Below are 72089 nucleotides of genomic sequence, written 5' to 3'. Positions count from 1 at the left end.
AATTCGGAGGAGGACTCACTATCACTTCAAGTTGATCTAGATAGGGTTTTGAAATGGTCAAAGGATTGGCAGATGCAGTTTAATGCTGATAAATGTAAAGTTCTGAGGTTAGGTAATGATGATAGAGTTACAAGATACGAGCTAGATGGTGTTGTGATTGCGAAGTCGGATTGCGAAAGGGATCTGGGAGTTATGATTAGTAAGAATTTAAAACAAAAGGATCAATGCATAAATGTTCGTAATAAGGCAAATCGGACACTTGGATTTATTAATCGCAGCGTTAGTAACAAGACACCTGGTGTGGTTCTCAAGCTATATCTTGCTCTAGTTAGGCCCCATTTAGATTATGCAGTTCAGTTTTGGTCGCCATATTATAGAATGGATATAAATTCACTTGAACGTGTCCAGCGTAGGATGACTAAGTTAATTCCCCAAATTAGAAATCTTTCATATGAAGAAAGATTAACAAAGCTTAAGTTGCATTCACTGGAAAGGCGAAGAGTTAGGGGTGACATGATAGAGGTTTACAAGTGGATGAATGGACATAACCGGGGGGATATTAATAGGGTATTAAAAGTATCAACACAGGACAGAACACGAAACAATGGGTATAAATTGGATAAGTTTAGATTTAGGAAAGACTTGGGTAAATACTGGTTCAGTAACAGGGTTGTTGATTTGTGGAACCAATTGCCGCGTAACATTGTGGAGGTGGGGTCCCTCGATTGTTTCAAGCACGGGTTGGACAAGTATATGAGTGGGATTGGGTGGTTATAGAATAGGAGCTGCCTCGTATGGGCCAATAGGCCTTCTGCAGTTACCTTGGTTCTTATGTTCTTATGTTCTTATGTTGTCGCAATAATTAAAGGCATTCCCAGATCTTTCCAAGGGTCTAATTTGTTTACAGCATTCCTTATCGTGATTACGGGCTACTCATGCCCGTACCACCTCTTGGGTGTCTTCATCAATTAATCAATTCCTATCGTGACATCACAGACACATCACCACCTCACTGATTCACTTATATATACCCTCGAGTGTTCAAGAAGATTTTTTTTTTTTTGTTTTTTTTCCACCATCTGGTCACCATTTGGTCCGGGAGACATCTCCCGTCACGCTGGGTGCAGTCGCACCTCCACAGATCTCCAGTATCATCTATTGATACTGGTGATGGCTCAAAAGGGCCACCACTTACGAGCTATTCATGCCCGTGCCACCTTTTGGGTGGCTTCATCTTCATCTTAACACATTCACAAGGGAGACATCTCCCGTCATGCAGGGTGCATTCGCACCTCCACAGATCTCCAGTATCAGCTCTTGATACTGGTAATGGCTTAAAATGGCCACCACTTACGGGCTATTTATGCCCGTGCCACCTTTTGGGTTGCTTCATCTTCATCTTAACACATTCATAAGGGAGACATCTCCCGTCATGCAGGGTGCATTCGCACCTCCACAGATCTCCAGTATCAGCTCTTGATACTGGTAATGGCTTAAAAGGGCCACCACTTACGGGCTATTCATGCCCGTGCCACCTTTTGGGTGGCTTAATCTTCATCATCATCATAAGAAGATTTTGCTATTCATGCCCGTGCCACCTCTTGGGTGGCTTAATCTTTATCAATCAATCAAGAAGATACACCATTTGGTCACCACTTGGTCCGGGAGACATCTACCGTCACGCAGGGTGCAGTTGCGCCTCCACAGATCTCCAGTATCATCTTTTGATACTGGTAATGGCTCGAAATGGCCACCACTTACGGGCTATTCATGCCCGTGCCACCTCTTGGGTGGCTTAATCTTCATGAATCAATCAATCGTGTTTGACCACCATTTGGTCCGGGAAACATCTCCAATCACGCAGGGTGCAGTCGCACCTCCACAGATCTCCAGTATCATCTATTGATACTGGTGATGGCTCAAAAGGGCCACCACTTACGAGCTATTCATGCCCGTGCCACCTTTTGGGTGGCTTCATCTTCATCTTAACACATTCACAAGGGAGACATCTCCCGTCATGCAGGGTGCATTCGCACCTCCACAGATCTCCAGTATCAGCTCTTGATACTGGTAATGGCTTAAATGGCCACCACTTACGGGCTATTTATGCCCGTGCCACCTTTTGGGTGGCTTCATCTTCATCTTAACACATTCACAAGGGAGACATCTCCCGTCATGCAGGGTGCATTCGCACCTCCACAGATCTCCAGTATCAGCTCTTGATACTGGTAATGGCTTAAAAAGGGCCACCACTTACGGGCTATTCATGCCCGTGCCACCTTTTGGGTGGCTTAATCTTCATCAATCAATCAAGAAGATATGCAGTGTATAGGTATAGGTATATAGATAGGTATAGGCTTCATGTGGGGCTGCACATCATTTCTGCTGGAACATACGACGCGTTAATTTAGTTTAAAAGTTTATTTTATTAATAATTTGTAAGCTACAATTTGAGAGATCTGGAAGTCTCGTTGCCAGCAACCAATATGGATGCCGGACACAATATTAGTTTACTAATGTCTGGCGAGGACCCCGCGCCAATGTCCCGAGAACTGTCCATCCTGCAGAAGGACCTGGACACCCTCTTCCTCATTGTGTTCGGCATCCTCATATTCAGTAAGTGCCAGAATCTGTGTTTTCTCTCGTTTTCAAGTATTTAAACTTAAATGGGTATAGAATCCATTTCACATTTTGTATGTTGATCAAATATTTATATAATAGTACAATAATCTCTGGATTTTGTTTTATTATACTTAAAATTATGTATTTGTACTTTTGACATTGCTTTATATTTCAGTCTTGCAGACCGGGTTCGCATTCCTTGAGGCAGGCTCCGTAAGGTCCAAGAACACCACCAACATCCTTCTCAAGAACATGCTCGATGTCTGTAAGTTATCAAACACCTTCGTTATTTGTTATCGTATCAGGTTTATGTCCTGTGAACCAGTACATGATTTTTTTATTCCTATCTCATAGCTAAAGTACGCTCTTAATGTATATAACTTTGCCGACTCTTGTATTCCTGTAATTTTCTGGTTTTATTTTTCCATCTGCTGGTGTTATATACTAAATTGTTCTCTGTATTTAACCGACTTCCTCCCACCAAGCCTCACGTAGTAATAATGATATGAATTCCACAATCGTCCCCACCCTGTACTAACTATCTGCCCTGTTACTCTCCCCAGTCATTGGTGGCATAGCGTACTGGCTGGTGGGGTTCCCGCTGGCGTTTGGAGGCGGGAGCAGCTTCTCTGGTACAGAATACTGGGCGTCGTATGGGCTGTCGGACGAGCACCTGGCCTTCTGGTTCTTCCAGTTCGTCATCGCCACCACAGCCTCCACCATCATCTCGGGGTCGATGGCTGAGCGGTGTGCCTTCAATGCTTATCTCATCTACACGACCGTGCTGTCAGGTGGGTGTGAAGCCTCTTTCTTTCTGTAAAGTATGTTTCAAATTTAGCGGGGTACTTTACACTATTCGGTGGTCAATAAATCAATAACTTTACTCACTGGTGTCATTTATAAAATTTTAATTATACAATAATAGCCTAACACTGAGCATTATAATTATGATTTACAACATTATGATTTACTTCTCAATTAAAAGGGCAATTCAATCAATATTAAATACATTTCCCGCGGAATTAATAGATACATTATTAAATGCAGCTGTGGTGTACCGGATTATAATGTTTGTGTTGCAACAGCTGTGATGTACCGGTTTATGATAATGTTTGTGTTTGTTCAGCTGTGGTGTACCCTGTGGTGTCACACTGGACCTGGTCAGACGTTGGCTGGCTCAAGACTCAACACTATCAGGACTTCGGTGGCTCCGGCGTCGTCCACCTCACAGGGGGCGTGGCAGCTCTTTTTTTTTTTTTTTGGAGATATATACAAGAGTTGTTACATTCTTGTACAGCCACTAGTACGCGTAGCGTTTCGGGCAAGTCCCTGGAATACGATCCCCTGCCGCGAAGAATCGTTTTCTCATCCAGGTACACATTTTACTGTTGCGTTAAACAGAGGCTACAGTTAAGGAATTGCGCCCAGTAAATCCTCCCCGGCCAGGATACGAACCCATGACATAGCGCTCGCGGAACGCCAGGCGAGTGTCTTACCACTACACCACGGAGACTGTTTAAAGAGACTGCAAGAGACTGCAGCCTCTTGTTGGGGCTGTAATTCTTGGGCCCAGAATTGGTCGCTTCGGACCCAAGGGCAAGGAGATACGTGGACACTCTGTGCCGGTATGTTCATAGAGCATTAGTAATGTGTTATTATATGAAGTCATGAAGCAATATATAATTTTTAGGGGAATTTCATGTTTAATAGAAATATTACACGTCAAGGTGGAGGTGTAAAGTTGTGTTTGAACTTCCAGCTGGCAGCTCTGGGAGGCTTCATCCTGCTCTTCGGGTTCCTGGCCTTCAACGGAGGGTCCCAAGCGTCCATCAGCCACGAGGGTGATGCTGTAGCCATTGCCAAGGCTGTCTTTAACACTGTGATCTCGGCGTCTTCAGGAGGCATCGCTGTGCTCTTGGTGTACCGTTCTGTGCTGTGTGGGAGGGAGTCCTCCTGGTCCTTCCTAATGGCTCTTAATGGTTCTCTGGCTGGCATGGTAAGTACCGCTCAGCACTGTGTGGCCGGGAGTCCATTAGTGCTAGTATGATGGACTCTGCTCGCTGTAAATTTTCATTGATAGACGTTTGATTTAAACTTAACTTAGTATTATGATAATATAACTAATTTCTTATCAATATGTCTGTGAGTTTGTTTATCCAATGCTTAAGGACATATTTCCATGACAGGTGTCAATCAGTGCCGGGTGCAACGTTGTGCGGCCTTGGAGTGTCTGTGTCATTGGCACAGTGGGTGGATCAGTGTTCCTCGCCATCCACACCCTTCTGCCCAAGTTGAAGGGTACGTCACTGCTTCTCTCACCGCTCAGTTTTCTTAACTTTGTTTCAAGAAGGCAACAAGTAGCCAGCTTTATCTAACTTGAGTTTGAAATATTTTAACTTTAACGTTATGTTCTGTAGATGGCATATACTTAAATAATAATATTTATAAAATTGTATATTATTGGGAGGTGTACGTGCATATTGGGACTGTTGAGGTTGTGAGTATAAAGTTAATTAATATTTTTTCCACAGTTGACGACCCACTTGATGCTGTGGCTGTACACATGGGAGGTGGGTTGTGGGGGCTGGTTGCTGTGGCCCTCTTCCAGGATGGTGGCATTGTGTACGGGGGCAGCGCGGAGGTCCTCGCCTGGAACATAGTGGGGGCGCTGGCCATAGTGGCCTGGTCTGGTGGTCTTTGTTTGCTTATGTTTGGTTCCCTCAGGCTGCTCGGCCTCTTGAGGGTGCCTCCAGAAATGGAAATTGCAGGCAAGTGAAGATAATACATAAAGTTTTCACTTTTGTATTGTATAATTGTTATATGTTCAGTGTTATGAACGCATTCATTATACATTGTATATGTTCTATATCTCTAACAATATCTGTACGCAAGAAATGGACATCTTGAAGCACGGGGAACCAGCCTACCCAGCTGACGCTTGGCTGGAGAGCCAGTACGATGGATCCGTAAACACTCATAACACAAAGAATTCTAGTAAGTTGTCAACTAAGTTGCTTTTAAAGTTTTGTGTGTGATGTTTATTTATTTGATATTAATGAAATGCATCATAGAAATTCATATAGTTTTGTTATCAACATTTTCCACTGTTCATCTAATCCGTTATTTTCCAGATCTTCCACCCAACATGTCTGCCCCGGAAGAATTTGGCTTGACTAATTCCCAGGACCCAGCTCCAGTCCCTGGACATCTTGTATACTGGAGTCGTGCAGGACCAGTCCCATCCCACCTCTCACCCATCGTGTCCCTCAACAACCCCGAAGCTAACCACTTGAACTCCAACAATAGTGTCTCTGAAGCTGGCTTCACAGTCCGACTGGGAGACCATGATCTGCGAGTCCTCGTTGAACCCAGAGATCAACGTGGTCAAGATCCTCAGTGTTACACCAATGAGGCTTTTGACGAAACTACAAAGCTTTAAGATTCTCTTTTATTTGTCATTACTTATGAAAGTATGTGTATGTTGTCATTACTTGTGAAAGTATGTCTGTGTTTGTCATTACTTATTGTTATGGGTAAGGTTCATGTGTCTTGCAATCGCAATAATTAATTAATAAATGTGGCCTTGCCACATTTATTATTTGATTAAAGAAACGACTGCTTTACAAACACATCAATATACTTCATGAAGGGATAACAAAGAAACAGACATCAAATAAATACACACAGGTAGCCAAGAATCACCAGATATATTCTCATTTAAATATATTTAATAATAAGTTTAGATAATATCTATAGGCACTGATCACTAACTTACCCGATATAAGAATATATGGGTAAGCAAATAATGGTCTAACCAGGCAAGTAACTATGTTAACTGAACTAAACAGGCACCTTTTGACTTATCTTATGATCCAGGTCTCCCTCGGATAACTCCACCCATGCTACTGGCTGCCAAGTGTCCAGTAGCATGGGCGTGGCGTCAACATATTACCAATTAAGGCCCAAATGAATATTTTTAGATACGCTGCTTTCTGCAGCGAGTAATACTTATGAACATATTTATAAATACCGTAATATACATTAAACATAACTAAGGTGTAATTAAAATACATGTACACACAAGAACACTGAATAATTACTGGGGTGAATCAGTGACGCTATGTTGGATACAATGCGTGAATCAATGACTACTCCGTATATGTACAGAGTAGATTTCCCTGTACATTCCCCTCCCACGAGACGCCACTGTCTCTCCCCACATGAATAAACATGCAATAGCGTCAAAAAATACAACATACAGGCACGCTACAGTTAACGCAAACAATACTCAACGAAAACAAAAAGGACGTAATGTTAATCTCACAATAACTGAGGAAGGAATTTAGGAACATTAATGCTTTATCATGAAAAATGTCAGAATCAAGTATTATTGATACATAACACTTATGAAAGTACTGTATGTGTGTTTTCATTACTTATGAAAGTGTGTGTGTGTAGTTGTCATTACTTATGATATTACGTGTGTTTGTCATTAGTTGTGGAAGTATGTGCGTGTATGCAATTAATTAATCTATTTTTGCAATGCTGTTAGTTTAAATTGTAAACAATAGTAAATATATTTGTATCAATAATCCATATTGTTTATTATTTCCTGGTGTTATTACCCAAACTAATTCGGAAGATTTGTATCTTATAAAATAACTTAAGATATTCAGAATAAAAACAAATGTAGATTGGGAAATTTATTGTATCTTTTATACTTATTAATATAAATAATAATTAAATGTTTATTCAGGTAACATACATACAAGATGAGTTGCAAACAGAATGTTGGATTTCTAGATAGTTTCCATAACTATTTATTCAGTTTATACTATGCCTAAAGCCACTAATACGCAGAGCGTGGCTTGTCACTTTGGTCGCCAGGGGGTGTGGGTGTTCCTGTCCTCCCTGCATTTGTCGTCAAGTGGTGCCTGGGTGTTCGTCGGTGACGCTCCTAATGGGGGGATCTCTTCCCCCTGTTTTGCGTGTGCACTCTGTAAGCCTGGAATTTTCTGGCCATGCCGGGTACCCGGAGGTTGAACTTGTAATGTCTGACATGCTCCGTGTGCCCGTGGATGTGATTTATGGTGTTGAACTCATCGCATGATTGTCAAATTTGTGGGGGACGCAGAGTATCGTGCGTTTCTCCAGCGCTTCGAGGGGTGATCCTTGCCCCTGCCGGGTGGTGCCGGCACTGTGGAGATTTCCGATCGAAGTGGTGCATTGACGTACGTCAGTGTTCATGGGGCGCCCTTGGAGTTTCCCGAGGACCTCCTGTGGCGTTACTTCGGGAGGTTTGGAGCTGTCGTCAGTGTGAGGCTGCACAAGCTTTCCTTGGAAAAGAGTAGAATAGGAGATGCCACATAGAGCCATCTATGTAAGGAGATCAGATAAGAAATCAGAAGCGGGGAGCCACATAGTGCCACTCCATATTAGGTCACCCAAGGTGTGAGTGGTAGCAGTCGAAAAAACAGTGAAGATAGGTATCTATTATGCGCCACTATGATCATGATCATTTACAGTAAAGTAGCTGCCTATGAAGGGCAATCAGATAAGAAAATCAGAGGCGGAGTGCCACTTAGAGCCACCCCATATTAGGTCGTCCAAGGTGTGGGGCAGCAACAATCGTAAAAATAGTGAAGATAGGTATCTATTATGTGTCGCTATGTTCATGTTCATGTTCATTTATACAGAAAAGTATGACAGTATATTTAAGTAAAAAATGAATTTATTTGTATAATAAACACTCAGGTGAGCGGCAGTTACCCCCCACCTCCCTCTATGGGACAGGTGTAAAAACAGGATCCTCGCAGTAGGGGTGGTCCCCCCCTCACCACCCCTCCTCATACTTGATGACCTTGAGTGTACCGTAAGAGGGACCCGCCTCCCTTAGTTGTTTTTAAGTTGGATATATTTTAAGCCTCTATACTTAAAGAAGGAGAAAAAGAAATAATCCTGATGATTTATAGATTATATTATCAAAGTACATAGGGTTAAACATAGTCGTATTGTAGGTCATCTCCCCCCACATAATATTTATTAACAAGACCTCTCCTTCTCGCCCACAAGTCCGTTGAGGGGTCTTCCTCCCCCTCCTCCTCCTCCTGGGACGAAGATGATGACTCATCATCTCCCAGAGAGTGAATGGGATGTAGTGCGCCTCCCTCAGGTGACTGACTGCTGACGTCATAGGGTTCACTCTCGCTGGTTGGGCGTTGTCCTTCCTCTCCTTGTGGTTCAATGACGTCACCACCTTCACTCTCGGTGGACATTCCTTGGGCTGAGGTGTTGGGGTGGGGGTCGGATGGTATGTCTGGGTGACCATACGCTAGGCTAGTGTATTTATTTAGGTAAAAGCGCTTATCATCAAATGCACTTAAACCCCTCTTAGTATTGAATGTGGTTGCCATCTGCCCCCCTACATTTCTTATTTGGGTGAAGTTAAAAGTATTCACTACACCATTGCTGTGTAGGGTCTCTTTAAAGTGGTTATGTGTTAAAGATCTTTGCACAGCTCGGGGAATACCCTTAGCGGTGATGGAATTTTTATTGTCAAGCAAAAGCACACTATACATTTTGGGCTTGAGTGCCACAACTTCAAGGATGTGTTTATCTGACACCTCTGACTTTAACATCCCTAAAACACCCTTTTTAGAAGGATCATACAAGGGGTGAGTTTCAGGAAAATTACTCGTATCCATCCACAAACTAAGGGTTCTTTCCCCATCTCATTAAAGACATCTTCAGCTAGTAAGGTGAAAATGAAACTGTCTGTATCACTATACACCAGTTGTACCCTATCTGAATAGTGGTTCTTAAGTACCCTGTACCAAAAATGGTACAAGCTGTATTTTGCTAGCTCAAGAATCTGGAACCCAATGTAATTAGGATGAGTAATTTTAATGAATGGTCTGGAACTGACAGAATAATTTATTGTCGCCTAAATGCACCATTCGTTTAAAGCGGGGATTCTTCACCTCTCGTAAAAAGACCCTAGCTGAAGTCACTAGTTTGGTGTCAATGGCATAACGAGCTGGATTCAGTAGCGTTTTACCAAAAACACTGTTCGTCAGTAATTTGAAGAGTGTTTTCCTATCATTACTGCTGGAGGCATTTCTATTGTTAACGTTGGTGTTAACAAATTCTGCCATAAAATCTGACTGGCGGAACTCGTAAATTGCATGTATTGTTTCCACTTCAAGTCCTATCTCAATAAATAGTTGTAAAAGGTGAAGAGATATGAAATAATGTTTCTTGGGGAGATGCTCTCCAACCAGTTTTATGTTTTTTTGGGGGTTGGTGTGTAATGTTATTTGTTTCCAGAAGTCCCCTACTAAATGGTGAGATATCCTCCATACTTATTCCCCTATGGTGTAAACAAAGGGGCAGATCGTCTGTTAGTCTAGCTATTTCAGGTCTTAAAAGTTTGGTGTCAATTATGAGCCAGTACCCTTTGTTAGAAGAGAAAGGCTGTTCTGTCATTATCTTCCCCCCGCTAATGAAGGAGTTCATCTCATCAGATGATAGTCTCCTTAGTCCCCCATAGGGCAATTTCCTAGTCATACAACTCCCATAGAGGGAGTTGAAGTCGAGATAAAGTAAGAATGAAGACCTATCCTCCTGGGGGTTAAAAGATGGGTTGACATAGCGGTTGTTAGCTCTGACATAACTCCTAACTGCAGTTGTAAAACCCCCTCGTATGTTTTGTGATAAGAGATTGTGCAACGTCACATCTGCACTTAACTCCAGCGATATTCTACTACTTTTCAGGAAGCAGTCGTAGGAGTACCCTGGGAGGCTGCAATAGTGTGTCAATTCTAAAGAATATATATCATTTAGAATTGCCCTGTGGTGTGTAAAAATGTCAGCCAGTAATCCTACATCACACCTCAAATAAATGAGGAGGTAGTCTTTAAATGTCCTACACCCTGTAGCCTCCCATACTAATTTAGAATGTCTATATTCGTCCAAAGTTATACCTGATTTGTTTAGGGAGCTGTAGAACATTTCAATAGGAGGGAGTGTTGTGTCATTAAAGCAGCTGATTTTTGTGGTATATTCATAAGGGAAAAACTGCTTACCCTTTAAGAGTAGGTGGTGACTCTTTTTGGGCAAACCCTCTATCATTGAGTGAGTGAATGTTAAGGGGCTGGCTGAATCAATGTGGGTCTTTGCTAGGGATGAAAGACTACCTGTAATAAAAGCCAGTGAATCAAGAAATTTAAGCTTCCCTATTTCTACCTTAAGATATTTCGTCCCCTGTCTCATGAGGATATTGCTCTTAATATTTGAATCCATGGTAAACTCCCTCAAAATTAAGCCCATGTCATAAGACATATTATGAGCAATTAGAACTAAACTCTCCAGAGCATTCTTGTGGCGGAGGTTGCAGTAATTACATAGAGCTCCAATGTAATTGAGCTTTTCCCTAAGGTGATCATGATGTTGAACCTTGAAATTGGAGGGGGTAAATACCCGCTCACAAAACTGGCAGTGAGTCTGTCTCCTAAAATGGATCATATCCTCAAGAGACATGTCTATTTCATAATGGTGGAGGGTGGATCTGATAATTTCCCATTTGGTAGCAACTCGCTGCATGAAATGAGTAACACTGTCCCCCCCAAAATAAGTAAATTTATCAATGACAGTGTGGTTCCTATCAACAATTATATAGCTGTATGCTATAGGTCTATGTATGGCTGTAACAGAACCTAGACAATCCTCAGTGCTTAGGACACACTCAAAATCAAAATAGCCCACATGGGAAGGGGCGTAACCTTTCCCAGTATTTTTAAAATGGAGTGTGTCCCCAGGCTGAGGGTAAATAATTTTCTGAGTGATGTCGCAGGAAGATGAGTGATTTGTTAGCTCAGACGAATTTTGATATTCTGAGAGACAGTTTCTACAGAAGACTGTCTTTCATTTGTGGCTGCGAGTAAAGTTCCGTAGGAACTTATCGAACTCTTTAATCAAGGCCACATGAGATTCCCCCAATAACAATAAAGGAACTATGACCGAGTACTGTCTGCTACCACGACGACAAAGAGAGACGTGATAGACGCCATCTGTATGTTTGTGTATTGAATACAAAAAAATGGATAGTTTATTTCTATTCTCCAATTTAGAGATATCCTCCCAAGACAGAGGGAAGGATAAATTGTCGTATTTGACCATTTTCCTAATCCTAGAGTGAGACTCTACAAGTCTCCCTATACGTCTCCACTTCCACCCTTGTTGTGACGCCAGAAAAGCAGCAATGCACTGAATAATGCATGTTTTATTGTTACCAGCTGGGTTTGGGTTGAAGACCTCATGCCGTCCCCTTAGAAATGGGGATAAGGGACATAATCCCCCAAAACTGACCTTACACTTGCATTACAGATGACGATTTTGAGGAAATCGACATTATATAATATAAAACCACTCCCCTCTGTTTCTGAAAAGAGATCTTCCAGTCGTGTAATCATATAAGCCACCCAGCTATCAATAAGATTACCCACATCCTCAAGAGTTACCAGTCTAGCGGGTGTTGTTATGAAGTGTTCTCTAAAGTCATCATCTTCCGTGAGTCGTTGTTTCAAAAGTGTTACCTTTACTTCGAGGAGGATTTTTAATGATGAAGTAAAATTGCCATGTCCCCCAAGAGAATTCATGTAATTCTCTATTTCAGATATGTAATAGTCCCTAAAGTTGCTTAGGAGTCCTATAGGGTCTGTGGCGAAGGCTGAGGGGATGGAATATTCCAGCCTAGTAAAGAGATCTCCCAGGGCCCCCACCCTATTAATTAAGTGGGGAGTGTCTATAGCATCCTCCTCATCTGGGGAATTTTCATCACTATTTAGGGCATTAAGTCTATTGTTGACAGGAGGTCTAAGACCACTAGGGCCCGGCTGAGAGATGTCACCCCTATCACCACCACCATCGACAACATCACCATCATCATCATCACTCATCGCTTCCTCTCCCCCCTCCCCTCCACCTAAGGGGTTATTGTCACGCAGTGCTTTGTCATGTTCCTCCCCTACCTGCCTCTGAATCGCTCCTGGAATAGAATAATAATAATAAATAATAATAATAATAATAATAATAATAATAATAATAATAATAATAATAATAATAATAATAATAATAATAATAATAATAATAATAATAATAAAAAGGCAACACCCACTCACTAAACCCCATGACATAAGTTCTCAAAAAAAGATTCTTAAGAGAAATAAAGGTGGAGGGTTTATTCACTCACCACGGGGGCATGTTTGTAGATGTTCAGAGGTCAAGTCCTCACACACAGAGGTCCCACAATTATCACAAGGGAAAGTGTGGTGAGGTCTCAAGGTTGTATTTCCACACAAAAAGCACAAGAAGCCATCCTCTCTGGAAGGGAGGGTGGGCTGGCGACGTTTACCTAATGAAGGAAATAGTGTATAATTTATATACACTCTCTCTCCCACACTCGCGGAGAAGGGGAAAACCCATCTTAATATTTCTCATTTGAATTAAATAAATAAATAAATATATAAAATACGGTCATACCTCCAGCACAGGTTCTCCTGTGTTCACCACTAGACTGTACACATACAGTTTCTCCGCAGAAGAAACATGTGTAACACCTATGAACGAAGAGATGTGATGAGCCCCATCCACAAATTCTACAAATATCACCAACTCGAGACATAACGATCACGCTTACCTAGAATAAATAAATTAATATATATATATATATATATATATATATATATATATATATATATATATATATATATATATATATATATATATATATATATGCGAACAAGCCTGAATGGTCCCCAGGACTATATGCGACTGAAAACTCACACCCCAGAAGTGACTCGAACCCATACTCCCAGAAGCAACGCAACTGGTAACTACAGGGCGCCTTAATCCGCTTGACCATCACGGCCGGACAAAATGAAGTGGTAGCCGAAGCTATTTGAAACTCACACCCCAGAAGTGACTCGAACCCATACTCCCAGAAGCAACGCAACTGGTAACTACAGGGCGCCTTAATCCGCTTGACCATCACGGCCGGACAAAATGAAGTGGTAGCCGAAGCTATTTGAACCACTTCCCCGCCGGCAACTCGGATGGTAATCTTGGGCATAGCATTTCACCAAATCACCTCATTCTTTGGGGCACACGTGAGGAACACAAATGTGAACAAGCCTGAATGGTCCCCAGGACTATATGCGACTGAAAACTCACACCCCAGAAGTGACTCGAACCCATACTCCCAGGAGCAACGCAACTGGTAACTACAGGGCGCCTTAATCCGCTTGACCATCATGGCTGGACAAAAGGAAGTGGTAGCCGAAGCTATTTGAACCACTTCCCCACCGGCAACTCGGATGGTAATCTTGGGCATAGCATTTCACCAAATCACCTCATTCTTTGGGGCACACGTGAGGAACACAAATGCGAACAAGCCTGAATGGTCCCCAGGACTATATGCGACTGAAAACTCACACCCCGGAAGTGGTTCAAATAGCTTCGTCTACCACTTCCTTTTGTCCGGCTGTGATGGTCAAGCGGATTAAGGCGCCCTGTAGTTACGTAGTTACCAGTTGCGTTGCTTCTGGGAGTATGGGTTCGAGTCACTTCTGGGGTGTGAGTTTTCAGTCGCATATAGTCCTGGGGACCATTCAAGCTTGTTCGCATTTGTGTTCCTCACGTGTGCCCCAAAGAATGAGGTGATTTGGTGAAATGCTATGCCCAAGATTACCATCCGAGTTGCCGGCGGGGAAGTGGTTCAAATAGCTTCGGCTACCACTTCCTTTTGTCCGGCCGTGATGGTCAAGCAGATTAAGGCGCCCTGTAGTTACCAGTTGCGTTGCTTCTGGGAGTATGGGTTCGAGTCACTTCTGGGGTGTAAGTTTTCAGTCATATATATATATATATATATATATATATATATATATATATATATATATATATATATATATATATATATCCCCCAGCACTCAAATCAGTCCACTTCTCATTCCTGCTCCTACTTATCTATATAAATATATATATATATATATATATATAATATATTTATATTTATATATATATATATATATATATATATATATATATATATATATATATATATATATATATATATATATATATATATATATATATATATATATATATATATATATATATAACCCTTATATGAAATAGATACTAATTTACTTACATCTCGGTCTAGACGGGGAGGAGAGTGGACGGTTTGGTCACAATTCAATAATACATGATGTGGGGGAGGTGTAGCGTCCTTTTATTGACTCGGAAACGTGGGGGGCAACGTTGCCACATACAACACCTCTCAGTCCTTCTTGTAAGAGAAGGGTTAGGCCTGCTGTAGAAAACTTTTTTTTTTTTTCTCTCGTCTGGAGGTCTTCACTAGGGGACTTCTACTTCAAAAAAAACATCAGGAGGACTGGCTATGTCCTGAGGGAGACACATTCCTTGCTGGGTGAATACACACACACACACACACACACACACACACACACACACACACACACACACACACACACACACACACACACACACACACACACACACACACACACACACACACACACACACACACACACACACACACTCACTCACACACACACACACACACACTCGCTATCACACTCTCTTTCTCACTCCCATATATATATATATATATATATATATATATATATATATATATATATATATATATATATATATATATATATATATATATATATATATATATAATATGAATATATAAGCGACCGCCACATAGGTAATTGAACCATTTATGGGGAAAATATGGAGGAGTGTGTGTCTGTCACAGACGAGCAACTTAATATTTTCCACCACCTAGCAAGAATATTTGTAGCTGGATTCAGCAATTCTGGGAAAACGACCCTAGTGGGGAATTTATGTGTTAAATACCACGGAAAATTCTCAAAAATTTTAGTGTCATCTGCAAATAATACAGAACAGCCTCTTTCAAACATTCCCTCTCTGCGAAACAAGGTTACTGTCTCCCAGGACCTGATTAACCCACTAGAGTATAAAGATCCTTTTTCAAATGAGTCAGTTTTGTATATAATTGATGACTTATACCTGGAAGCCATACAGAGTCCAATTATAGCCAATATCTTCACAAGAGGGAGACACGGTAATATTTCCGTAATTCTAATTAGTCAAAATTTGTTTCCCCAGGGGAAATATGCCAGGACAATAACTCTGAATTGTAGTCATTATATATTAATGAAGCAGAGAGACATAAGCCAACTTGAAATTTTAAGTGGACAGTTATATGGGCGAAAAACTACTAGTAGTTTCGTTGAAATATACCGTCGGGCAATATCCCAGAACAAGTATGGTTACTTATTGGTCGATCTGACGGTTCCTGAGGCATTACAACTACGAACGAGCATCACCAACGAAGGCCACTGTGAAATTGTGTATCAAATGTAATCAACAACGACAACAAAAAAATGTCTCTAACGACACAGAAACGAACAATTCTCACCAGCATCTATAATGACATTTCTAGCCCAGGTGGTTTCACAGGGTCAATTCAAAAATTGTATAAGGCTGCCAGACTTAAAGACCCCAACATTAGTGTTGCAGATGTGAAGGAATTTCTCCATGGGGAGCGATCTTACACGTTACAGAGGAAATTTAGTTAGGTTCCCCCGACGGAAAATATTAGCCCCTAAACCTCGTACCAAAATTGCCTGTGACCTAGGGGACTTTTGTAGTTTACAAAAATACAATAATGGTGTTAAATATATTTTAATTTGTGTCGATGTTTATTCCCGCCTAATGCAGACTCAAACTTTAAAAACAAAAAATTTGAGTGAAGTGTTAGCCGCTCTGAAGAAGATATTAGAGGAAATGCCTCAGTTTCTCGGTGTAAGGCGGATATTCACTGACCGAGGTAGAGAATTTTACAACAAGTCAGTTCAAAATTATTTTAATAAGAAAAATATTAAATTATATAGTGTATTTTCGGAAATGAAATCTAGCATAGTGGAGCGAGCCATCAGAACTTTAAAACATAAACTGTATCATTATATGACTCAAGCTAATTCATTAAAATACATCCACATCCTCCCTAAAGTTGTGGACGTGTACAACCACACTTTCCACAGGATGCTAAAAAATACTCCTCATGCCATTCATAAGTTGCAAAATATTGAAGATATACGAAGACAGTTTAAGGTTATGTATTTAAACAATGACTCCTCCATAACTGCCATCAGTCCACGGTTGCACCTTGGACAGCGTGTGCGATTGGCAAAGCGCAGTAATATATTTCACAAAGGCTTTTGGCACCAATATACAGAAGAAATATTTGTAGTGTCACATATTGACAGAACACATCCAATCCCGACATATAAAATCAAAGATTTAAACAACGAGCCGATCAGTGGCATGTTTTATGAGCAGGAATTGATTCCAACATCCCTTCCAGACTATTTTCCTGTAACGGTATTACAGTCTAGGAAAACATCGAAAGGACACAGAGAATATTTCGTCAAGTGGAGAGGGCACCCAGATTCTGCCAATAGCTGGATTAAAGCTCAAGACATCGTCAAATTTAACAAAAAATGACAGTTCAAGAGGACTCTCTCGTAGAGAAACATCATCAGTTGTTATTTTTATTAAACAATTTATCACCCAAGAAGCGGAATAAACTAATCAAGGCTTTAAAACGGCAGGAAATTGAATCAATTTGTGAAATTTTTGCCAATTTTCTGAAACGAAACATCCCAGTTCAACCTCAGATAATTAATGGCTTACAGAGATATCAGAATGACATACGTTCTGTAGCGCGTAAGAAAACTCCTTTATACAAAAAGAAGCTCATACTGACCTCCAGACGTGGTGGGGCGATATTAGCAGCTCTGCTACCTTCGGCTGTATCGTTAATTTCCTCCCTAATAAGGTAATTGCGTAAATAAGTAACGAGAGAAAAAAATGGTTAAAGAATATTGCCTGGTACCACGATTCATAGCTGAAAAATATTTATTTAATAAAAACAAGAACTCACCATCACCTCCTAATGCGGTGGGTCTGCCCTCCCCCGGTGGTGATGGTAGTGAAAGTATGTCCTTCTCTTTAAAAAACGAATCCAACTCAAGTAATAATATTGGGGGAGCCCGTAACCTACCCACCTGCGACTCTGGTAGGGGTGATGGGGGGGTGGGGGAAGAGGACACTCCTTCCTCCCACCTGACAACAACGGGCTGTGGGCGGTGTTGCCGTAGTAGCCCCTCCAGACGGGCGGGGCTGGTTACACGCCCTTTAAATGACATTGGGGCCCCCGGCGACCGCCGCCCGCCGCCGCCCTTTAAAAAAAAAACAACGCGGGCCGCCCGGCGCGACCATCGCCTTTTAAAAAAAAAAATAAATAAAAAAAGGGGACATTCCATCCTTCCGCCCGAAGTGCAAGTAATTGTTGCTGGCCACACTCCTCATAAAGCCACCATCACACCCCAAAATCCAAGTCTGGACAACTTAATAAATGTGAATTTTAAAATTGAGGAAATTCCTCATGTCAAAGCATTATTGAACATGTTTGGACAAAACAGCCAACAGGTGATGTGGAATAGTCGCGGAAATTTATTAAAGCCTGTACAAAATTTAAATATTTTAGATATAATTAAAACTCTAGCCTTCACAAAGGGACAATTTAGGGCAAGTGACAAGGAAGATGTAAGGGTTTTACTGAGGGTGGCTGGCATAGACCCAACCCTCATACGTAATTATCGCGCCAGATCACAGTTAAAAGGGGGGAGGGGTATCTATAGGAGACCCCATTGGGAGCCGTATTGAAGACCTATATGAAGGTATCCACCATGGAGCAAGCTTCTAGACCCACTCCTCCCCCAGCTACACCTCCAAAAGACAAATCTCCCTTATTAAAGAAGTTGGTTGCTACTCAGCGGTACTACAAGTATGTCGAACACAAATGTAGATTGATATATGCATTGTGGGATTGTTATGACCGTCTTGTGTTGAGTGCCCCTCCAGAACGTTTTTTTAAGTCATTTGGAGAGACGGCGAAACGTTATGAAGAATATTCATCCCAGGAAATCCAGACGGAGATATGGCAAATGGAAAAATTAACCTTCCAACATCGAGACCAGATTACAGCCTTCGAGACTGGACGGAGTGTGTATGGACTTTTAAGGTGAGGAAGGCGCCCTCTACCCCACACCCCTACATTCCTCCCCCTCCAGGTGGGGGACACAGGTGTATTTAAAGGCCTCCACCGTCACCCTCGGTCACCATAGTTGACGACGACTCTCTCGTTCCTCTCAACCGCCCCTCCGCCATGGCTTTATCGTCCATTAAGTCAATAGACAGCGACATCACCGACACCCACGCCTTTGGGGTCGGTGATGTCATAGTGTATGAGCTCCCGGCTGCTGTTGTGCGTCCCTATGGACTGGCAAGTGTAATATGGAAATGTTACAACTATGCCCGTGTGGAACTTGAAGGACTGACTCGTGTCAACAGGGCCACAATACGTTACCGGTCTACCCCAGGGGACATTGAAGTGAAGATAGCTCCCCTACCCTCCGGCGGTCAAGACATTGTCGAAGAGCCAGTCTTGTTCTTCCGCCCCACCATCGTGGCGCTAATTTCTGCTTTCGGTGCAGGAGCACCCTTCGAGTCCAACCCTATAGCTCAGGAGCAAGTGCAGTCTTCCGCCGACATCCACTACATCACCAATGTCACCCTGGATACTGCCAAAAATCGTTTGTATTGGCTGAAAACAGCCCTAACAAAGGTTGGCAATCTTATGGTAAGAACTCCAACCATGTTTCGGTTGGTGGTACCCCATGGGCTGGGGGCCTCCCGTGATGGCATGGACAACTGGCACAAGGACGTCGGGCTCATGCTCATTTCCCTCAACGCTGAGCTGGCCAAGCATAACAAGGAGCTGGTAATCCTCAAACGTCCCTCTACCGTCACCCCATCGATGGTACCCCTCCCGAATGATGATCCCAGGGGAGAGGGTGATAGTAAAACTATCACCCTAGATGCAGTGGTGGGGGAGGGTGCCACCACCCCAGGAAGCTCTTCTCGTTCTACACCACCAGCACCACCAGCTACCCCCAGGAAGAAGAGACACCTACAAGAGTACTCATCCACCTCCAGCGCTGCTCCACCCCCACCCACAACATCTGGTACAGCCAAACGACGGATCGAAACCACTATTTACTTCGACCCCCTCTCAAATCATCGTATTGACACCATCCTCGATGGAGAGTCACAGGAAATATTCCTGTTATCCTCATCACCGAAAAAACAACGAAAGCTGTAACCAACAACACTCAAAGAAGAGGTGGCAGCACCGCCGCAGTCAGTAACAGCAGCGGCAGCAGCAGCAGCAGCAGTACCTCCATCTACAACAGCTTCGGTGGTGGTAGCAGCAGCAGGTCCACCGACGACGGTGTCAGTGTTGTCAGCGGTACCTACAGTAGCGGTAATGGTAGCGGCAGCAGTACCACCAACTACAGCAGTTCCAGCGGTGACAGCGGCAGCAACAGTACCATCATCGCTGGCAGCGGTAACGGTAGCGGCAGCAGTACCACCAACTACAACGGCTCCAGCGGTGGCAGCAGCAGCAGCAGCAGCAGTACCGTCAGCGGTGGCAGCGGTGTCAGTGGTACCAACAGCCCCCCAGCAGCAGCGGCAGCGGCAGCAGCGGACGACAGCAGTACCAACAGCTGCTGCTCTTTATATGTAATTTGTTATGGGGAAACAAAATGTAGATGTAGTTCCCCCTGTTGTAGTTCTTTTAAAAGTAATATTTCCTTAGTAGATTAATAAAATAAAATATAAGTAATGATGTTTTATTCCCACCCCAGTCAGTACATAAGATAACAATGGACGAGGAACACTACATATACCTCACTAGCCTCGACCAAGAAGATATATACAACAACACAAGTTCAGCATTTACAAACACCATCCCCACTCTACATTTAAACCCTTCCATTAAACATGAAGTGGCCTTAGTCAACATACTCCTACCCAGACGAATTAGCGCTATCATCAAGGATGAGGGGGAGTCTGGCATAGACGTCTATGCTACTTTTAAGCGAGGAACTCTTTCTAAAAGCCCAGAACATCTCATTTACACCTTCCTCCCCAAAACCAACATATTATCCAGAAACATCACATTCATCACGAGTGAGCTTAGCCGACAAATAATCACCGACATGAAGCTTAGCTTCCGAGGTGATTTCAAAATATACTTCTCAGAAAGAGAACCAATCCTCACCTATGATCAATCCTTAGAGCGAGTATTACTAGCCTCCACTCTTAACAATGAAGGTACTGGTTCCTTATATTCTCTTAGCCTTCAATTTAAACACAGAATAGCTAATGTACTTGGTTTTGACAGCCGTCGCAAATACACCATTTATCAGGCAAAATCAGATGACATTACAGCAGCCTCCAAGGTCGTGGCCTCATTCCCCCCAGACAGTGACGGAGGTTGTGACTATTTACTCATTTATAGTGACGTCATCGAGCCGGATCGTTACGGGGGACAAATTGTAAATATCTTAGATGCAATCAATTATCATGACTCTTATTCTAGAGGGGCTCATCCCCTAGTGTACAAGACATTAAATACTAACACGTTGGAGAAAGTGAGTATTAAGATAACAGATAAGTTTGGACGAAAGGTTAGTTTTGAAGATGGGAGGTCGGTTACGGCAGTCTTACACCTCCGCCCTAAGGTATAACAATATAATCTATATAAATATAAATATATATATATAGAAGTGTTTACCCACATCATCGGTTATTATAAGAAGAGGAGTCGGGATGCGAGTACCTTTCCACACACCCTCCCAGAAGGAGTACGGGGAGATCTTCTCCCCCCTCTCTGGGAGATACGGGGTTATCTTGAGGTTATCTTGAGATGATTTCGGGGCTTTATAGTGTCCCCGCGGCCCGGTCCTCGACCAGGCCTCCACCCCCCAGGAAGCAGCCCGTGACAGCTGACTAACACCCAGGTACCTATTTTTACTGCTAGGTAACAGGGGCATAGGGTGAAAGAAACTCTGCCCATTGTTTCTCGCCGGCGCCTGGGATCGAACCCAGGACCACAGGATCACAAGTCCAGCGTGCTGTCCGCTCGGCCGACCGGGTGAGGGGGGGGAGCGATGAATGACATACGCACATTCCAAGCGCCATATCTCAGATCTGGTGGTGGTTTTTTTGGGACCTTAGCCGGCTTGGCTCGACGAGCCATACCATTTTTCATGAAAACTGTAACGCCGACTGCTATCGATTTTGGGAAAAATGTTCTTGGTGATTTAACCAGTGGTAGACGGGATGTAAAGAGCGCTCTGAGAACTCACGGTATTGATGCTCTTAAGACTGTGGGGAAGAAATTGGTAGCAGGCGGGAAAATTAAAAGACTCTCTAGGAGAAGAAAAAATAAAAATAATAAATGTAAACGAGGCCTTGGGTATAAAAATGATGTATTTTCACTACAGTAAGCAGTCATACTTCACCTTTCGGAGGAGATCATGGCGGAGGCTAGTGGAGCTGGGTTGAAAATCCCTGTAGAATATTATAGTTCCAGTATTATTGACCAATTTCCTAGAAGTAACAGAATACGTAATGTGGAGAGTTCAATTGCCTCCACACAGCAAATAGACATTCTACCTGTTAACCTCCCTATTAATCAACGTTTGCGGGATAATTACTTAGAATTCCGCATCCCTGGAACCCAGGGCGCCTTCTTAGATTTAGCTAATATTGTTATAGATTTTAAGGTATCTTTAACGAAAGATGACGATACCACAAAATTGGAAGAGGATGACCATGTGGAATTTGTTAATGGGTTGTCAAATACCATGTTTAAAGGTGTTCAGGTGTTTTTAGGAGAGCAGGTAGTTGAAACAAATTCTAATTTTAATTATTGGTCGTTTATTAAATTAATTACCTCCATGCCTCCATCAAAAATGTCTTCCTTGGGGAGAATTGGAGCCTTTCGTAGGGACTGGAGTGATGATGGTGTAATCCCTAACGAATTTACTAATACATTTTTTACTGGGGCAACCGCCAAGGATAAAAAATTTATGACCGATTTAAAAGGTAAAGGATTGTCAATGTATTTTCCCCTACTATTGGACGTAACAACCCTAGACCAATACATATTAGATAATATAGATGTGCGCCTAAGATTGGAGCTCTCCCCACATGCTTGGGTGCTAAATACAAGTGTGGACGATGGCTCTAAGTATCGGCTGCATATGGATTATGCTAAGTTGTGGGTAACACGAGTGTTCCCCTACCCAAGTGCTTACCTAGCCTTAAACAGCTCACTGTTAGCATCCCCCGACCCCATAAGCTATACTTTCAATAAAACCATTTCTAAAACATATGTCCTAGCAGGGAATCAAACTAGTCTCTTAATTGATCAGCCTTGGGCGCAAGTAATTCCTCACAAGATATTCATGGTAATTGTGCCAATGAATTATTTCGCTGGCCTTCACCAAGGTAATGGATTATATTTTGAAAATGCAAAACTGAAAAATATTGCCATGTATTTGAACAATAACGCAATTTACCGAATTGGAGGTGATTTCGACAATCATTATGCCCGCCTTTATTACGAAACTTTGAAGACATTAGGCTTAGAGCGTGATTCACTTCTAGCCTATGACACTTTTAATAAGGGAAGATCGATATTCGCCTTTGACTTAACCACCATTCAAACAAAGGATTCCCTCCCTGTGGAGAAATCTGGCAACTTGCGTATGGAGCTTGAGTTTGGCGGTGGTGTTACATATAACAGACTGGTTTTACTGTTTGGGGAAACGACTGGGGTACTATCCATCGACGGACAGAGAACTGTTCTGTGTGACGTGCGAGCTTAAAAACATAATGAATTGTAATGATATAAATATTAATTTAAAAAATAATCTAGGGGATCGAGCACTCTACCTAGGTTGTTATAATGCTGATGAAATAGAACATTTAAATATCTCATCAAGAAAACCTATTGTTCTCATAACTAATATTTTACCATCACATAGCAGATTAACTATGGGACATTGGGTAGCTATTTATGTTGATAAAGTTAAACATCGAATGCTTTTTTTCGATAGTTATGCAATGTCGGCGGTTACTTATGGACATTATTTTCAAGGATTTATTAAAACTAACACAATAACAAAGGTGTTTGGAATGTGCTACAGACTCCAGAGTGATTTTACCCTTGCTTGTGGACTGTATTGCGTAATGTTCGTCCATAGGGTGAGTCACCTGGGGTTGCCTTCAACAGTACATTACTTACATAATGTATTTTCAAGCGTTAGTTTAAAATTAAATGATAAACGTGCCCTCGCTTATGCGAGACGATATTTTCCTATGAAACATCACTGTGTTAGGACATTTTGTAGAGGAGTAAGGGTTGGTTCTTATAGGTGGTGTAGAGAATATTTTTGTTAGTTAGGCAACCCACCTAACAGGGGGATTACCCCCATATAAAACCCCTCTCACCCCACAACCTCCCTAGAAGACCCCCATCCCCCTTATCCTACAAATGGAAGGCGTCTCCCCAGAAACACACGCAGGGAATATTGAAGTCCTTGAAGGGCCTGGTTAGTATTACCCTCACTTTCTGGTAAAGATTTATTTTTTTTCCCACAATAGAAAGTTTGCACAACCTCTATTTTACCTCTTCTTTTTTTTCAGTGCAATTCTTAGGACCTGTCCACATTTGTAGAGTAGTAATTCTACGTGGAAGGTCTGCCCCAAACAAGATGCTGTTACGTACCCTAATTGATGATGCCTGCTGTAGAGGACACAAGGTCGCTCCTGCAGGGGGAGAGGTATGTACTAGCAGTTCTTAGAGGAAATAGAATATTTTTCAAATAAAAGATATAGTCCTATAAATTATTTTTCCCATCTCTTTCCAGAACACTTCAGATGAGAGTCAGAAGGAAAGTCATCCAAAAGGCAACCAGCCAACTCACCCCACTCCCCCAAGAGAGGGGGGAGGGGGTCAAGACCTCCCCCCACTCACCACGGATGGGGAGACGTCAGAATTCTACTCAGATGAGGAGGGAGAGGGATAGGGGTCATAATTAACTTCTTATACATCATTTGTGATTTTTACCTAATAAAACATTAATAAATTCTTTGATTTTTTTTAACCCCTACCTTGAGGCTACCTTGAGGTGCTTCCGGGGCTTAGTGTCCCCGCGGCCCGGTCGTCGACCAGGCCTCCTGGTTGCTGGACTGATCAACCAGGCTGTTAGACGCGGCTGCTCGCAGCCTGACGTATGAGTCACAGCCTGGTTGATCAGGTATTCTTTGGAGGTGCTTATCCAGTTCTCTCTTGAACACTGTGAGGGGTTTGCCAGTTATGCCCCTTATGTGTAGTGGAAGCGTGTTGAACAGTCTCGGGCCTCTGATGTTGATAGAGTTCTCTCTCAGAGTACCTGTTGCACCTCTGCTTTTCAACGGGGGTATTCTGCACATCCTGCCATGTCTTCTGGTCTCATGTGGTGTTATTTCTGTGTGCAGGTTTGGGACCAGCCCCTCAATTATTTTCCACGTGTAAATTATTATGTATCTCTCCCGCCTGCGCTCAAGGGAGTACAGATTTAGGCTCTTTAGTCGGTCCCAGTAATTTAGATGTTTTACTGAGTGGATTCTAGCAGTAAAGGAACTCTGCACGCTCTCTAGGTCAGCAATTTCTCCAGCTTTGAAAGGGGCTGTCATTGTGCAGCCGTACTCCACTCTAGAGAGCACAAGCGTTTTGAAAAGTATCATCATCGGTATAGCATCTCTAGTGTGAAAAGTTCTTGTTATCCAACCTGTCATTTTTCTTGCAGTTGTGACGGCTACTTTATTGTGTTCTTTAAAGGTAAGGTCTTCCGACATGAGTACACCCAGGTCCTTTACATTGCCTTTTCGTTCTATGTTATGATTTGCCTGCGTTTTGTACGTGGTTTCTGTTTTTATATTTTCAATTTTTCCGTAGCGCATGAGCTGAAACTTATCCTCGTTGAATACCATATTATTTTCTGTAGCCCATAGAAAGACCTGATCTACATCTGATTGGAGGTTTGCCGTGTCCTCTATGTTGCCAACTCTCATGAAAATCCTAGTGTCATCTGCAAAGGATGATACAGTGCTATAGGTTGTGTTCTGGTCTATGTCCGATATGAGGATGAGAAAAAGTACTGGAGCAAGCACAGTACCCTGGGGGACTGAGCTCTTCACGGTTGATGGGCTGGATTTTATTTTGTTGACTATTACACATTGGGTTCTGTCAGTCAGGAAATTGTAGATCCATCTGCCTATTTTCCCGGTAATTCCTTTTGAACGCATTTTATGTGCAATAACACCATGGTCACATTTATCAAAAGCTTTTGCGAAATCTGTGTAAATTACATCAGCGTTTTGTTTGTCTTCCATAGCATCTAATGCCATATCATAGTGGTCCAGCAACTGCGACAGGCAAGAGCGCCCTGTTCTGAAACCATGTTGTCCGGGGTTATGGAGATGCTGTGATTCCATGTATTTTGTGATCTTACTTCTTAGCACTCTCTCAAAAATTTTTATGATGTGTGATGTTAGTGCTATCGGTCTGTAATTTTTTGCCTCTGCCTTATTTCCTCCTTTATGGAGTGGTGCTATCTCTGCTGTTTTTAGTATGTCAGGGATAACGCCAGTATCTAGGCTTTGTCTCCACAGAATGTGAAGGGCCTGCGATAGTGGTTTTTTACAGTTCTTGATGAATATGGAGTTCCAAGAATCCGGGCCTGGTGCAGAGTGCATAGGCATACTGTTTATGGCTTCTTCAAAATCTAATGGGGATAGGGCGACGTCTGATATATGATTTGATGTTGGTATCATATCCATGAAAAATTCATTTGGGTTATCAATCTTTAGTGCATTTAATGGCTCACTGAAAACAGAGTCGTACTGCTTCCTCAGTAACTCGCTCATTTCTTTGTTGTCATCTGTGAAAGTTCCATCTCCCTTTCGCAGGGGCCCGATACTAGATGTGGTTTTTGATCTTGATTTTGCATAGGAGAAAAAATATTTCGGATTTCTCTCTATTTCACTGATGGCCTTTTGCTCTCTTTGCCTCTCCTGGGTTTTGTATGATTCTTGTAGCTTGAGTTCAATTGTTTCTATTTCTCTACCTAACCTTCTTCGCCGTTCTTGAGATAGGGTGCGACTCTCAAGTTGTTCCGCGATTCGTTTTCTTCGCCTATATAGGGAACGACGTTCCCGTTCCAATCTGCATCTCTTTCTCTTTTTTCTTAGGGGTATGCGGTTTGAACATATCTCTAGTGCTACTGAGCATATTTTTTCCAGGCACTGGTTCAGGTTTGCATTTCCTAGCTGTTCTTCCCAGTTTATTTCTGTGAAGTCCTGGTTTATTTGCTCCCAGTTTATCCGTTTATTATTGAAGTTGAATTTGCTGAAATCTCCTCCACCGGGAATCTGGACTGGTTTTGAAGGTCCATTCCCCATGGTTGTCAGAACTTCAATTAAGTTGTGATCTGAGTAACAGGTATTTGTAATCATTATGTTCCCGATCAACTCATCATTATTAGTGAAAATGAGGTCCAGCGTGTTCTCCTTCCTAGTTGGTTCTACTATTTGCTGGTTTAAGGCAAACCTATCGCACATCCGTAGCAGGTCATTTGCATGTGCCTGCTCATTTAGGCTACTTCCTGGTATTCTTTCTGATATTACTGTATTAGCCAGGTGCTTCCATTTCAGGTGCCGTAGGTTGAAGTCCCCAAGCAGGATGATGTTCGGAGCTGGATTTGTGAGGTTTTCCAAGCAGTGCTCTGTTTTCATTAGTTGGTCTTTAAACTGCTGAGGGTTTGCCTCCGGTGACTTGACCTCCGTTTGTCTCCTCCCCTGGAGGAGATTTATAATTTAATACCCCTATATAAGACCCACTCGACCTCCGCTGGGTGTGGAACTCTGTTACGGTAAAGTCAAGGCCATTAGGTGCGAGGAAGGGTACGGGCGACCACCCTCACCTGTTTTACACCTACCCCATTAAGGAATGTGGGGGACATAACTGGCACTCACCCATGAGTGTTTATTATACAAATAAATTCATTTTTACTTAAATATATTGTCATACTTTACTGTATAAATGAACATGATCATAGTGGCGCATAATAGATACCTATCTTCACTGTTTTTTCGACTGCTACCACTCACACCTTGGGTGACCTAATATGGAGTGGCACTATGTGGCTCCCCGCTTCTGATTTCTTATCTGATCTCCTTATATAGATGGCTCTATGTGTCATCTCCTATTCTACTGGAAAGGTCCAGTGTTTGTGAATGAACATTCGGACCCTGGGGATGCGCCTGCGGGCGGAATTCCGTCCTCCGTCCGGCTCCTCGGATATTATGTTTTGGTGTATTATTCCCGACAACCGCGGATAAGTTTTTGATGTGGCCTGCTGGGGCATCAGGCTGCCGGGTGTTCTGAGGCTGCCGTCGTCCCCGTGAATCTCTTCTGTGAGGAGGATTTTCCACCGCTCCCTGTGGAGGAGGATTCATTGGGTGGGGATGTGGCCGTCCCATTGGCTGCTGGGGGCCCCCCTGTGGCGCCCGACACATCTGCTGTGGTGGCCCCTCTTCCTAGCGTTATGGTGTCTTCGAATGTTCAAAGGCATCAGCTGCATGTTATGCCTGCTCCCGTTGGTGTTCCTGATGGTCCCGTGGGTCTTCCCGTGGATCTCTGTACGTCGTCTTCGTCTTCTCCAACTGTTGAGCATGTCTCTGTGCCCTCGACGTGTGTCCCGGCTGGGGTGGATACAGGGGTCTTCTATTGTGCTCGGCCTGGTACCCCATGTGGTTGAGGATTCTGCCGTCCTGCGGAGGGTGTTGGTTCGCCCGGCTTGTGACGCCCGTGTCTCTGGGTCGGCCTCCAGATCTGATGATGTGCGGCCAGAGTCCAAGCGTTCCCGGCGATCTTCTGCCTGGGCTGATGTGGGAGATTTGGACGACTCTGGATCTTCCGGCGATGGCGAAGTGGTTCCTTCCGGTTGCGTCACATTCTACGGTGGTGGTGAAGTACACGTGCCTGCGGCTGCCGGTGACAGTGTCTCGGACTTCCCTTTTGGTGTGGTGCCTGTGGATCTTGCTTCGGGTGCGTCGCCCGCGTCGGATGGTTCCGGTTCTTCGTGGGGATGGTTCCCCCTTGATGAGGTTCGTGGTGAGCGTGGTGATCTGGTAGTGGTGTTGAAAAAGGCCTTCTTCTCTTGCGCATCCGGCGGCGGAACCGTCTAGGCGGTCTACGTACTCTACTTCGGTTTCTTCCGCTTTCACGGTGGTTCCTATATAGAAGGGGTGACGCCGAGGAAAATAAAGACTCGCGTCCCTACCAAAACAAAAAAAGACCACTATCTGGCGGAGGAGGTGGTTTACCTTGCCCCTCTTTGTTATGCGACTTCTGTCGACCACCTCCGGGAGCCGCCGTTTTCGTTTCTGCCGTTTTTGATTTAGTGATTCCAGAGTTTATGCGGCCCCGGAAGCAGGGGAATCGTTCCCCTACTGACATGGAGTATTTGATATGGGAGGCCTATAAGCACAAATATCCTCTGTATAAGTTTCCTGAGAAATATTCGCCTCCCGTTGAGGTTTGTTCTCCTGTCCAGTAATTTAATTTGTTTGCTATGTGTTGTGAGGTTGTATCCGGTTGTGTACTTGGATGTGCATGGGGTGCGGTTGTGTGTGTGGGGGGGGGGGGGGAGCGGGTTTTTGTTCCCGGTTCCTGCATGTTCCGATGCGCGCTTGTTTGTTGAGTGTTTGTGTGGCCCTGCCACACAACACACAAGGGCCACACAACACACAAGGACCACACAACACACAAGGACCACACAACACACAAGGACCACACAACACACAAGGACCACACAACACACAAGGGCCACACAACACACAAGGGTAACACAACACACAAGGGCCACACAACACACAAGGGCCACATAACACACTGGGGCCACACAACACAACAAGGGCCACAAAACACAACAAGGGCCACACAACACACGAGGGCCACACAACACACGAGGGCCACATAACACACGAGGGCCACACAACACAACAAGGGCCACACAACACAACAAGGGCCACACAACACAACAAGGGCCACACAACACAACAAGGGCCACACAACACACGAGGGCCACACAACACACGAGGGCCACACAACACAACAAGGGCCACACAACACACGAGGGCCACACAACACACGAGGGCCACACAACACACGAGGGCTACACAACACACGAGGGCCACATAACACACGAGGGCCACATAACACACGAGGGCCACACAACACACGAGGGCCACATAACACACGAGGGCCACATAACACACGAGGGCCACACAACACACGAGGGCCACACAACACACGAGGGCCACATAACACACGAGGGCCACACAACACACGAGGGCCACATAACACACGAGGGCCACATAACACACGAGGGCCACACAACACACGAGGGCCACACAACACACGAGGGCCACATAACACACGAGGGCCCTGCCTGTTTTTGTTCCTATTATCATGCATTGCAGATGTACAGTTGCAGAGTGCTCCTGGCAGTATATATATATATATATATATATATATATATATATATATATATATATATATATATATATATATATATATATATGTATATATATATATATATATATTGTGATTTTATTGGATGAGCCATAGATTGGTGGGGGGAGGAGGTTGTATTGTGGGACAGTTGCTTAATTTAGAACCTGTACTTGTGGTCGATCTCGAACCCATTGTTGATGTGACGACTTATATTGAATTTTGTAACTAGCTCATCAAGATTGTAACTTGCTTAGCTAAATGAATTGTGGGGTTCAGTACCTGAGCCCATTATGTGCCTCTGTAACCCTTTCCACTACCACCCACAAGATGGGTATGGGGTGCATAATAAATAACCTAAACTAACTATTGTGTGATAATTATTAATTATTTATATTATTATTATAGTATTTATTATAATAATAATTACATATAATAATATTTTTATATTTATTATAATAATAATTGTTGTATTTAATAATTATCACTCTTCCTTCTAATTTTTCTTGAAGGAGGCCGGCCTCCGGTGAAAGAGGGTTGTGACGATCTTTGTCTGGAACCCGTAGGTGCGGGACCGGGACGTCCACCTCCCCGGAGTCGTGCGGCCCAGCTCTGCTTCAGGAGGCTGGGGTCGTTCATACCCTTGCTGGGGGTGGTTCTTCTCCGGCCCCGAACACGGCGGTCTCCGGGTTTGGAGTCCCTGTGCCTTTTTTCACCAACTTCGAGGTCATCCCTGGAACTCACAGTTCCTGCGACGGCGCTGGAACCAATCGCATTGGCGTTTGCCTTTCCATTGGAGACTTTCGGCGCCGTGGAGAGGGGGGACCTGCTGCCTGGGTAACAGCTTCTCCTCCGTATTAACCTACCCTGGCTTTGTGCCCTCGTGAGGCCTCTCCAGACCAGAGCGCAACACCATAGTCTTCTGAGACTGATGGATGCCTACTACTACTATATATTGTACCTAATAGCCAGAATGCACTACTTGGTCTACTATGCAAACCCTGGTTTGTCTAATAAGCAGAGGTTTTCCTAAAGATCTTATGAAATAATATAGCTTTCCATTATTTTTTATATGATTAAACGTATTTTTAATTTGAAACTAACATAGATATACGACCAAACTTACCTAACCTATCATAACCTAAATTAACATAACTAAGAAATATTTCATGTTCTTTATTAATATGATATATTAATATTATATTACGAATATAATATATTATATTAAGAACTATATTATCTTAATATAATATAGTAATATTATTTTAAGAACATAAGAAATGTTCTTATTAGGTTAACCAAACATAAGTCAGTAATTCGTGTACTAAATATTATATAATATTATTTGGAATAAACCAATTTGGAAAGAAATATTTGAAAATAACGAAAATCACTCTGCATTTTAGGCGAAAATAGTGCGGTGCGACATATATATATATATATTTTCCAAGGAAGGGTGGAGTGAAGTTCTATAGACCCAGACAACCATCTCTCCCCGATATATTTGGAAAGGGTCATTGATGCCGAGTCCTTTTTAATGGGAATAGAGGAGATAGACCCCGACGCTCCCACTCTGGGCGCATAGCCAACATTACTCACCCTTCAACGCTGGATGAGGCTAGGTCCAAGCGTCTGCCCCCCCCCCCCCCCCCCCCACCCCTTGAGCAGAAAAAAACATTCTCTCTTAAATACATATATTTATTTAATTCAACATAATTGATTTGACTCAAAATGTGATATATCTCTTGTGCGACACCACAGGGTTGTTCAACACCAACGTGGCTACGTATCTTAACAGCAGACGATTTTCGATGGACAAGTGCAGCCTGATGGAGGCCATCCAGTACGAGCCCGAGTGTCTGGTGGTGGTGGGCCTCAGGAAGCACACGGGCGCCCCACAGCCCATGGTACAGGTCCCTCAACGTCGCCCTCCTCAATGTTATATGGAAGATTGTCTCTGGTGGATGATGATTCTGGTGGATGATGTGTCTGGTGAGTGATGATTTTGGTGGGTGATGTGTGGTGAGTGATGAGTCTGGTGGATGATGTGTCTGGTGGATGGTGATGTGTGGTGAGTGATGTGTCTGGTGGGTGATGAGTCTGGTGGATGATGTGTCTGGTGGGTGATGAGTCTGGTGGATGATGTGTCTGGTGAGTAATGATTCTGGAGGGTGATGAGTCTGGTGGATGATGTGTCTGGTGAGTGATGATTCTGGTGGATGATGTGTCTGGTGAGTAATGATTCTGGAGGGTGATGATACTGGTGTATCATGTGTCTGATGGGTGATGATTCTGGTGGATAATGTGTCTGGTGGGTGATGATTCTGGTGGATGATGTGTCTGGTGAGTAATGATTCTGGAGGGTGATGATATTGGTGTATCATGTGTCTGATGGGTGATGATTCTGGTGGATAATGTGTCTGGTGGGTGATGATACTGGTGGATCATGTGTCTGGTGGGTGATGATTCTGGTGGATGATGTGCCTGATGGGTGATGATTCTGGTGGATGATGTGTCTGGTGGGTGATGTGTCTGGTAGGTGATGATACTGGTGGATCATGTGTCTGGTGGGTGATGATTCTGGTGGATGATGTGTCTGGTGGGTGATGATTCTGGTGGATGATGTTTCTGGTGAGTAATGATTCTGGAGGGTGATGATACTGGTGGATCATGTGTCTGATGGGTGATGATACTGGTGGATGATGTGTCTGGTGGGTGATGATTCTGGTGAATGATGACTCTGGTGGATGATGTGTCTGGTGGGTGATGATACTGGTGGATGATGTGTCTGGTGGGTGATGACTCTGGTGGATGATGTGTCTGGTGGGTGATGATTCTGGTGGATGATGTGGATGATGGGTGATGATTCTGGTGGATGATGTGTCTGGTGGGTGATGTGTCTGGTGGATCATGTGTCTGGTGGGTGATGATTCTGGTGGATGATGTGGATGATGGATGATGTGTCTGGCAGGTAATGTCTCTGGCGGGTGATGTCTCCGTTGGGGAAATGTCTCCACTTTATAATTCCTTTTTGTTTTCCTTACTCCTTTCAAACATGTTAAAATCATTTCTTATGTTATCTTACATCCAGTTAGGTAGTAATCCACCGCAAGTCTATTATCTTATGGGCCATCAAATCATCAAGACCAGACAACAGGAAGTAATTATCCGAGAATAGGAAACTTATTGATAGTTAAACACTTGAATACAACCCATTAAGAACAATGCAAATGTAAAAAAATGCACAATTAAAGTGCATAAGCGATGGCAGTTCTTGGAAGACTGTCGGGCGAAGGTATGTGGCTAGGCACATACTTCAAGTCCCTCCATACTTCATACCAGTCCCTACTTTAAGTCGTAAAATATGCTCGCCATCTTTCTCTGTCAACATCCTTTACCTTAACGTAATTCTTGTTAAACCTTTAGTTTATCAGATTTCTTACTAAGTTCACCGAATAAAAAAATATATATACAAAAATATATATAATATATTTCATGTAATTAGTGCAGAAAAATAATATAAATTAATTAAGTCAATTTACCGAATCAATACAGGCAAGCTTTAATGTCGAAGAACGAACAGAGAATCTCAGAGTTTTGAGGTTTCATAAGTAATGACAAACACACATACTCTCATAAGTAATGACAAACATACACCCACTTTCATAAGTAATGACAACATACACATACTTTCATAAGTAATGACAACATACAAATACTTTCATAAGTAATGACAAATAAAAGATAATCTTAAAGCTTTGTGGTTTCGTCAAAAGCCTCATTGGTGTAACAATGAGCATCTTGAACACGTTGATCTCTGGGTTCAACGAGGACTCGCAGATCATGGTCTCCCAGTCGGACTGTGAAGCCAGCTTCAGAGACACTATTGTTGGAGTTCAAGTGGTTAGCTTCGTGGTTGTTGAGGGACACGACGGGTGAGAGGTGGGATGGGACTGGTCCTGCACGACTCCAGTATACAAGATGTCCAGGGACTGGAGCTGGGTCCTGGGAATTAGTCAAGCCAAATTCTTCCGGGGCAGACATGTTGGGTGGAAGATCTGGAAAATAATGGATTAGATTAATAGTGGAAAATGTTGATGACAAAACTGTATGAATTTCTATGATGCATTTCATTAATATCAAATAAATAAACATCACACACAAAACTTTAAAAGCAACTTAGTTTACAACTTACTTGAATTCCTCTTGTTCTCCTGAGTGTTTACGGATCCATCGTACTGGCTCTCCAGCCAAGCGTCAGCTGGGTAGGCTGGCTCTCCGTGCTTCAAGATGTCCATTCCTGGCGTACAGATATTGTTAGAGATATAGAACATATACAATGTATAATGAATGCGTTCATAACACTAAAAATATAACAATTATCAATTATATAATACAAAAGTGAAAACTTTATGTATTATCTTCACTTGCCTGCAATTTCCATTTCAGGAGGCACCCTCAAGAGGCCGAGCAGCCTGAGGGAACCAAACATAAGCAAACAAAGACCACCAGACCAGGCCACTATGGCCAGCGCCCCCACTATGTTCCAGGCGAGGACCTCCGCGCTGCCCCCGTACACAATGCCACCATCCTGGAAGAGGGCCACAGCAACCAGCCCCCACAACCCACCTCCCATGTGCACAGCCACAGCATCAAGTGGGTCGTCAACTGTGGAAGAAATATTAATTAACTTTACACTCACAACCTCAACAGTCCCAATATGCACGTACACTTCCCAATAATATAAAATTTTATAAATATTATTTAAGTATATGCCATCTACAGAACATAACGTTAAAGTTAAAATATTTCAAACTCAAGTTAGATAAAGCCGGCTACTTGTTGCCTTCTTGAGACAAAGTTAAGAAAACTGAGCGGCGAGAGAATCAGTAACGTACCCTTCAACTTGGGCAGAAGGGTGTGGATGGCGAGGAACACTGATCCACCCACTGTGCCAATGACACAGGCACTCCACGGCCGCACAACGTTGCACCCGGCACTGATTGACACCTGTCATGGAAACATGTCCTTAAGCATTGGATAAACAAACTCAGACATATTGCAAGTAACACCATTTTGATATGAAATTTGTTATGTTATCATAATACTAAGTTAAGTTTAAATCAAACGTCTGTCAATGAAAATTTACAGCGAGCAGAGTCCATCATACTAGCACTAATGGACTCCCGGCCACACAGTGCTGAGCGGTACTTACCATGCCAGCGAGAGAACCATTAAGAGCCATTAGGAAGGACCAGGTGGACTCCCTCCCACACAGCACAGAACGGTACACCAAGAGCACAGCGATGCCTCCTGAAGACGCCGAGATCACAGTGTTAAAGACAGCCTTGGCAATGGCTACAGCATCACCCTCGTGGCTGATGGACGCTTGGGACCCTCCGTTGAAGGCCAGGAACCCGAAGAGCAGGATGAAGCCTCCCAGAGCTGCCAGCTGGAAGTTCAAACACAACTTTACACCTCCACCTTGACGTGTAATATTTGTATTAAACATGATAATCCACAAATATTTATATCTTGCTTCATGACTTCAGATAATAATATATTACCACTGTTCTATGAACATACCGGCACAGAGTGTCCACGTATCTCCTTGCCCTTGGGTCCGAAGCGACCAATTCTGGGCCCAAGAATTACAGCCCCAACAAGAGCTGCCACGCCCCCTGTGAGGTGGACGACGCCAGAGCCACCGAAGTCCTGGTAGTGTTGAGTCTTGAGCCAGCCAACGTCTGACCAGGTCCAGTGTGACACCACCGGGTACACCACAGCTGTACAAATACAAATATTATCATAACTGAGCTGTTACAACACACAAACATGATTAAAACACGGCACACTACAGCTGTACCAACACTGCTGTATTTTATAATGTATCTATTAATTCCGTGGGAAATGTATTATTGTTTGCATTGCCTTTTAAATTTATTGAGAAACACAAAGTTTAATTATAATGATCAGTGTTAGGCTATTATTGTCTAAAAAATTGTCTTTCTCTCAAGATTGCCCTGTTAAGGTTCCTCTCAAATATTATCTAAATTATATAAATAACGCCAGTGAGTAAAGTTATTTATTCATTGACCACAAAATAGTGTAAAGTACCCCGCTAAATTTGAAACATACTTTACAGAGAGAAAGAGGCTTCACACCCACCTGACAGCACGGTCGTGTAGATGAGATAAGCATTGAAGGCACACCGCTCAGCCATCGACCCCGAGATGATGGTGGAGGCTGTGGTGGCGATGACGAACTGGAAGAACCAGAAGGCCAGGTGCTCGTCCGACAGCCCGTACGACGCCCAGTATGCTGTACCAGAGAAGCTGTTCCCGCCTCCAAACGCCAGCGGGAACCCCACCAGCCAGTACGCTATGCCACCAATGACTGGGGAGAGTAACAGGGCAGATAGTTAGTACAGGGTGGGGACGATTGTGGAATTCATATCATTATTACTACGTGAGGCTTGGTGGGAGGAAGTCGGTTAAATACAGAGAACAATTTAGTATATAACACCAGCAGATGGAAAAGCAAAAGCAGGAAATTACAGGAATACAAGAGTCGGCAAAGTTATATACATTGAGAGCGTACTTTAGCTATGAGATAGGAATAAGAAAATCATGTGCTGGTTCACCAGACATAAGCCAGATACGATAACAAATAACGAAGGTGTTTGATAACTTACAGACATCGAGCATGTTCTTGAGAAGGATGTTGGTGGTGTTCTTGGACCTTACGGAGCCTGCCTCAAGGAATGCGAACCCGGTCTGCAAGACTGAAATATAAACAAATGTTAGTCAAAAGTACAAATTGCATTCCAAATACATTATTCTAAGCATAATAAAACAAAATCTAACACACAGATTATTGTACTATTATACAACTATTTTATTAATATACAAAATGTGAAATAGGTGCCATATATATGTTTAAATACTTGAAAAAAAGAGAGAAAACACAGATTTTGGTACTTACTGAATATGAGGATGCCGAACACAATGAGGAAGAGGGTGTCCAGGTCCTTCTGCAGGATGTCCAGTTCCCGGGACATTGGCGTCGGGTTCTCGCCAGACATTAGTAAACTAATATTGTGTCCGGCATCCATATTGGTTGCTGGCAACGAGACTTCCAGATCTCTCAAATTGTAGCTTAAAAATTATTAGCAAAATATATTTCCAGACAAAATTAACACGTCGTAAATTCCCGTGGATGTAATGTGGAACAAGCCAAGCAGCTCCAAGGGTCTCGCCCTCCCGCTGCCAGGACCTGCTACCTAATACCTAATTTCAGCGACCCTCTGGAGTATATATAGGTGAGCAACCAAGTTGCCGATTGGTACTTTTTGCAGATACGTCACTCTTCCGGGAAATTTGGGATATCGATATCTATGGCAGGTGGCTGCAGGTAATGAATCCCCCAATGGTGAACATTCCAGTTGTAAACTATATGAACAAGAGTTGGGACATACTCTCCAACACTATATTTGTGATTGCCCTGTTATCAGTGACTTCAGACCGAATGGTATGAGGTACTCTGATATTTGTAATTACTTCATACACTCAGAAGAGTATGAAGTTGAAGATATTCTTGTGCTGTACCCAGATTTTGCTAGTGGAGGCTAATAGATACCTTACATTTCATGCTCTCTCCTGATTCCATGTATGACTAGCTGTCCTGTGAGGTGGGGATGTTGGATGAGGGAGGGTGTAGCTGGTTTTTATCTACACTGTGTGTGGTAGATCAAAATGTGCTTCTACAGAATAGGGTAGAAGCACATTGTTGTGTATACCTAAGCTTGTTAAAAAGACATTATTTGAGAGGAATTTGATAGAAACTGGTAAAAATAAATATAATATAATATTTCCATGATCAGTGCTTAGCTCTTATAAAAATTATAACGTTAATATTTAGTCAAAGTTAATTTATTTTTGTACTGAGGTAGGTATTTTCTCCCCTGATTCCGTGTATGACTAACCATCCTGTGAGATGGGAATATTAGATGAACTTATAGCTAGTTTTTAATCTACAATGTATAATCTTTCATATATAATAGGGTAACAGCACATTGCTGTGTATACCTAAGCTTGTTAATAAAAAAAGGGTAATTTGGCAAGATGTTTAACAAAAAAGTTTGTTTCCCGACTCGCCGAGGAATAGTTCGACGCTTGATCCATGTTCCTTTTTTTAATATCCTAAATATTTAGACACTTTGCATATTTTCTATAATTTTCTCGTTCATATCTAAGCAATTAAGCTTCCGACATCTACCTTCCGACTTAGGACCTTTATTAAGGAAATAGTCACAAAAAGATGGTTTATTGACAATTATTTTAAATCCTACTGAAGTCTGAGCTATGATACATGAGTCGCGCCCAGTGATAGTAACTGAGGCAACCTCGTAAATCTGTTGATATGAAATACTGAGGGTGTGCAAATATCTACACCTTCATAGTATAAGTTTATATTAGGTATCTTTCGAATTATCTTCTTATCATGCTAGTTTTGTGTTGCATATGTTCTGTCAATACGCATCTCTTCACCCTAATTCGAAGCTAGAAGTTATTTCTGTGGTTGTACTCCTGCTCACTGCAGCCGCAACTGTAATAAATGTTATAGGAAAGTGAAGGAAAGACCTAATACATATGTAAGTGTTATAATACTAAATTCTCGGATGAAAGAATTCATCCGAATGTACCTTCCTTCATGAAGATGGTAAACTGTGGACCACTGTGTCACACTGTCCACCAGACTGTGCGACACTGTGGTTGCAAGGATCAGGTTGGGTTACCGTTACCTGTGGCAGGTGGCTACAGGTGACAGATCTCCCAATCCTGAGCACTCCAGGTGCAAACTCTGTGAGCAGGAACTGTGGCATGATCTCCCACATTACATCACTGAATGGCCAGTTATTAGACCTTTCAGACCAGTTGGCATGAGGTACCTGGAGCTTTGCAATTACTTTATTCACTATCGTGTTCTTGAAGATATCCTCACAGTGTACTCAAAATTTGCCAGTGCAGGCTACTAAACATATGGCCCTGTATGACTAACCATCCTGCGAGATGGGGACTTTTAGTATCACTGCTGCCTAATTCACTCTTGTGTTGATGATATCCTCATAACGAACCCAGAGTCTGCCAGGGCAGACAACTTATCACATGCCTCTGTATGACTATCCATCCTGTGTGATGGGGATTTTTTAGCATCACGTAGCTAGCTTTTTGGACACACTGTACTCCCCTTCATATAGTCTAGGGTAGCTGCACAAATGCAGATGTATCTAATATATTAATAAAAAAAACTGACTGACATAGGCAGAACATTGTTTACATTACCTTCATAAAGAAAATAGACTAAATCCGAAATTTTGGTATTAAAACACTTACACATGCATTGGGTCTTTCCTTCACCTCAATTCAAGCACTAAGACATTGTACTAAGTTTCTCCAAATTTTATATTACTAATAAACTAAACTTCTAAATCTAAATCTAGATAATACAGTATATGTTTATAATGATCACGTCTTATGTTATCACCATACTCTCTCTTATTTAAACAATGTTCAGAAATTTTGTGTAAACTAACTCAAATATAAACATATAGCAATTTACGAATAAATTTGTTGACTCCATTAAAAATATGTTTAACCCGAAACAGAATATCGTGTGCAACTATGACTGGAGTTGTACTGAAGGAGTTTTCACTGGAACTCTCTGCTTCAATATTATAATAATATAACAGGGCTTGTCTTAGGACTCCTCCTTGAGGTATGGTGAGTTTACACAGCTTAGCATGAGAAAAATAAACGAAACTGTAGAAGGCATATTAAGCTATACGGGGGGTACCTCTTATTTATATACATCCAAACTCATTCATTTTTTAAACAATCTACATTGATTTCCTGCACTATATTCTAATCGTCAATAAACTGGCAAATGTTGCTGTTCAATCCAGTGTCTAAGTTATTCATTCAAGTTCAAGTAAGTTTATTGAGAAAACGAAAATCTCAAAAAGGATAGAGTAGCTTAGGCTATTTCTACCCTAGTCTACATAAGGTCCCTCAAGGGCTCACAAACCCATACAGTACACAATTATTAATCATATTTTATATTTCCAATGGTAATCACATGGCATACTGTGAGATCTCTTATTGATTATGCTGCCCATATGTCTTGATATCTGTATTGTTTTGCAGACTAAACAAGTTGGAGAAGGTACAAAATGAAGTCATGCAAATAATCCCAAGAAGATTCTAATGGCCCAAGAACTACTATTACTGAGATAATAATGATATAATTGAACTTACAGAGTACTGAGGATAGAATTTCAGAGATAAATGAAGCTTCGTAAATCATTCATATCTATAGTAAACAACAGAGGTCCCAAGACAGAGCCTTTAATTGACATTAATACTTCATCCCGTGCCATAGCTGTAAGACTTTCCCAGTGTTGACTGCTGCTAATGTCCAAGTCCACCTGGGATGTTTCCACGGGAGACATCTCCCGTCACGCAGGGTGCAGTCGCGCCTCCACAGATCTCCAGTATCAGCTCTTGATACTGGTAATGGCTCAAAAGGGCCACCACTTACGGGCTATTCATGCCCGTGCCACCTCTTGGGTGACTTAATCTTTATCAATCAATTGGGATGTTTCCGAGACTACACAGATTCTCGCCTCGGGTCGGACAAAGTACACCATTTCACAGCCTAATTAAGATCAGTTTACATTATGAAATAACTTTACGGGCTATTAACGCCCGTGACACCTTTCGGGTGACTTAATCTACATCAATCAGTCAATAAATTATGACATAACTCGCTAGTGATTGCCGGAACGCTTCATTAAGTGACAGTTTAACATTTGAAATCATTCACGTTGACAGAAGTATTTGACACAGGTGATATAACTGACAGACTTAAACAGGACAAAGACGCTGTTACTAGCACACCTTCTAATATCGGTCCCTCAAAGTCTGGGGGCTCATAAATAAACTTACACAGTATATTCATCCTACATATTATAGTTATTCAATGAAAATAAGTTAAACACGTTGTTAAATAAGTTAAATAGTGATCAAATTGAGCTTTGTCTTAAGAATTATATTACACTGAAAACAATTGTTTCCGTGTCCCTCTTCGCTAATATATCAACAGCCTCACTTAACAGCATCCCTGCTTGTGTTTTTATTATTATTATTTTCTACCACAGACGTGGCCACACATTTACAATGCTAAGCAGCACATATACATTTTCTTCTGTCCTCCATGGACAGGGTGAGAGATTTGTCAAACATACAGTTCAGAGATTTATTGAACAACCACAGAAGGTGATCGTAGTGCTTTTAAAATATTAGGCTAAGCTACATATGTAAAATACATAGATACACAGATTTATGAACGCATTAATGTGAATTTATAATGGTGAAATGTAATTCTGATCAGCTTCCACATATAAATAAATAAATGTTTATTTAGGTAAGGTACATACATACAAGAAATTTTTACAAAGATTGGTTGACTGTATTATATACTTTATACACATACATACACACACATACACATACACATACACATACATATATACATACACATATATTTGTCTCTTACTCTGACAGGGTGAGATAGCTGACAGAGAAACTAGTGTGCAATTAAGAACTTAACCACTGAAGGTGATTAAGATGCTTCTACAAGCTCAGGTCCCTGCTTGTGAAGGAACCTACATAAATCTTAGTTACCAACTATTTTTTTTGTACCCTTTGCTGCTGTTATCTCAACACTCGTCCACAATATGCTGATATACTGGTCTTCTACTATGTCATGACACCAACGCTCCTCTATCATTAAAGACACAGGCATTACTATTATTTACTACTTTTCTTTAAGCTCGCTAATACAGCTTGAAGTTCAGCCTGCGGTGAAGATACATTGTCACTTTAAGCGGTGTCCAATAACAGTATCTACGGTTCTGATGTCACTAATCTATGCGGGCGATGAGTCACAAGAACGTGGCTGAAGTATGTTGACCAGACCACACACTAGAAGGTGAAGGGACGACGACGTTTCGGTCCGTCCTGGACCATTCTCAAGTCACTTTTCTACTCTCTAATGATGTCCAATAACAATATATACGGTGACGATGCCAGTGTTCTACTCTCTAATGATGTCCAATAACAGTATCTACTGTGCCGATGTCAGTGAATTCCCTAATCAAGACATTCCGTCCTTAGCTATATATTGAGTAATCACAATAAACAGTTAGTGTTTAATTAATGTAATTTTCTAGTTATACAATCATATATTGCCCTCAATTGCCCTAATCAAGGCAAGTCTGTATCTTTTTATTTTGTAGGGGGGAACACTCTCCACCATTACATTCCTCCCATGGTTATCTTGAGGTTATCGTGAGATGATTTCGGGGCTTTTTAGTGTCCCCGCGGCCCGGTCCTCGACCAGGCCTCCACCCCCAGGAAGCAGCCCGTGACAGCTGACTAACACCCAGGTACCTATTTTACTGCTAGGTAACAGGGGCATAGGGTGAAAGAAACTCTGCCCATTGTTTCTCGCCGGCGCCCGGGATCGAATCCGGGACCACAGGATCACAAGTCCAGTGAACTGTCCGCTCGGCCGACCGGCTCCTCCCATGGTGGTAGTTGTTGTTTTAGATTCAGCTACTGGGAACACTTAGGAGGGTAGAAATAGCCTAAGCTACTCCATCCCTTTGAGATGTATTCTCTTGTCTCAGTAGACATACTTCAACTTGAACTCAGAACAAAATGTCCATGGAGCACGGGCTATAGTGAGCCCGTAATTGAGTTTGGTTATTCACGATAACTTTGTTATTGTGATATTTGGGTCAGAGTTTTAAATGAAGGTAGAGTTTCCTTCTTTTCGCAATGGTTTTAGTCTTTAGTTTTAATAACATTATCTTGGTGGCGGATATAGATGCACAATGTTCACTAGTGCGTCCCATTCTTCAACTGCTTTGTTAACCATTGTTGTCGCTGTGGATTTTGCATTTATTTTATTTATTTGATTTATATACAAGAGTTCTTATATTCTTGTACAGTCACTAGCACGCATAGCTTTTCGGGCAGGACCTTAATTAATCCTAATTTTCCCCCGGAATACGACCCGCCAAATCATTTAACAACCAGGTACCTATTCACTGATGGTAAACAGAGGCTACAGTTAAGGATTGGCGCCAAATAAATCCTTCCCGGCCAGGATATGAACCTAGGCCAAAGTGCTCGCGAAATGCCAGGCGAGTGTGTTACCACTTCGCCACGGGGCCCATAGATTTAATGCAGCTGCTCCAGGTGGTTGAATGTTGAGTTTGATGTGAAGGGCTTCAGTTGCTTCACATTATAGTAAGTGATGCAATAGTGGCATTTCTACACCTGTTCCACATATATGACACCCTTTACCTATTGGGTTTATTACCTCCCAGCAGCACTTGTAGCCAAGTCTTAGTTTGTGTATGGCTACTGCAATGTCCCTGTATAGCTTTTATCCAGGCTTGAAAGAGGATTGATTGATTGATGAAGATTAAGCCACCCAAAAGGTGGCACGGGCATGAATAGCCCGTAAGTGGTGGCCCTTTTGAGCCATTACCAGTATCAAGATCTGATACTAGAGATCTGTGGAGGTGCAAGTGCACCCTGCGTGACGGGAGATGTCTCCCGTGTTGAAAGAGGATTACCCAGTGGCTTTGTACCACATCGCGGTGGGTCTGCCTTCCGTTACTTTGGCTCTGTGGCAACTTTTGACAGTCAGGAATATTTTCTTCTTGATTTGCTCCTTAATCTGTGAGGAACTTGACGGTATTTTTACCTGTACCCATGGTGGTGTTAATTGTTTCTCATATAACAAAACACACTCATTAGCGTCCCCTGCACTCGTTAACCTAATTGGAGAATAAATATTTACCTCAGAAATTATCCCTAATACTCTGTAAGTGTAGTTCCTTCCTCATTACCTCAATCAGAATTTCTCTGGAATCCTAAGATTAGTTTCAGGGCTTCTTTTTGCAACTTCTCTAACTAAATCAACAGCTCTGTGTTCCATTCGGGTTTGGAACGGGTTCTTGGGTTATGGAACAAATTATCAGGTAACCTAGTAGTCGTTGGATCACTAGATTGTTTCAAGAGTAGGTTAGACACAGATATGAGTGAGTTTGGGTGGGCATAAATAGGAGGATGGGGGAATTAGGGGCTCGACCCCGAGTCCTTTGCCCCTACCTGGACAAGGACCTGTCATCTTCGTTCAGGTCGGTGTTCTATCCCCGACCGTCTAAGTAGTTAGGAAATGTCTATGTTTGTCTCTCAGAATGTTCGGTAATACGTTTATTGCTTGTGATGTGTATATATGTATGTATTAACATGATGTACTGAATGGGGTGAGAATAGCTTGAGCTACCTCATCCCTTTGTGTGTATTTTACCTCAATAAACTTATTTCAATTTCAATTTCAATTTCCAAGTAGTTGGGCACCATTCCTTCCCTCCGTCCTATCCTAAATCTTAATCCCTTCCAAAGGTTATATTGTCCTAATGGCTTAGCGCTTTCTCCTGATAATTACTTTACCTAGATTTATTTATTTAGACTAGATTTATTTAGACTAGATTTATTCCTCCAAGGAGTGCCGGACCAACCGGGCTGTGGTGGGTATGTGGGCCTGCGGGCCGCTCCAAGCAACAGCCTGGTGGACCAAACTCTCACAAGTCGAGCCTGGCCTCGGGCCGGGCTTGGGGAGTAGAAGAACTCCCAGAACCCCATCAACCAGGTATCAACCAGGTAACCTCTCCTTATCCCCAAGTGTGACCTGAGAACGTAGACTACTCTGCTGTTTCACAAGGGATCAGGGTATATTATTTGTTCGTTGAGTTTCAATATATTCCTTTATATACATGCGTTAACCAGCGTATGTTGTTACATATTTATGTTTAAAACTGTTCAATCTTTCAATAACCAATTTGCTCAATGACTCGTCAATCATTGTGTGACCGTTCCACCTGTCCAACCTTGTTACTGTTTAACGTACTTCTTAACGTAATTCTTATGGTGTTTACGGGTTATTCATGCCCGTGCCACCTCTTGGGTGCCTTAATCTTTATCAATCAATATCCACAATATCCAGGATTGGCTTTGGCTCGACGTCGAATCGATGTTGATGACGTTACTTTAACGTTGAATACGCGTTGCTCTTGGATAATTGTTCCCCACTGGGGTGGGTTCATTACAACGAGGTCATTACATTACCATAAACTACCGCTTCATAGCGATATATGAACCTTCATTTGTTTCATTTGATTGATTGATTGATGAAGATTAAGCCACCCAAGAGGTGGCACGGGCATGAATAGCCCGTAAGTGGTGGCCCTTTTGAGCCATTACCAGTATCAATAGATGATACTGGAGATCTGTGGAGGTGCGACTACACCCTGCGTGACGGAAGATGTCTCCCGTGATTTAAACAGATTGAATTGATTGATGAAGATTAAGCCACCCAAGAGGTGGCACGGGCATGAATAGCCCGTAAGTGGTACAATTTTTTTTTTCTCAGTATTCTGAGGTTGCATTTAACCATCAAGCTGTTATCGCGGGGGAGGATACTGCTTCACAGTCTTTATGAGGGTGTCCAGCTGCTGGACACCTTTGTTGACCAGGAGAGTGGCTGTGTTGATGGCTTCAGGGTGGCCACTGCATGATTCAGGAACTCTTAAAGCTCTTCTAAGGTCATTGGTTGCTTCACATTCCAGAAGATAGTGAAGTAATGGCTTTTCTGTGACAGTTTGGCAGAAGATGCACTCTCTCTGTCGGGGTTCACCAGTCTCCCAGTTGCATCTGTAACCTAGACGTAGTCCATATAACCTAACTGCTATTTCCCTGTGGATTCCTTTTGGGATATTTACCTTTCTAATTTGGTTGCCTAAAGATACCATGTTGCAGATGGCGAACCTTCAGCTATTCTCTGGTGCAGGTAGGCTTTGTTGAGATGTGAGAGTTTTTTGGTGATGATGTTTTTTATGTTCTCTAGGCTGGGTTCATTAAACAGTTCGAAGTGTTATATGAACAAGTCGTCAGCTGTCCTGGAAGCTTCCGTGTAGTGTCATTAATCAGCCATTATCCCCAACCACTTGGGCTGGACGGTACAGCGACGGTTTTTTGTTATTAATACATTACGTACCTCTGCATTAGTGCAGCTACCCTAGACTATATGAAGGAGCACGAGAGACATCTCCCGTCACGCAGGGTGCAGTCGCACCTCCACAGATCTCCAGTATCATCTACTGATACTGGTGATGGCTCAAAAGAGCCACCACTTACGGGCTATTCATGCCCGTACCACCTTTTGGGTGGCTTAATCTTCATCAATCAATATGAAGGGGGAGTACAGCTGCCCTAGACTATATGAAGGGGAGTACACCTGCCCTAGACTATATGAAGGGGAGTACAGCTGCCCTAGACTATATGAAGGGGAGTACAGCTGCCCTAGACTATATGAAGGGGAGTACAGCTGCCCTAGACGATATGAAGGGGAGTACACCTGCCCTAGACTATATGAAGGGGGAGTACACCTGCCCTAGTCTATATGAAGGGGGAGTATACCTGCCCTAGACTATATGAAGGGGAGTACAGCTGCCCTAGACTATATGAAGGGGAGTACACCTGCCCTAGACTATATGAAGGGGGAGTACAGCTGCCCTAGACTATATGAAGGGGAGTACAGCTGCCCTAGACTATATGAAGGGGGAGTACAGCTGCCCTAGACTATATAAAGGGAGTACAACTGCCCTAGACTATATGAAGGGAAGTACAGCTGCCCTAGACTATATGAAGGGGGAGTACACCTGCCCTAGACTATATGAAGGGGCAGTACACCTGCCCTAGACTATATGAAGGGAAGTACAGCTACCCTAGACTGATGAAATTGCTAAATTGGCAACTCGTCATCCAGTGATACATAAAACAATTCAACCCAGCCTAGAGAACATAAAAAACATCATCATCAAAAAACTCTCACATCTCAACAAAGCCTACCTACACCAGAGAATAGCTGAAGGTTCGCCATCTGCAACATGGTATCTTCAGGCAACCAAATTAGAAAGGTTAAATATCCCAAAAGGAATCCACAGGGAAATAGCAGTTAGGCTATATAGACTACGTCTAGGTTACAGATGCAACTGGGAGATTGGTGAACCCCGACAGAGAGAGTGCATCTTCTGCCAAACTGTCACAGAAAAGCCATTACTTCACTATCTTCTGGAATGTGAAGCAACCAATGACCTTAGAAGAGCTTTAAGAGTTCCTGAATCATGCAGTGGCCACCCTGAAGCCATCAACACAGCCACTCTCCTGGTCAACGAAGGTGTCCAGCAGCTGGACACCCTCATAAAGACTGTGAAGCAGTATCCTCCCCCACGATAACAACTTGATGGTTAAAAGCAACCTCAGAACACTGGGGAAAAAAAAAATTGTACCACTTACGGGCTATTCATGCCCGTGCCACCTCTTGGGTGGCTTAATCTTTATCAATCATCAGTTGCATCTGTAACCTAGACGTAGTCCATATAACCTAACTGCTATTTCCCTGTGGATTCCTTTTGGGATATTTACCTTTCTAATTTGGTTGCCTAAAGATACCATGTTGCAGATGGCGAACCTTCAGCTATTCTCTGGTGCAGGTAGGCTTTGTTGAGATGTGAGAGTTTTTTGGTGATGATGTTTTTTATGTTCTCTAGGCTGGGTTCATTAAACAGTTCGAAGTGTTATATGAACAAGTCGTCAGCTGTCCTGGAAGCTTCCGTGTAGTGTCATTAATCAGCCATTATCCCCAACCACTTGGGCTGGACGGTACAGCGACGGTTTTTTGTTATTAATACATTACGTACCTCTGCATTAGTGCAGCTGCCCTAGACTATATGAAGGAGCACGAGAGACATCTCCCGTCACGCAGGGTGCAGTCGCACCTCCACAGATCTCCAGTATCATCTACTGATACTGGTGATGGCTCAAAAGAGCCACCACTTACGAGCTATTCATGCCCGTACCACCTTTTGGGTGGCTTAATCTTCATCAATCAATATGAAGGGGGAGTACAGCTGCCCTAGACTATATGAAGGGGAGTACACCTGCCCTACATAAGAACATAAGAACATAAGAACAAAGGTAACTGCAGAAGGCCTATTGGCCCATACGAGGCAGCTCCTATTCTATAACCACCCAATCCCACTCATATACTTGTCCAACCCGTGCTTGAAACAATCGAGGGACCCCACCTCCACAATGTTACGCGGCAATTGGTTCCACAAATCAACAACCCTGTTACTGAACCAGTATTTACCCAAGTCTTTCCTAAATCTAAACTTATCCAATTTATATCCATTGTTTCGTGTTCTGTCCTGTGTTGATACTTTTAATACCCTATTAATATCCCCCCGGTTATGTCCATTCATCCACTTGTAAACCTCTATCATGTCACCCCTAACTCTTCGCCTTTCCAGTGAATGCAACTTAAGCTTTGTTAATCTTTCTTCATATGAAAGATTTCTAATTTGGGGAATTAACTTAGTCATCCTACGCTGGACACGTTCAAGTGAATTTATATCCATTCTATAATATGGCGACCAAAACTGAACTGCATAATCTAAATGGGGCCTAACTAGAGCAAGATATAGCTTGAGAACCACACCAGGTGTCTTGTTACTAACGCTGCGATTAATAAATCCAAGTGTCCGATTTGCCTTATTACGAACATTTATGCATTGATCCTTTTGTTTTAAATTCTTACTAATCATAACTCCCAGATCCCTTTCGCAATCCGACTTCGCAATCACAACACCATCTAGCTCGTATCTTGTAACTCTATCATCATTACCTAACCTCAGAACTTTACATTTATCAGCATTAAACTGCATCTGCCAATCCTTTGACCATTTCAAAACTCTATCTAGATCAACTTGAAGTGATAGTGAGTCCTCCTCCGAATTAATTTCCCTACCGATTTTCGTATCATCGGCAAATTTGCAAATGTTGCTACTCAAACCTGAATCTAAATCATTTATATATATTATAAACAACAGAGGTCCCAGGACAGAGCCTTGAGGCACTCCACTTACAACATTTTCCCACTCTGACTTGATTCCATTTATACTAACTCTCTGTTTCCTTTGGTATAGCCATGCCCTAATCCAGCTTAATATAGCACCCCCAATACCATGAGACTCTATTTTTTTAATCAGTCTTTCATGTGGCACTGTATCAAAAGCTTTGCTAAAGTCAAGGTATACAACATCGCAATCCTTACCACTATCAACTGCCTCAACAATGCTAGAATAAAAAGATAACAAATTTGTTAAACATGAACGGCCATTTATAAAACCATGTTGCGACTCAATTATTAATTTATGTTTTTCAAGATGAAGACGAATTTTATTTGCTATTATAGATTCGAGTAACTTTCCCACAATAGACGTTAGGCTAATTGGTCGATAGTTAGACGCAAGTGATCTATCTCCTTTCTTAAAAACTGGTATCACATTAGCAACTTTCCAAAACTCTGGCACTCTGCCTGACTCTATTGATTTATTAAATATGGTTGACAGTGGGTCACAAAGCTCCTCTTTGCATTCTTTAAGCACCCTAACAAACACTTCATCCGGCCCTGGAGATTTGTTTGGTTTGAGTTTTACTATTTGTTTAAGAACATCCTCCCTGGTAACTGCTAAACTCGTCAACCTGTCCTCGTCCCCACCCACATAGACTTGTTCGGCTGAAGGCATATTGTTAAGTTCCTCTTTAGTAAATACAGATACAAAATATTTATTAAAAATACTACTCATCTCTTCATCACTATCTGTTATTTGACCTGTCTCAGTTTTTAATGGACCTATCCTTTCCCTAGTCTTAGTACGATATAACTGAAAAAACCCTTTAGGATTTGTCTTTGCTTGCCCTGCTATGCGAACTTCATAGTTTCTTTTTGCTTTCCTTATCTCTTTTTTAACATTTCTAACCAGTTGTACGAATTCCTGTTCTAAAGTGACCTCCCCATTTTTAATCCTTTTGTACCAAGCTCTCTTTTTACCTATAAGGTTCTTCAAATTCTTTGTTATCCACTTTGGGTCATTAGTATACGATCTATTCAATTTGTATGGTATACTACGTTCCTGTGCTTTGTTTAGAATATTCTTAAATAAGTTATATATTGAATCCACATCGAAATCCCCATTTAAGTCACCTATCGCTGGGTTCATGTCTCGCTCCAAGACCGGCCCACACCCCATACCCAAGCCTTTCCAATCAATTTGACCCAAAAAAATTCTTAGGCTATTAAAATCAGCTTTTCGAAAATCTGGCACTTTAACAGAATTTTCTCCTACTGGTCTATTCCATTCTATGCTAAATCTGATTTCTTTGTGATCACTGCTCCCTAGCTCACTCCCTATTTCGATGTCATTAATTTGCGTTTCCCTGTTAGTTAACACTAAATCTAAAATATTATTTTCCCGTGTTGGTTCCTTAATGTGTTGCGTAAGAAAGCAATCGTCAATTAATTCTAGAAAATCTTCTGCTTCACTATTCCCTGTTTTGTTCAACCAGTTTATTCCGCTTAAATTAAAGTCACCCATGACATAAATACTGTTAGATCTAGATGCTCTAGATATTTCATCCCATAGATGCTTTGCTTCCATTCTGTCTAAATTTGGTGGCCTATATATTACTCCTATTATAATATTATTAGCTTTTTCGTTTAATTCAATCCAAATAGTTTCTGTGTGTGGCTCTGTTTTGATTCCCTCTTTGAGACTACATTTCAAATTGTCCCTAACATATATGGCTACTCCACCTCCTCGTCTAATATATCTATCTGTGTGAAATAGTTTAAATCCATATATTTGATATTCAGCTAATAGTTCTCTATTTTCTACATTCATCCACGTTTCGGTAAGTGCAATAATATCTATTTTTTCTGTGCAGACAAGAGCATTTAATTCGTTAATTTTATTTCTTAGACTTCTACTGTTAGTGTAATATACCCTAAGTGAATTGTTATTTTGCGGACCTTCTCTTTCCCTGATCGTTTTGCCAATTCCTTTCTCCCACAAACACATACTTTTATTACCTCCTTCCTCCAAATCAATTCCCATACCTCTATCTACTAACAGTTTAAACCCAAACAAACACCTCTAACCACTTCTTCTAGCGAGTTCGCAACAGCAACAACCCCAGCTCTCGATAGATGCACCCCATCACGAGCATACATTTCATTTCTTCCATAGAAGTGTTCCCAGTTGTCTATGAAAGATATTGCATTTGATTTGCAATATCTTTCCAGCCGGCAATTGACACCAAGTGCCCTCGATATCCATTCATTTCCCACTCCCTTTCTTGGAAGAATGCCACATATGATCGGGATTCCTCCCTTGCTCCTAACTAACTCTATGGCTGTTTTATACCTCTGAATCAGTTCCTCACTCCTGACTCGACCAACATCATTTCCTCCCACGCTAATGCAAATAATGGGATTGTTCCCATTACCAGCCATAATATCATTCATGTTGTTTATAATATCACCAATGCCAGCTCCGGGATAGCAAACCCTTAACCTGTTCCCCCTATCTCTAGCACAAAACGTTCTATCCAAATACCTTATCTGGGAATCTCCCACAACTAATGTTTGCTTAGGTACTTCCTTTACTTTCTGAGGGGCCTGCGCTTCCTTTCTCTTCGTTGCTTTCCCTTTTGCGCGATCCACAGTCTCTCCACAGCACTCGTCCTCCAAAACGTCAAATGAATTTGAAGTTGCTATGGCGTTTGAAGGCGGCTTTATCAAAGTCTTCTTAAGGCCCCTGTCTTTCGCAACTCTCCAAGACGAGGTCCCTTTACTGCTGGTCTCCTCCTTCGTTACTTCTCGTTGTTTTTTAAGCTGACGCACCTCCTCCCGCAGAGAGTCCAACTCTGTCCTCAGGGCTCCCACTAGAGTCACCAGGTCCTTCACTACAACTTCCATATTGCTATGAATATTCCATATTCATAGCAATATGAATATGGAATATATTCATATTCCATATTCCCCTAGACTATATGAAGGGGAGTACACCTGCCCTAGACTATATGAAGGGGAGTACAGCTGCCCTAGACTATATGAAGGGGAGTACAGCTGCCCTAGACTATATGAAGGGGAGTACAGCTGCCCTAGACTATATGAAGGGGAGTACAGCTGCCCTAGACTATATGAAGGGGAGTACAGCTGCCCTAGACTATATGAAGGGGAGTACAGCTACCCAAGACTATATGAAGGGGAGTACAGCTGCCCAAGACTATATGAAGGGGAGTACAGCTGCCCTAGACTATATGAAGGGGAGTACAGTTGCACTAGACTATATGAAGGGGAGTACAGTTACCCTAGACTATATGAAGGGGAGTACAGCTGCCCTAGACTATATGAAGGAGAGTACAGCTGCCCTAGACTATATGAAGGGGGAGTACAGCTGCCCTAGACTATATGAAGGGGAGTACAACTGCCCTAGACTATATGAAGGGGGAGTACACCTGCCCTAGACTATATGAAGGGGGGAGTACAGCTGCACTAGACTATATGAAGGGGAGTACAGCTGCCCAAGACTATATGAAGGAGAGTACAGCTGCCCTAGACTATATGAAGGGGGAGTACAGCTGTCCTAGTCTATATGAAGGGGAGTACAACTGCCCTAGACTATATGAAGGGGAGTACAGCTGCCCTAGACTATATGAAGGGGAGTACAGCTGCCCTAGACTATATGAAGGGGAGTACAGCTGCCCTAGACTATATGAAGGGGAGTACAGCTGCCGTAGACTATATGAAGGGGAGTACAGCTGCCCTAGACTATATGAAAGGGAGTACACCTGCCCTAGACTATATGAAGAGGGAGTACACCTGCCCTAGACTATATGAAGGGGGAGTATACCTGCCCTAGACTATATGAAGGGGAGTACAGCTGCCCTAGACTATATGAAGGGGAGTACACCTGCCCTAGACTATATGAAGGGGGAGTACAGCTGCCCTAGACTATATGAAGGGGAGTACAGCTGCCCTAGACTATATGAAGGGGGAGTACAGCTGCCCTAGACTATATGAAGGGAGTACAACTGCCCTAGACTATATGAAGGGAAGTACAGCTGCCCTAGACTATATGAAGGGGGAGTACACCTGCCCTAGACTATATGAAGGGGCAGTACACCTGCCCTAGACTATATGAAGGGAAGTACAGCTACCCTAGACTGATGAAATTGCTAAATTGGCAACTCGTCATCCAGTGATACATAAAACAATTCAACCCAGCCTAGAGAACATAAAAAACATCATCATCAAAAAACTCTCACATCTCAACAAAGCCTACCTACACCAGAGAATAGCTGAAGGTTCGCCATCTGCAACATGGTATCTTCAGGCAACCAAATTAGAAAGGTTAAATATCCCAAAAGGAATCCACAGGGAAATAGCAGTTAGGCTATATAGACTACGTCTAGGTTACAGATGCAACTGGGAGATTGGTGAACCCCGACAGAGAGAGTGCATCTTCTGCCAAACTGTCACAGAAAAGCCATTACTTCACTATCTTCTGGAATGTGAAGCAACCAATGACCTTAGAAGAGCTTTAAGAGTTCCTGAATCATGCAGTGACCACCCTGAAGCCATCAACACAGCCACTCTCCTGGTCAACAAAGGTGTCCAGCAGCTGGACACCCTCATAAAGACTGTGAAGCAGTATCCTCCCCCACGATAACAGCTTGATGGTTAAATGCAACCTCAGAACACTGGGAATTTTTTTTTTTTATCACTTACGGGCTATTCATGCCCGTGCCACCTCTTGGGTGGCTTAATCTTTATGAATCAATCATCAATCTGTAAAATGTATCATCTATTGATACTGGTGATGGATCAAAAGGGCCACCACTTACGAGCTATTCATGCCCGTGCCACCTTTTGGGTGGCTTCATCTTCATCTTAACACATTCACAAGGGAGACATCTCCCATCATGCAGGGTGCATTCGCACCTCCACAGATCTCTAGTATCAGCTCTTGATACTGGTAATGGCTTAAAAGGGCCACCACTTACGGGCTATTCATGCCCGTGCCACCTTTTGGGTGGCTTCATCTTCATCTTAACACATTCATAAGGGAGACATCTCCCATCATGCAGGGTGCATTCGCACCTCCACAGATCTCTAGTATCAGCTCTTGATACTGGTAATGGCTTAAAAGGGCCACCACTTACGGGCTATTCATGCCCGTGCCACCTTTTGGGTGGCTTAATCTTCATCAATCAATCAATAGCCTAGACTATATGAAGGGGGAGTACAGCTGCCCTAGACTATATGAAGGGAAGTACAGCTGCCCTAGACTATATGAAGGGGAGTATTGTGTGTCAAAACGCTAGCTCCGTGATGCTAAAAATCCCCATCACACAGGAAATTGAAATTGAAATTGAAATAAGTTTATTGAGGTAAAATACACACAAAGGGACGAGGTAGCTCAAGCTATTCTCACCCCGTTCAGTACGTCGTGTTAATACATACATACAAACACATCACAAACAAATCACACAGGATGGTTAGTCATACAGAGGCATATGATAAGTAGTCTGCACTGGCAGACTCTGGGTGCATTATGAGGATATCATCAACACAAGAGTGAATAAAGTAATTGCAAAGCTCCAGGTATCTCATGCCAACTGGTCTGAAAGGTCTAATAACTGGGCTCGGTGGTGTAGTGTGGGAGATCATGCCGCAGTTCCTGCTCACAGAGTTTGTACCTGGAGGTCTCAGGATTGGGAGATCCGTCACCTGCAGCCACCTGCCACAGGTAACGGTAACCCAACCTAATCCTGGCAACCACTGTGTCGCACAGTCCTTTGGACGTTTTGTGTTGCTCATTTTTTTTTTTTTATATATATACAAGAGTTGTTACATTCTTGTACAGCCACTAGTACGCGTAGCGTTTCGGGCAGGTCCCTGGAATACGATCCCCGCCGCGAAGAATCGTTGTTACAACCAAGTACCCATTTTACTGTTGAGTTAAACAGAGGCTACAGTTAAGGATTTGCGCCCAGTAAATCATCCCCGGCCAGGATACGAACCCATGACAAGCGCTCGCGGAACGCCAGGCGAGTGTCTTACCACTACACCACGGAGACTAGATATATAGATATAGGTTTCAGATCTGAACAAATCATAGCTTATTATACTAGTGCTTTCAGGTCGTTGGGAGTCAGTAATTTGTTTCCTATCAGACCTGAGTGTTTGGAACAATATAGTTTTGACGGTAGAGATGGGGATACCTAGTTCTAATTCAACTTCATCTTTGTTACACGCTAATTTGGCTGCAATGTCTGCCTCATTATGACGGGTTATATTTATCTTTGCATCTTTTTGAATCTCCTTTGTATGGATACCATCACAGCGACGGTCTCGCTTCATGCAGATCGGCGTTCAAACCCACCGACCGTCCATGTGGTAGGGTACCTTCCTTCCCATCCCAAATCCTGATCCTGGGCTCTTTCCCCCGATAATTCCCTTTCCCCCTTCAACCACCGTGGCATCAGTGGGAATTAGCTGTAAAAATCACCAATCAGCATCTCATCTGGTCGCCTATAAATACCGCAGTGCTCCCCGAAAACAGCCACCATTTGGTCACCACTTGGTCCGGGAGACATCTCCCGTCACGCAGGGTGCAGTTGCACCTCCACAGATCTCCAGTATCAGCTCTTGATACTGGTAATGGCTCAAAAGGGCCACCACTTACGGGCTATTCATGCCCGTGCCACCTTTTCGATGGTTTAATCGTCATCTTGGACACATTCATGGGAGACATCTCCCGTCACGCTGAGTGCACTTGCACCTCCACAGATCTCCAGTATCAGCTCTTGATACTGGTGATGGCTCGAAAGGGCCACCACTTACGAGCTATTCATGCCCGTGCCATCTTTTGGGTGGCTTCATCTTCATCTTCTTCATCTGTTTAAAACACGGGAGACATCTCCCGTCACGCTGGGTGCAGTCGCACCTCCACAGATCTCCAGTATCATCTATTGATACTGGTGATGGCTCAAAAGGGCCACCACTTACCAATTCATGCCCGTGCCACCTATTGGGTGGCTTCATCTTCATCTTAACACATTCACAAGGGAGACATCTCCCATCATGCAGGGTGCATTCGCACCTCCACAGATCTCCAGTATCAGCTCTTGATACTGGTAATGGCTTAAAATGGCCACCACTTACGGGCTATTCATGCCCGTGCCACCTTTTGGGTGGCTTAATCTTCATCATCATCAATCTTCATCATCATCCGAAAACAGCACCATTTGGTCACCACTTGGTCCGGGAGACATCTCCCGTCACGCAGGGTGCAGTTGCACCTCCACAGATCTCCAGTATCAGCTCTTGATACTGGTAATGGCTCAAAAGGGCCACCACTTACGAGCTATTCATGCCCGTGCCACCTTTTGGGTGGCTTCATCTTCATAACACATTCACAAGGGAGACATCTCCCGTCATGCAGGGTGCATTCGGTGCATTCGCACCTCCACAGATTTCCAGTATCAGCTCTTGATACTGGTGATGGCTCGAAAGGGCCACCACTTACGAGCTATTCATGCCCGTGCCACCTTTTGGGTGGCTTCATCTTCATCTTCTTCATCTGTTTAAAACACGGGAGACATCTCCCGTCATGCAGGGTGCATTCGGTGCATTCGCACCTTCACAGATCTCCAGTATCATCTATTGATACTGGTGATGGCTCAAAAGGGCCACCACTTACCAATTCATGCCCGTGCCACCTATTGGGTGGCTTCATCTTCATCTTAACACAAGGGAGGGATGTCAAGGGAGACATCTCCCATCATGCAGGGTGCATTCGCACCTCCACAGATCTCCAGTATCAGCTCTTGATACTGGTAATGGCTTAAAATGGCCACCACTTACGGGCTATTCATGCCCGTGCCACCTTTTGGGTGGCTTAATCTTCATCATCATTCATCATCGAAAACAGCCACCATTTGGTCACCACTTGGTCCGGGAGACATCTCCCGTCACGCAGGGTGCAGTCGCACCTCCACAGATCTCCAGTATCATCTATTGATACTGGTGATGGCTCAAAAGGGCCACCACTTATGAGCTATTCATGCCCGTGCCACCTTTTGGGTGGCTTCATCTTCATCTTAACACATTCACAAGGGAGACATCTCCCGTCATGCAGCGTGCATTCGCACCTCCACAGATCTCCAGTATCAGCTCCTGATACTGGTAATGGCTAAAAATGGCCACCACTTACGGGCTATTTATGCCCGTGCCACCTTTTGGGTGGCTTCATCTTCATCTTAACACATTCACAAGGGAGACATCTCCAGTCATGCAGGGTGCATTCGCACCTCCACAGATCTCCAGTATCAGCTCTTGATACTGGTAATGGCTTAAAATGGCCACCACTTACAGGCTATTTATACCCGTGCCACCTTTTGGGTTGCTTCATCTTCATCTTCAACACATTCATAAGGGAGACATCTCCCGTCATGCAGGGTGCATTCGCACCTCCACAGATCTCCAGTATCAGCTCTTGATACTGGTAATGGCTTAAAAGGGCCACCACTTACGGACTATTCATGCCCGTGCCACCTTTTGGGTGGCTTAATCTTCATCAATCAATCAATCTAATCTTGTTCACACCACTTGGTCCGGGAGACATCTCCCGTCACGCAGGGTGCAGTCGCGCCTCCACAGATCTCCAGCATCAGCTCTTGATACTGGTAATGGCTCAAAAGGGCCACCACTTATGAGCTATTCATGCCCGTGCCACCTTTTGGGTGGCTTCATCTTCTTCTTAACACATTCACAAGGGAGACATCTCCCGTCATGCAGGGTGCATTCGCACCTCCACAGATCTCCAGTATCAGCTCTTGATACTGGTAATGGCTTAAAAGGGCCACCACTTACGGGCTATTCATGCCCGTGCCACCTTTTGGGTGGCTTAATCTTCATCAATCAATCAATCAATCCGAAAACAGCACCATTTGGTCACCACTTGGTCCGGGAGACATCTCCCGTCACGCAGGGTGCAATTGCGCCTCCACAGATCTCCAGTATCATCTTTTGATACTGGTAATGGCTCGAAAGGGCCACCACTTACGGGCTATTCATGCCCGTGCCACCTCTTGGGTGGCTTAATCTTCATCAATCAATCAATCATTTGCCACAATCTGGTCACCATTTGGTCCGGGAGACATCTCCCGTCACGCAGGGTGCAGTCGCACCTCCACAGATCTCCAGTATCATCTATTGATACTGGTGATGGCTCAAAAGGGCCACCACTTACGAGCTATTCATGCCTGTGCCACCTTTTGGGTGGCTTCATCTTCATCTTAAACACATTCACAAGGGAGACATCTCCCGTCATGCAGGGTGCATTCGCACCTCCACAGATCTCCAGTATCAGCTCCTGATACTGGAAATGGCTTAAAATGGCCACCACTTACGGGCTATTTATGCCCGTGCCACCTTTTGGGTTGTTTCATCTTCATCTTAACACATTCATAAGGGAGACATCTCCCGTCATGCAGGGTGCATTCGCACTTCCACAGATCTCCAGTATCAGCTCTTGATACTGGTAATGGCTTAAAAGGGCCACCACTTACGGGCTATTCATGCCCGTGCCACCTTTTGGGTGGCTTAATCTTCATCAATCAATCCGAAAACAGCACCATTTGGTCACCACTTGGTCCGGGAGACATCTCCCGTCACGCACAGTTGTTTTCAGTTGTACACCAGACGTCACGTCCTTCACTCACCAGACCACTCCACAAGTGATCATTTGAAATTTCATCATGGAATTCCAATTGACTCATAATCGATCCAGCAATGCTGCTCAGAGTATGAAAAGACCATCGATAATGGACACCAGTTCCGAAAGTGACGGCGAGTGGCAGCACGTGACTAAGGCTAACAGGACAAGCCACTCCATGACGACCCATCGCCCATTAATCTCTCCAGCTTCTCCAGCTCTCCCAGCGCCTCAGACTAGATCTACGTTTCCGGTCTTCAAAGTGCAGCACACGGAAGGTAAGTCTTCCTACGCTACTGTAGTGGACCTGGAAAAAGAGTACCCCCAGCTCCAGGTCAGGGCAAAACCTAATCTCAAAGGAGAATACATTCTGAGGCCAAAAGACGAGTCGGCCGCTACGATTCTAAAAAATTACGCAAAATGTGAGGAACTGAAACCAGAGGATAAAATAAGTAAAATCATTGTCCTCCACTATCCCTTGCATATGGCCCTTAGCCATCTCGAAAAGCTGAACTATGTGGTGTCAGCAGAGAGATGCCAAGTACGAACAAAACAAGAAACTCGACAAGTCCTTCTCACAGTAAGAGGACGGATCCCGGAAAAACTTGACCTTGGAATCTGGGGGGTGTTCCAACACAGGCCTTACACCCCAGAACCCCTAAGATGCTTTAGATGTCAGAGATTTGGGCATCACAAAGATGGCTGCCAACGCCCAGTGAGGTGCGGAGTCTGCAGCCAGTCCCATGATACAAAAACATGTATTGATAAATTCAAGGCAAACCACCCTGTTCAGGCAAAATGCCCAAATTGTTCCAAGGCACATCATGCCTGGAACTTGAAATGCCCTGAAAGGCTCAAAAGGCTTCAAACGAACCCCACCACGCCAACAGCGGAGCCGAAACCCCCACCAAAACGAATACCAGCTCCCATGCCCACTAAAACCGCGTGGGGTCTACCCATTCAGGAAGAGGGGGCACACGGCCCTTCACCATCGGCCATGGTGAAGGGTGAGAAGACAGTACAGGACAAAAAGAAAGATGGAGGACACAAGACTCATGTTCAAAGCAGTCGGCCTCCCATTTCATCCAGCAAGCACACTGGGGCCAATAGGAGTAGCAATTCCAGTGCCAAAGTTACCACCGAGAAGGGTCTAAAAGCCACTAGGCCCTCAACCTGCACAACATTAAATAGTGCTCCCACTGAACTGAACGCTCTCTGGCCAATGCTCAAAACTTTGGTCACTGAGTTAATCGAAAGTCTGCTGTCTTCACATGGAATCAAGCAAACCACAGAGACTCGGAAGACAATTGAGCACAAGCTAAAAAAATTCGAAGATGTAATATCCACACCGTCAAGACAGCAGGGCAAGAGGCACCCCCATAAAAAGCAGATAGAGTTCAGGTCGTCGGAAAGCGACATTGATGAGGCAATTTCAGGACCACTAAGAACCTATACCCCAATTGCAACTTCCATGGCGTGTTCATCAGACTCCATGGATACCACGGAATTATCAGCACATTCCAAGAACCTAGAATTCTAAAGATCCTGCAATGGAATGCGCAAGGACTGCGCACTAAATTGCAACACTTGAAATGCATAGCAGCAACCAAAGGCATAGACATCCTGATACTACAGGAGAGCTTGCTTCGAGCCGGATTAGAACCTAAAATCTCAGGCTATCGAGGCTTCTTCCTTCCATGGATCAATGGGCAATCCAGGGGATGTGCAATCTATGTAAAAAGTGACCTGATCTCCAAATCCATAACCAGCCCACCCAATTGTGGAGCAGGGACAGAGGTAATGGGAGTCACCATTGAGCTAAGACACGACAAACTTGAAGTGTTCAATGTGTACAGGTCTCCACAAGCCGAAATGGATCTCTCTGTGTTATTTGGACACGCGACAACAACAAACACAATCATTTGTGGAGATTTTAATGCCCATCATCGATTGGCACTGGGCTCGAACGAAACAAATGAAGCCGGCATACACATTACACATCTACTGGACCAGCTTCCAGAAATACAAATCCTAAACAAGAATGAACCTACCCACATCCAAGGAGGCAGATTAGACCTAACCTTCGTTTCAGCCTCCCTAAGAGATGCAGCAACATGGTCAGTTGAGCCCACACTCACAAGCGACCACTATGGGGTCCAAATTGATCTTCAGCTAGACCTACCCACCCCACCTCCGCCTCCATCTGCAGCCTGGAACTTTGCTTTAGCAAACTGGGACCGATTTCAAAACCTCATTTCAGAGTGGCAAAGAAACTATGATCTTCCCGAAGACATTAATCAGGCAGAACAAGAATTTGTCAAAGCGATTCAAAGTGCAGCCAACCACTCAATCCCACTGAAAAAACAGTCCACCGGACACCATAAAGATCATTGGTACTATTGCGAACGCGTCAAAGAACTCAACCATAGACTCAATAGAACAAGAAAGCTATACAAAAAGCAGCCAAGTGACCGCAACAGGATCTTACTTTGTGAGGTCAAGGAACATGTACATCGAGAGACCAGACAAATAAAAGAACAAAAGTGGCTAGAATGGTGTTCACACCTGAATGAACACACCTCTCTCGGGGAGATGTGGCAGCAAATTCACCGAGCCAAAGGGAATAAAACACCTAAAGCTCCACACCCTAAAGATCCTCAACAGGAAGCCGAAGTACTGGCAACCAGGTTTGCAGAGAGAGCAGCCAGCAATCAACTTCCACCAGATGTATTAGCAGTACAGACCGGACTAGAGGAAGAAAGGTGGCACAAAATCCTTAAAGCATGTGAAGAAGTCTCTGACACTAATGCCCCCTTCACACTGGATGAGCTCAATCGGGCTAAGAAAAACTCCAAAGATACATCCCCTGGAGCCGACAAAATAACCTATAAAATGATTAGAAACCTCGGCCCAGAGGGAGACGCTGCATACCTAAGGTTAATTAATTTAGCCTGGACTTCTCAAACTAGACCTTCTGCTTGGAATAGAGCAGACATAGTGCCGATCCCAAAACCCAAAGATCCGGCTAATCCCAGGCCCATCTCTCTCCAAAGCTGTGCAGCCAAGACGGCTGACAGAATGGCACTCAACAGACTGGAGTGGAAAATGCCTAAACTGCACCATGATATGTATGCCTATAGAAGAGGGGTTGGCACAGTGGAATGTATTATAACTCTGTTAGCCCACTTGAATGACAGACCAGGAATGCTGATATTCCTGGACCTCGAAAAAGCCTTTGAACTGGCTAGCGCCCCAGCTATTCTCTGGTGCCTCATTGACAAAGAGGTCAAAGGCAACCTGCTCTCCTGGACCAAAAACTGTCTCATAAACAGAGAAGCAAGAGTAAAACTTCATGGCACAGTCTCTGAGTACAAAAGACATGAAAATGGTACACCGCAAGGAGGTATTCTTAGCCCTCTTTTCTTCAACTGTTTAATGGAAAGAATAATGAGGTTGAAACTCCCACATCACTGCAGGCTGCTAAACTACGCGGACGACTTTGTCATCATCATAAAAGGAAGGGATGCGGCGCGCCTTGCACCCAAATGCTTAGACTGCATCAGTAAAGAGGCAAAACAGATTGGGATCAAACTCAACCCCTCAAAGTCAAAGGCCATGCCCATAAAAATAGCGAAGCCCAACATCCAACTCACAGTACAGGGTCAACCAATAGAATGGGTCGACACCTATCAGTATCTAGGAATCATCCTGGACACACACATGAATTTTAATGCTGAGGTCACATACTTGAGAGAGCGAACTGCGGCCCGGACGGCAATCCTCAGGTCGCTAACCTCCCTTTCTGGAGGAGCCAATCTGCAAGTCCTTCGCACATACTATGTACAGGCAGTCAGATCAGTGATCGATTATGCCGCACCTGCACTCACAAATCTATCACACCAACAGTGGAAAAAGCTTGAAGTTGCCCAAAACAATGCTATGAGAGCTGCACTGGGAGCCCCCATGTGGACGAGGCTTGAAACTCTTAGACTGGAGACGGGTTTGCCCTCTCTACAAGAAAGAATATCACAAAGGACAGCTACAATTATCAGTAAGATAATTATTTCTTCTGATCCAATCCCAGTACGGCAGGCCTTGGTGGTTGGACTAGGCCAAAACAATGGAAACTCTTGGGTTGCAAGAGCAGGAAAAGTCATAAACAGACTACATTTAAAAAACATGATTCTTGATAGAGAGGGTGATCATCCACACCCAAATTACACTCCTTCCGCGCCGTGGGAAGAGCCTACTTTCAAAATAGTAATAGAAAGTCTCCCAATGAAAAAGGCTGCCTATGATCCGACAATCCTAAGGCGCATAATAGAAGAGCAAATGTATAGCATAGCAGTAGCAGGAGCCACCCACATCTTCACAGACGGATCGGTGGACACAGAAAATGAGAGTGCTGGCGCTGCTCTTTGCACGACCAGCGTTCAGGCATATTGGAGACTGGGAGGACTAGTATCATCAACCCAAACTGAGCTGTTCGCCATACAACAGGCATTCGCATATGTGATTGCACAAAACACTCAAAATGCAATCATACACACAGACTCAAAAGCTGCACTTCAAATACTAGGACAAAAACAGTGGAAAGATAATGTGGAAATAATTACCACCATTTTGTATCAAGGAGCAGTCGCTAAAGGCAAAGGCCTCAACATAACTTTAAACTGGATCCCATCCCATATTGGAATCCCATTAAATGAAAAAGCTGATGAAATTGCTAAATTGGCAACTCGTCATCCAGTGATACATAAAACAATTCAACCCAGCCTAGAGAACATAAAAAACATCATCACCAAAAAACTCTCACATCTCAACAAAGCCTACCTACACCAGAGAATAGCTGAAGGTTCGCCATCTGCAACATGGTATCTTCAGGCAACCAAATTAGAAAGGTTAAATATCCCAAAAGGAATCCACAGGGAAATAGCAGTTAGGCTATATAGACTACGTCTAGGTTACAGATGCAACTGGGAGATTGGTGAAACCCGACAGAGAGAGTGCATCTTCTGCCAAATTGTCACAGACAAGCCATTACTTCACTATCTTCTGGAATGTGAAGCAACCAATGACCTTAGAAGAGCTTTAAGAGTTCCTGAATCATGCAGTGACCACCCTGAAGCCATCAACACAGCCACTCTCCTGGTCAACAAAGGTGTCCAGCAGCTGGACACCCTCATAAAGACTGTGAAGCAGTATCCTCCCCCACGATAACAGCTTGATGGTTAAATGCAACCTCAGAACACTGGGGAAAAAAAAAAAAAATTAATAATAACGGGAGACATCTCCCGTCACGCAGGGTGCAGTCGCACCTCCGCAGATCTCCAGTATCAGCTCTTGATACTGGTAATGGCTCAAAAGGGCCACCAGTTACGGGCTATTCATGCCCGTGCCACCTTTTGAGTGGCTTAATCTTTATCATCTTATCATCATCCCGTCACGCAGGGTGCAGTTGCGCCTCCACAGATCTCCAGTATCATCTTTTGATACTGGTAATGGCTAGAAAGGGCCACCACTTACGGGCTATTCATGCCCGTGCCACCTCTTGGGTGGCTTAATCTTCATCAATCATCAATCTACTCATCCACGGGAGACATTTCCCGTCACGCAGGGTACAGTCGCACCTCCACAGATCTCCAGTATCATCTATTGATACTGGAAATGGCTCCAAAGGGCCACCACTTATGGGCTATTCATGCCCAAGCCACCTTTTGGGTGGCTTAATCTTCTCTCTCTTTCTCTTCACTCATCCGAGTAGCTGAATCTATAACAGCAACAACAACTTCACTCATCGCACACAGCACCGCTCCTGTGCCAGGTAAGCCCACTACGGGCTCACCATAGCCCGTGTTACTTGGAACTTGTTCTGAGTAGCTGAATCTATGACAACAACAACAACTTCCCTCATCACAATCGACTTGAGAGTGGTCCAGGACGGACCGAAACATCGTCGTCCCTTCACTTTCTAGTGTGTGGTCTGGTCAACATACTTCAGGTTTTTCAGGCCTATATAATTCAAGCTTTGGGGTTGTCGTTTTGCCTACATACTGCAAGCTTCGAAACTATCGTCTTTCCAATATACTGAAAGCAATGAGGTTGTTGTCTTGCCAATATTCTGCAAGCTTTAAGGTTGTCGTCTTGCCTATATTATGCAAGATTTGGGGTTATCATTTTGTGTATATAAAACAATGACTGGGGTTGTCGTTTTGCCTATATACTGCAAGGTTTAAGGATGTCGTCTTGCCTGTATACTGCAAGAATGAGGTAGTCGTCTTGCTAATATTCTGCAAGCTTTGGGGTTGTCGACTTTCCAATATACTGCAAGGCAGTTTGAGACTCGTCTTACCTATATACTGAAATCTTTGAGGTTGTAGACTTGCCTATATACTACAAGCTTTGTAGTTGTCGCCTTGATTTTATATTGTACGCTATGTAATTGTAGTCTTGCCAATATACGGCTAGCTTTGAGGTTGTCGTCTTGCCTTTATACTTCAAGCACTGGGGTTGTCGTCTTGCATATTTGCTGCAATCTTTTTGGTTGCCTACCATATATACAGCAAAAGTTTAGGTAGTCGTTTTGCCTATATACTGCAAGAGTGAGATTTTCGTGGTTGCCTACATACTGCAAGTTTTGAGGTTATCATCTTGCCTATATGCTACAACCTTCGGGGTTGTCGTCTGGCATATATCTTGCAAGTTTTGAGGTTGTCGTCATGCATATTTACTGCAAGCCTTGAAGTTCTTGTTTTACCTATATACTGCAAGTTTTGAGGTCGTCTTTTTAATATTTAGCAAAATTTAGGGTTGTCGTCTTACCTATTCACGGCTAGCTTAAGGAATGTTGTCTTGTCTATATTCTGCAAGCTTTGAGGTTGTAGCTTTGCCTATATACTGCAAACTTTGGAGGTTTAGTTTTCTCTATATTCGGTTAGCTTCTTGCCAATATACTGCATGATTTGGGGCTGTCGTCCACTCTATATACTGCAAGCTTCGGTACTGTCGTCTTGCCTATATTCCTAAAGTTGTAAGGTTGGAATCTTGCCTTTATGCTGCAATCTCTGAGGTTGTAGTCTAGCCTAAATATTGCAAGTTTAAAAGTGTTCGTCTTGCCTATATACTCCAATCTTTGGGGTTAACGTCTTGCGTGCAAATAACAAAATCATTAGGGTTGTCGTTTTGCCTATATACTGTAAGCTTTAAGGTTGTCGTCGTGCCTATATATTGCAAGCTTTGAGGTAGTCGTCTTGCTTAAATTCTGCACGATTTGGGGTTATCGTCTTACAAATATACTGCATGCTTTGAAGTTTTCGCCTTGCTTATATTCTGTATGCTTTGTAATTGTAGTCTTGCCTATATACGGGTAGCTTTGAGGTTGTGGTCTTGCCTTTATACTGCAAGCTCTTGGGTTGTCGTCTTGCAAATGCTGCATTCTTTGAGATTTTCGTCTTGCCTATATACCGCAAAATTTAAGGTTGTCGTCTTGCCTATATACGGCAGATTTTATTGATTTCGTCTTGTCAATACAAGACGAAAGCAATCTGCAATAGTCAGATTGTCGTGGTTGCCTATGTACAGCAAGTATTGGGGTTGTCGTCATGCATATATACGCTTACCTTGAAGTTGTCGTCATTTCAATATTCAGCAAAATTTTGGGGTTTCGTCTTGCCTATTTACTGCTAGCGTACGGAATGTCGTGTTGCCTATAATCGTCAAGCTTTGGGCTTGTCGTCGTGCCTATATACTGCAAGCTTTGAGGTGGTCGCCTGAACTATATACTGCAAATTTTAGGGTTTCAGTCTTCTCTATATTCGGCTAGCCTTTAGGTTGTCGTCTTGCCTTTATACTGCAAGCTTAAAAGTTGGCGTCTTTCCTCTCTACTACAAGCTTTGACGTTGTCTTCTTGCCAATATACTTCAAGATATGCGGTTGTCATCTTGTCTACCTTCTGCAAGATTAGAGCTGGCTGTCATGCCTATATACGACAAGCTTTTGGGTTGTCGTTATGCTATATATATATATATATAGCATATATATATATATATATATATATATATATATATATATATATATATATATATATATATATATATATGCGAACAAGCCTGAATGGTCCCCAGGACATATGCAACTGAAAACTCACACCCCAGAAGTGACTCGAACCCATACTCCCAGAAGCAACGCAACTGGTATGTACAAGACGCCTTAATCCACTTGACCATCACGACCGGACTAATGAGGTGATAGCCGAGGCTATATGAACCACCCCACCGCCGGCACTCGGATAGTTCAGGCTTGATAAACCATTCAGGCTTGTTCGCATTTGTGTTCCTCACGTGTGCCCCAAAGAATGAGGTGATTTGGTAAAATGCTATGCCCAAGATAACTATCCGAGTGCCGGCGGTGGGGTGGTTCATATAGCCTCGGCTATCACCTCATTAGTCCGGTCGTGATGGTCAAGTGGATTAAGGCGTCTTGTACATACCAGTTGCGTTGCTTCTGGGAGTATGGGTTCGAGTCACTTCTGGGGTGTGAGTTTTCAGTTGCATATGTCCTGGGGACCTGGGGAACAAATGCTTGTTCGCATTTGTGTTCCTCACGTGTGCCCCAAAGAATGAGGTGATTTGGTAAAATGCTATGCCCAAGATAACTATCCGAGTGCCGGCGGTGGGGTGGTTCATATAGCCTCGGCTATCACCTCATTAGTCCGGTCGTGATGGTCAAGTGGATTAAGGCGTCTTGTACATACCAGTTGCGTTGCTTCTGGGAGTATGGGTTCGAGTCACTTCTGGGGTGTGAGTTTTCAGTTGCATATGTCCTGGGGACCATTCAGGCTTGTTCGCATTTGTGTTCCTCACGTGTGCCCCAAAGAATGAGGTGATTTGGTAAAATGCTATGCCCAAGATAACTATCCGAGTGCCGGCGGTGGGGTGGTTCATATAGCCTCGGCTATCACCTCATTAGTCCGGTCGTGATGGTCAAGTGGATTAAGGCGTCTTGTACATACCAGTTGCGTTGCTTCTGGGAGTATGGGTTCGAGTCACTTCTGGGGTGTGAGTTTTCAGTTGCATATGTCCTGGGGACCATTCAGGCTTGTTCGCATTTGTGTTCCTCACGTGTGCCCCAAAGAATGAGGTGATTTGGTAAAATGCTATGCCCAAGATAACTATCCGAGTGCCGGCGGTGGGGTGGTTCATATAGCCTCGGCTATCACCTCATTAGTCCGGTCGTGATGGTCAAGTGGATTAAGGCGTCTTGTACATACCAGTTGCGTTGCTTCTGGGAGTATGGGTTCGAGTCACTTCTGGGGTATGAGTTTTCAGTTGCATATGTCCTGGGGACCATTCAGGCTTGTTCGCATTTGTGTTCCTCACGTGTGCCCCAAAGAATGAGGTGATTTGGTAAAATGCTATGCCCAAGATAACTATCCGAGTGCCGGCGGTGGGGTGGTTCATATAGCCTCGGCTATCACCTCATTAGTCCGGTCGTGATGGTCAAGTGGATTAAGGCGTCTTGTACATACCAGTTGCGTTGCTTCTGGGAGTATGGGTTCGAGTCACTTCTGGGGTGTGAGTTTTCAGTTGCATATGTCCTGGGGACCATTCAGGCTTGTTCGCATTTGTGTTCCTCACGTGTGCCCCAAAGAATGAGGTGATTTGGTAAAATGCTATGCCCAAGATAACTATCCGAGTGCCGGCGGTGGGGTGGTTCATATAGCCTCGGCTATCACCTCATTAGTCCGGTCGTGATGGTCAAGTGGATTAAGGCGTCTTGTACATACCAGTTGCGTTGCTTCTGGGAGTATGGGTTCGAGTCACTTCTGGGGTGTGAGTTTTCAGTTGCATATGTCCTGGGGACCATTCAGGCTTGTTCGCATTTGTGTTCCTCACGTGTGCCCCAAAGAATGAGGTGATTTGGTAAAATGCTATGCCCAAGATAACTATCCGAGTGCCGGCGGTGGGGTGGTTCATATAGCCTCGGCTATCACCTCATTAGTCCGGTCGTGATGGTCAAGTGGATTAAGGCGTCTTGTACATACCAGTTGCGTTGCTTCTGGGAGTATGGGTTCGAGTCACTTCTGGGGTGTGAGTTTTCAGTTGCATATGTCCTGGGGACCATTCAGGCTTGTTCGCATTTGTGTTCCTCACGTGTGCCCCAAAGAATGAGGTGATTTGGTAAAATGCTATGCCCAAGATAACTATCCGAGTGCCGGCGGTGGGGTGGTTCATATAGCCTCGGCTATCACCTCATTAGTCCGGTCGTGATGGTCAAGTGGATTAAGGCGTCTTGTACATACCAGTTGCGTTGCTTCTGGGAGTATGGGTTCGAGTCACTTCTGGGGTGTGAGTTTTCAGTTATATATATATATATATATATATATATATATATATATATATATATATATATATATATATATACCTAGTAGCCGTACCTAGTAGCCAGAACGCACTTCTGGGCCTACTATGCAAGGCCCGATTTGCCTAATAAGCCAAGTTTTCATGAATTAATTGTTTTTCGACTACCAAACCTAACTTTTTCGGCTACGTAACCTAACCTAACCTATAAAGATAGGTTAGGTTAGGTTAGGTAGGGTTGGTTAGGTTCGGTCATATATCTACGTTAATTTTACCTCCAATAAAAAAAATTGACCTCATACATAATGAAATGTGTAGCTTTATCATTTCATAAGAAAAAAGTTAGAGAAAATATATTAATTCAGGAAAACTTGGCTTATTAGGCAAATCGGGCCTTGCATAGTAGGCTGAAAAGTGTTTTCTGGCTACTAGGTATGACATATATATATATATATATATATATATATATATATATATATATATATATATATATATATATATATATATATATATATATATATATATATATATATATATATATAATCTTTGGACAACACCCACCAGTGGGACTCGAACCAAGAAAGCACAACTACCTTCCAGTAGCTGCCATAACTAGTATGCTTTAACCCACTACACCATCAGACCCTACAAAAGAAGTAGAGAGTTCGAGATATATATACATCCCAAACATCTCCACTTCCCGAGGGCAACCAGATGAGTGTGGGGTTAGTCTGCTGTGTCCCTCAAAATCTTCAGTTTGAAACGTCCCTCCGGATTTGAACCGTTGGCAGAGACAGTTCCAGTATACAGGTGTTTACTGAAAAGAGAAAGATCATTAACATGAACACCAACATTCATCACAGGCTTACCGGACTTAGGAGGAGTCTGTTTGGGTTTTGGCGTTTCGGTGTTTCCTTTGTATTGAGACTTACCACATTTATCTATGGTATGTCCATAGAGTCTCCAATACTTACAGTACAATTGCGAGCCAGCTTGATCGGTACTCACTTTCTCGTAACTGTACCACGACTTCTTACTGGAGGATGGTTCTGGTGTCAGCCGGTGGATGAGGCTGTAAGTGTCAGCCGACTTAGCACACTTTAGGTAGTCGGTTTCTTCTTTATCTGCTAAATATAGACGGACAGGAGGCGGCACACGCCTCAAGAATTCTTCAACTAACATGAGGTTGACGAGTTCTGCAAAGGTAGAGACATGTGCTGCTTCCAGCCATTTCATAAAATATCTCCTTTTGGTATTAGCAAATTCGAGAAAGGTAGTGGTACTTGCCTTCAGGTGGTCACGGAATTTCCTTCGATAACTTTCGGTGGAGAGAAGGTAGGCGTCCAACACTACTTGTTTCAGAGTCTGGTAGTCATTCTCAGACGCCAAAGTACTGAGTGTAACTGCAGCTCTACCTGTAAGATGTACTCTGAGAAGGGTTGCCCATTGGTCGGCAGGCCAACTAAGTTGATTAGCAAGGGTTTCAAAGGTGGTGAAAAACACATCAACTTCTGTTTCTACGAATGGTGACATTAACTTACTTGCATGTGATATATTGAAACTGACGGGAAGATTGGCGGTAGCTTGCTGGCGTTGAGCGAGGTGTGAAGTTTCCAACGCGAATTCTTGTCGACGACATTCCATAGCCAGAGTTGCGTGTTGTTTGTCATGTTCGTGTTGCATCTCCAATTGGCGTTGTTTTGTTTCAAGCTGTATTCGTTCCCGCTCACGGAGTATTGCAATCTCACGTTCTTGTTCTTCCTTTCTTATAGCAGCTGTTTCCCTTTGTTGCTCGAGGGCTTCCCTTTGCTGCTCGCGTTCGATCTTGGTCAGCTCTAGTTTGAGTTTCATCGTTGCCAAATCAGTTTTATCTGCAATAAAGTAAGTTTCGTGAGTTTCAGAGTCTATCTTACCTTCCTCTAAGAGATGATCCAGTAACAGGTTATGTATTTCATTTTTGTTGGCTTGGTAGGGAACTTCTAGTTGATACTCATGTGCAAGAGTTTGTAATTCAGTCTTCTTGGCACGACTTAAAGTCCCTATTGCACCTGCTGGATCTGCACGGAAAGCTTGGAGACGAAACATGGTGAAATTAGCAAATAAATGCACAACGAATATACTGTTGTGATATGGTGAATGTCAGAAACAGGACAACGTGGCAACTGATTCCTGTGGAATCTTTAACAATTAATGTTAATTACAAGATGATAAATGATTAATTAAATCAAGGTCGCAGGAAATCTTGTACCCGGTACTCATGTAAGAGGATAAGGGCAAGAAAATCCTACTAAACAAGCGAAACTGAGTTTCTAAAACAAATGAAACAGTTAATTGCCTCAAAAGTAAAATTGGTAGTCCAAGAATGTAGGCATACCTTGCCGAGTCTCTATAGAACATAAGCAAGTTTTCCCACTGAAATTAATATGATACTTACAGAATTAGCGAACTTTTGTGCTCTGAAAAAGAAGGCTAATTCCCTACCAATGTAAATATCATCATCTTTGACCGACGTGTAGGGGTGCGAGGTGTCAACTGGTGACGAGAACTGCTGCTGAGGTCCCAATTCAGCAACTAAAGTTCGTGCTAGAGGAACTATGGCCCTCTTTATCCTCCTACTGTCAGATTG

General features: G+C 43.3%; 2 protein-coding genes across 2 annotated transcripts; one reads left to right on the top strand and one right to left on the bottom strand.

The window, feature by feature from the left end:
- Positions 1 to 2486: 2486 nt before the first annotated feature.
- Positions 2487 to 6061, top strand: LOC123750839 (putative ammonium transporter 1). The gene is made up of 10 exons (XM_045732939.2): positions 2487 to 2616; positions 2798 to 2887; positions 3186 to 3413; positions 3749 to 3864; positions 4164 to 4247; positions 4382 to 4618; positions 4809 to 4920; positions 5154 to 5390; positions 5515 to 5616; positions 5754 to 6061. The coding sequence occupies exons 1-10, from the start codon at positions 2487 to 2489 to the stop codon at positions 6059 to 6061; spliced, it is 1644 nt and encodes a 547-aa protein (XP_045588895.2).
- Positions 6062 to 34027: 27966 nt separating this feature from the next.
- On the bottom strand, positions 34028 to 71314 carry LOC138373248 (putative ammonium transporter 1). Its single transcript, XM_069339288.1, has 10 exons — positions 71194 to 71314; positions 37262 to 37420; positions 36972 to 37061; positions 36446 to 36673; positions 35864 to 36063; positions 35493 to 35729; positions 35176 to 35287; positions 34709 to 34945; positions 34473 to 34577; positions 34028 to 34335 (listed from the first exon to the last, which is right to left on the bottom strand). The coding sequence occupies exons 1-10, from the start codon at positions 71312 to 71314 to the stop codon at positions 34028 to 34030; spliced, it is 1797 nt and encodes a 598-aa protein (XP_069195389.1).
- Positions 71315 to 72089: the final 775 nt, after the last annotated feature.

This window comes from Procambarus clarkii, chromosome 41, assembly GCF_040958095.1.
Source record: "Procambarus clarkii isolate CNS0578487 chromosome 41, FALCON_Pclarkii_2.0, whole genome shotgun sequence".
NCBI classification, from domain to species: Eukaryota; Metazoa; Arthropoda; class Malacostraca; order Decapoda; family Cambaridae; genus Procambarus; species Procambarus clarkii.
The sequence above is the reverse complement of the archived record's forward strand: the minus strand, read 5'-3'. Positions and strand labels throughout refer to the sequence as shown.

Bases quoted from the DNA above. Each gene is read 5' to 3' on its own strand.
- LOC123750839 (XM_045732939.2), top strand. From the start codon at position 2,487: ATGGATGCCGGACACAATATTAGTTTACTAATGTCTGGCGAGGACCCC. The intron at 4,248-4,381 runs GTATGTTCATAG...TTGAACTTCCAG, and splicing joins TACGTGGACACTCTGTGCCG to CTGGCAGCTCTGGGAGGCTT. The intron at 5,617-5,753 runs GTAAGTTGTCAA...GTTATTTTCCAG, and splicing joins TCATAACACAAAGAATTCTA to ATCTTCCACCCAACATGTCT.
- LOC138373248 (XM_069339288.1), bottom strand. From the start codon at position 71,314: ATGAAACTCAAACTAGAGCTGACCAAGATCGAACGCGAGCAGCAAAGG. The intron at 35,730-35,863 runs GTATGTTCATAG...TTGAACTTCCAG, and splicing joins TACGTGGACACTCTGTGCCG to CTGGCAGCTCTGGGAGGCTT. The intron at 34,336-34,472 runs GTAAGTTGTAAA...ATTATTTTCCAG, and splicing joins GGAGAACAAGAGGAATTCAA to ATCTTCCACCCAACATGTCT.